Below are 72089 nucleotides of genomic sequence, written 5' to 3' on the forward strand. Positions count from 1 at the left end.
CAGCTCTCTCCCGGTTGTCAAAGCCCATAGGCAGGGCTGTGGGCGTCCCAGGACACTCTGCTCTGAGATGCCCTTTGGTGGGAGCGATGGAGGTCGGGGCGGGGGTGTTAGAGGGCCAGCCCCGAGGCTCACGGAGGCCCCTGGGTGTCCTGAAGGGAGGGCTGGCTGGTCTGCCCACGCTTGGGGACCTGGGAGACACCCTGTGAGCAGAGGGCTATGTGCCTTTACATCCCAGTGGTGGGGGCTATTCCTCTGTGTTTGGGAGCAGGGCAGACTGGCTGGCGCTGCTGGCTCATTGGTCGAATGGACTTGGGCGTGGTTTCCGGAACCAGGAGGCGGGCCCAGGCCCACAGCTGAGCCCAGTCAAGTCAAGAAGGGGGCGGGGCCAGCTGAGCAGCTGGATGCGGTCGCGGGATCACGGGGGCGGGGCCAGGTGAACAGCCTGAAGTGGTGAGGTAAGCGGGAGAGAGGGTCGCGGGCAGGGACACGGGTGACCAGCAGGCGGGTCTGCCGGCCGCAGGGACCTAAAGAGGCGGCCCTGCGGCTTGGCCGGCCGCTTAGCTGACCGGCGGGAAGCCGTCAAGGGAAGAGTGGGTTGGGGCCGGTGTCAAAAGCTGGAGGTGGTCCAGTGGGGAAGGCCCTGGGGCCCGGTGAAGGTGCCCCAGGAGCGCAAAGTGATTTTCTCGGACTTGACACAGCTCTATCCCCGTGGTCAAAGATTAACCCTAACCCTAAAACTAAGCCTATCCCTCAACCTAACCCTCACCAGTGGCTAAGGCCCTGGGGCCCTGTGAAAGCTGGCCGAGGGTCTCAAGTGCCCACAAAAGCCTCACCTGCCTGAGCTTCAGACTGGATGCCAGCAAGAGGGACCCTTGTGCTCAGGGCAGGGCGTTCCAGGCGAATGGGGCGCAAAGCAGGCCCCCGGGGCCGGGCCACCAGACCAGTCAGAACCTCCGGAGGGGCCGGGGAGGTGCCCCCAGAGTGGAAAGTGATAATTTCTCGGACTTGACACAGCTCTCTCCCGGTTGTCAAAGCCCATAGGCAGGGCTGTGGGCGTCCCAGGACACTCTGCTCTGAGCTGCCCTTTGGTGGGAGCGATGGAGGCCGGGGCGGGGGTGTTAGAGGGCCGGCCCCGAGGCTCACGGAGGCCCCTGGGTGTCCTGAAGGGAGGGCTGGCTGGTCTGCCCACGCTTGGGGACCTGGGAGACACCCTGTGAGCAGAGGGCTATGTGCCTTTACATCCCAGTGGTGGGGGCTATTCCTCTGTGTTTGGGAGCAGGGCAGACTGGCTGGCGCTGCTGGCTCATTGGTCGAATGGACTAGGGGCGTGGTTTCCGGAACCAGGAGGCGGGCCCAGGCCCACAGCTGAGCCCTGTCAAGTCAAGGAGGGGGCGGGGCCAGCTGAGCAGCTGGAGGCCGTCACGGGATCACGGGGGCGGGGCCAGGTGAACAGCCTGAAGTGGTGAGGTAAGCAGGAGAGAGGGTCGCGGGCAGGGACACGGGTGACCAGCAGGCGGGTCTGCCGGCGGCAGGGACCTAAAGAGGGGGCCCGGAGGCTTGGCCGGCGGCTTAGCTGACCGGCGGGAAGCCGTCAAGGGAAGAGTGGGTTGGGGCCGGTGTCAAAAGCTGGAGGTGGTCCAGTGGGGAAGGCCCTGGGGCCCGGTGAAGGTGCCCCAGGAGCGCAAATTGATTTTCTCGGACTTGACACAGCTCTATCCCCGTGGTCAAAGACTAACCCTAACCCTAAAACTAAGCCTATCCCTCAACCTAACCCTCACCAGTGGCTAAGGCCCTGGGGCCCTGTGAAAGCTGGCCGAGGGTCTCAAGTGCCCACAAAAGCCTCACCTGCCTGAGCTTCAGACTGGATGCCAGCAAGAGGGACCCTTGTGCTCAGGGCAGGGCGTTCCAGGCGAATGGGGCGGAAAGCAGGCCCCCGGGGCCGGGCCACCAGACCAGTCAGAACCTCCGGAGGGGCCGGGGAGGTGCCCCCAGAGTGGAAAGTGATAATTTCTCGGACTTGACACAGCTCTCTCCCGGTTGTCAAAGCCCATAGGCAGGGCTGTGGGCGTCCCAGGACACTCTGCTCTGAGCTGCCCTTTGGTGGGAGCGATGGAGGCCGGGGCGGGGGGGTTAGAGGGCCGGCCCCGAGGCTCCCGGAGGCCCCTGGGTGACCTGAAGGGAGGGCTGGCTGGTCTGCCCACGCTTGGGGACCTGGGAGACACCCTGTGAGCAGAGGGCTATGTGCCTTTACATCCCAGTGGTGGGGGCTATTCCTCTGTGTTTGGGAGCAGGGCAGACTGGCTGGCGCTGCTGGCTCATTGGTCGAATGGACTAGGGGCGTGGTTTCCGGAACCAGGAGGCGGGCAGAACAGCTGAAAGAGAATCTCCAAGTCAGTTCTTAGTGTAGAAAAGGTAGCTAAGATAAGGGAAACCCTTAATTCCAGTTAAGATCACATGAAACACTGTGTGCATCCTATATTCTTTACGTAAAGGAGACTAGAGTGGTAAATGTGTGTTATACAAGGCAGAATACCATTGAAATAGAGAAAGAAACACGTTCGGCAGCTTTGGAAAGCATTACACTTCACTGAAATGTAGTACTACACTCTATAACACAGTTGAGAGACAATGTTCCCAAGCTGCCTCAGTTCATAACAAGGTGTTGGAAGTTGTTTGATAAAGTTGGCAAAGCTTATACTTGGACCAGAATGCAGAATATAGGAAACTACATGAAAACATGATTAATTCAGTGAAAATGACTGTAAACAGATGAGAACATGTTTAGAACAGTTGAAAGAGATTCTCCAGGTCAGTTCTTAGTGTAGAAAAGGTAGCTAAGATCCGGGAAATACTTAATTCGAGTTAAGATTACATGAAACACTGTGTGAATCCTATATTCTTTACTTAAAGGCGACTAGAGTGGTAAATGTGCGTTATACAAGGCAGTATACCATTAAAATAGAGAAAGAAACACGTTCGGCAGCTTTGGAAAGCCTTACACTTCACTGAAATGTAGTACTACACTCTATAACACAGTTGAGAGACAATGTTCAATAGCTGCCTCAGTACTTAACAGTGTATAGGAAGTTGTTTGATAAAGTGGGCAAAGCTTATACTTGGACCAGATGGCAGAATATAGGAAACTACATGAAAACATGATTAATTCAGTGAAAATGACTGTAAACAGATGAGAACTTGTTTAGAACAGCTGAAAGAGAATCTCCAAGTCAGTTCTTAGTGTAGAAAAGGTAGCTAAGATAAGGAAAATCCTTAATTCCAGTTAAGATCACATGAAACACTGTATGAATCCTATATTCTTTACTTAAAGGAGACTCGAGTGGTAAATGTATGTTATACAAGGCAGAATACCACTGAAATAGAGAAAGAAACACGTTCGGCAGCTTTGGAAAGCCTTACACTTCACTGAAAAGTAGTACTACACTCTATAACACAGTAGAGAGACAATGTTCCCGAGCTGCCTCAGTTCATAACAGTGTGTAGGAAGTTGTTTGATAAAGTGGGCAAAGCTTATACTTGAAGCAGAAGGCAGAATATAGGAAACTACATGAAAACATGAATAATTCAGTGAAAATGACTGTAAACAGATGAGAACTTGTTTTAGAACAGCTGAAAGAGATCCTCCAAGTCAGTTCTTAGTGTAGAAAAGGTAGCTAAATCCGGAAAATCCTTAATTCCAGTTAAGATCACATGAAACACTGTATGAATCCTATATTCTTTACTTAAAGGAGACTACAGTGGTAAATGTGTGTTATACAAGGCAGAATACCATTAAAATAGAGAAAGAAACACGTTCGGCAGCTTTGCAAAGCCTGACACTTCACTGAAATGTAGTACTACACTCTATAACACAGTTGAGAGACAATGTTCAATAGCTGCCTCAGTACTTAACAGTGTGTAGGAAGTTGTTTGATAAAATGGGCAAAGCTTATACTTGGACCAGAAGGCAGAATATAGGAAACTACATGAAAACATGAATAATAAAGTGAAAATGACTGTAAACAGATGAGAACTTGTTTAGAACAGCTGAAAGAGAATCTCCAAGTCAGTTCTTAGTGTAGAAAATGTAGCTAAGATAATGGAAATCCTTAATTCCAGTTAAGATCACATGAAACACTTTATGAATCCTATATTCTTTACTTAAAGGAGACTAGAGTGGTAAATGTGTGTTATACAAGGCAGAATACCATTGAAATAGAGAAAGAAACACGTTCGGCAGCTTTGGAAAGCCTTACACTTCACTGAAATGTAGTACTACACTGTATAACAAAGTTGAGAGACAATGTTCAATAGCTGCCTCATTACTTAACAGTGTGTAGGAAGTTGTTTGATAAAGTGGGCAAAGCTTATACTAGGGCCAGAAGGCAGAATATAGGAAACTAGGAAAGCCTTACACTTCACTGAAATGTAGTACTACACTCTATAACACATTTTAGAGACAATGTTCCCGAGCTGCCTCAGTTCATAACAGTGTGTAGGAAGTTGTTTGATAAAGTGGGCAAAGCTTATACTTGGGCCAGAAGGCAGAATATAGGAAACTACATGAAAACATGAATAATTCAGTGAAAATGACTGTAAACAGATGAGAACTTGTTTAGAACAGCTGAAAGAGAATCTCCAAGTCAGTTCTTAGTGTAGAAAAGGTAGCTAAGATAAGGGAAACCCTTAATTCCAGTTAAGATCACATGAAACACTGTGTGCATCCTATATTCTTTACGTAAAGGAGACTAGAGTGGTAAATGTGTGTTATACAAGGCAGAATACCATTGAAATAGAGAAAGAAACACGTTCGGCAGCTTTGGAAAGCCTTACACTTCACTGAAATGTAGTACTACACTCTATAACACAGTTGAGAGACAATGTTCCCAAGCTGCCTCAGTTCATAACAAGGTGTTGGAAGTTGTTTGATAAAGTTGGCAAAGCTTATACTTGGACCAGAATGCAGAATATAGGAAACTACATGAAAACATGATTAATTCAGTGAAAATGACTGTAAACAGATGAGAACATGTTTAGAACAGCTGAAAGAGATTCTCCAGGTCAGTTCTTAGTGTAGAAAAGGTAGCTAAGATCCGGGAAATACTTAATTCGAGTTAAGATTACATGAAACACTGTGTGAATCCTATATTCTTTACTTAAAGGCGACTAGAGTGGTAAATGTGTGTTATACAAGGCAGTATACCATTAAAATAGAGAAAGAAACACGTTCGGCAGCTTTGGAAAGCCTTACACTTCACTGAAATGTAGTACTACACTCTATAACACATTTTAGAGACAATTTTCAATAGCTGCCTCAGTACTTAACAGTGTATAGGAAGTTGTTTGATAAAGTGGGCAAAGCTTATACTTGGACCAGAAGGCAGAATATAGGAAACTACATGAAAACATGAATAATTCAGTGAAAATGACTGTAAACAGATGAGAACTTGTTTAGAACAGCTGAAAGAGAATCTCCAAGTCAGTTCTTAGTGTAGAAAAGGTAGGTAAGATAAGGGAAATCCTTAATTCCAGTTAAGATCACATGAAACACTGTATGAATCCTATATTCTTTACTTAAAGGAGACTCGAGTGGTAAATATGTGTTATACAAGGCAGAATACCATTGAAATAGAGAAAGAAACACATTCGGCAGCTTTGGAAAGCCTTACACTTCACTGACATGTAATACTACACTCTATCACACAGTTGAGAGACAATGTTACCTAGCTCCCTCAGTTCATAACAGTGTGGAGGAAGTTGTCTGATAAAGTGGGCAAAGCTTATACTTGGGCCAGAAGGCCGAATATAGGAAACTACATGAAAACATGAATAATTCAGTGAAAATGACTGTAAACAGATGAGAACTTGTTTAGAACAGCTGAAAGAGAATCTCCAAGTCAGTTCTTAGTGTAGAAAAGGTAGCTAAGATAAGGAAAATCCTTAATTCCAGTTAAGATCACATGAAACACTGTATGAATCCTATATTCTTTACTTAAAGGAGACTCGAGTGGTAAATGTGTGTTATACAAGGCAGAATACCACTGAAATAGAGAAAGAAACATGTTCGGCAGCTTTGGAAAGCCTTACACTTCACTGAAATGTAGTACTACACTCTATAACACAGTAGAGAGACAATGTTCCCGAGCTGCCTCAGTTCATAACAGTGTGTAGGAAGTTGTTTGATAAAGTGGGCAAAGCTTATACTTGAAGCAGAAGGCAGAATATAGGAAACTACATGAAAACATGAATAATTCAGTGAAAATGACTGTAAACAGATGAGAACTTGTTTTAGAACAGCTGAAAGAGATCCTCCAAGTCAGTTCTTAGTGTAGAAAAGGTAGCTAAATCCGGAAAATCCTTAATTCCAGTTAAGATCACATGAAACACTGTATGAATCCTATATTCTTTACTTAAAGGAGACTACAGTGGTAAATGTGTGTTATACAAGGCAGAATACCATTAAAATAGAGAAAGAAACACGTTCGGCAGCTTTGCAAAGCCTTACACTTCACTGAAATGTAGTTCTACACTCTATAACACAGTTGAGAGACAATGTTCAATAGCTGCCTCAGTACTTAACAGTGTGTAGGAAGTTGTTTGATAAAGTGGGCAAAGCTTATACTTGGACCAGAAGGCAGAATATAGGAAACTACATAAAAACATGAATAATTCAGTGAAAATGACTGTAAACAGATGAGAACTTGTTTAGAACAGCTGAAAGAGAATCTCCAAGTCAGTTCTTAGTGTAGAAAATGTAGCTAAGATAATGGAAATCCTTAATTCCAGTTAAGATCACATGAAACACTTTATGAATCCTATATTCTTTACTTAAAAGAGACTAGAGTGGTAAATGTGTGTTATACAAGGCAGAATACCATTGAAATAGCGAAAGAAACACGTTCGGCAGCTTTGGAAAGCCTTACACTTCACTGAAATGTAGTACTACACTCTATAACAAAGTTGAGAGACAATGTTCAATAGCTGCCTCATTACTTAACAGTGTGTAGGAAGTTGTTTGATAAAGTGGGCAAAGCTTATACTAGGGCCAGAAGGCAGAATATAGGAAACTAGGAAAGCCTTACACTTCACTGAAATTTAGTACTACACTCTATAACACATTTTAGAGACAATGTTCCCGAGCTGCCTCAGTTCATAACAGTGTGTAGGAAGTTGTTTGATAAAGTGGGCAAAGCTTATACTTGGGCCAGAAGGCAGAATATAGGAAACTACATGAAAACATGAATAATTCAGTGAAAATGACTGTAAACAGATGAGAACTTCTTTAGAACAGCTGAAAGAGAATCTCCAAGTCAGTTCTTAGTGTAGAAAGGGTAGCTAAGATCCGGGAAATCCTTAATTCCAGTAAAGATCACATGAAACACTGTATGAATCCTATATTCTTTATTTAAAGGAGACTAGAGTGGTAAATGTGTGTTATACAAGGCAGAATACTATTGAAATAGAGAAAGAAACACGTTTGGCAGCTTTGGAATGCCTTACACTTCACTGAAATGTAGTACTACACTCTATAACACAGTTATGAGACAATGTTCCCTAGCTCCCTCAGTTCATAACAGTGTGTAGGAAGTTGTTTGATAAAGTGGGGAAAGCTTATACTTGGACCAGAAGGCAGAATATAGGAAACTACATGAAAACATGAATAATTCAGTGAAAATGACTGTAAACAGATGAGAACTTGTTTAGAACAGCTGAAAGAGAATCTCCAAGTCAGTTCTTAGTGTAGAAAAGGTAGCTAAGATAAGGGAAACCCTTAATTCCAGTTAAGATCACATGAAACACTGTGTGCATCCTATATTCTTTACGTAAAAGAGACTAGAGTGGTAAATGTGTGTTATACAAGGCAGAATACCATTGAAATAGAGAAAGAAACACGTTCGGCAGCTTTGGAAAGCCTTACACTTCACTAAAATGTAGTACTACACTCTATAACACAGTTGAGAGACAATGTTCCCAAGCTGCCTCAGTTCATAACAAGGTGTTGGAAGTTGTTTGATAAAGTTGGCAAAGCTTATACTTGGACCAGAATGCAGAATATAGGAAACTACATGAAAACATGATTAATTCAGTGAAAATGACTGTAAACAGATGAGAACATGTTTAGAACAGCTGAAAGAGATTCTCCAGGTCAGTTCTTAGTGTAGAAAAGGTAGCTAAGATCCGGGAAATACTTAATTCGAGTTAAGATTACATGAAACACAGTGTGAATCCTATATTCTTTACTTAAAGGCGACTAGAGTGGTAAATGTGTGTTATACAAGGCAGTATACCATTAAAATAGAGAAAGAAACACGTTCGGCAGCTTTGGAAAGCCTTACACTTCACTGAAATGTAGTACTACACTCTATAACACAGTTGAGAGACAATGTTCAATAGCTGCCTCAGTACTTAACAGTGTATAGGAAGTTGTTTGATAAAGTGGGCAAAGCTTATACTTGGACCAGAAGGCAGAATATAGGAAACTACATGAAAACATGATTAATTCAGTGAAAATGACTGTAAACAGATGAGAACTTGTTTAGAACAGCTGAAAGAGAATCTCCAAGTCAGTTCTTAGTGTAGAAAAGGTAGCTAAGATAAGGGAAACCCTTAATTCCAGTTAAGATCACATGAAACACTGTGTGCATCCTATATTCTTTACGTAAAAGAGACTAGAGTGGTAAATGTGTGTTATACAAGGCAGAATACCATTGAAATAGAGAAAGAAACACGTTCGGCAGCTTTGGAATGCCTTACACTTCACTGAAATGTAGTACTACACTCTATAACACAGTTATGAGACAATGTTCCCTAGCTCCCTCAGTTCATAACAGTGTGTAGGAAGTTGTTTGATAAAGTGGGGAAAGCTTATACTTGGACCAGAAGGCAGAATATAGGAAACTACATGAAAACATGAATAATTCAGTGAAAATGACTGTAAACAGATGAGAACTTGTTTAGAACAGCTGAAAGAGAATCTCCAAGTCAGTTCTTAGTGTAGAAAAGGTAGCTAAGATAAGGGAAACCCTTAATTCCAGTTAAGATCACATGAAACACTGTGTGCATCCTATATTCTTTACGTAAAAGAGACTAGAGTGGTAAATGTGTGTTATACAAGGCAGAATACCATTGAAATAGAGAAAGAAACACGTTCGGCAGCTTTGGAAAGCCTTACACTTCACTGAAATGTAGTACTACACTCTATAACACAGTTGAGAGACAATGTTCCCAAGCTGCCTCAGTTCATAACAAGGTGTTGGAAGTTGTTTGATAAAGTTGGCAAAGCTTATACTTGGACCAGAATGCAGAATATAGGAAACTACATGAAAACATGATTAATTCAGTGAAAATGACTGTAAACAGATGAGAACATGTTTAGAACAGCTGAAAGAGATTCTCCAGGTCAGTTCTTAGTGTAGAAAAGGTAGCTAAGATCCGGGAAATACTTAATTCGAGTTAAGATTACATGAAACACAGTGTGAATCCTATATTCTTTACTTAAAGGCGACTAGAGTGGTAAATGTGTGTTATACAAGGCAGTATACCATTAAAATAGAGAAAGAAACACGTTCGGCAGCTTTGGAAAGCCTTACACTTCACTGAAATGTAGTACTACACTCTATAACACAGTTGAGAGACAATGTTCAATAGCTGCCTCAGTACTTAACAGTGTATAGGAAGTTGTTTGATAAAGTGGGCAAAGCTTATACTTGGACCAGAAGGCAGAATATAGGAAACTACATGAAAACATGATTAATTCAGTGAAAATGACTGTAAACAGATGAGAACTTGTTTAGAACAGCTGAAAGAGAATCTCCAAGTCAGTTCTTAGTGTAGAAAAGGTAGGTAAGATAAGGGAAATCCTTAATTCCAGTTAAGATCACATGAAACACTGTATGAATCCTATATTCTTTACTTAAAGTAGACTCGAGTGGTAAATGTGTGTTATACAAGGCAGAATACCATTGAAATAGAGAAAGAAACACATTCGGCAGCTTTGGAAAGCCTTACACTTCACTGACATGTAATACTACACTCTATCACACAGTTGAGAGACAATGTTACCTAGCTCCCTCAGTTCATAACAGTGTGGAGGAAGTTGTCTGATAAAGTGGGCAAAGCTTATACTTGGGCCAGAAGGCCGAATATAGGAAACTACATGAAAACATGAATAATTCAGTGAAAATGACTGTAAACAGATGAGAACTTGTTTAGAACAGCTGAAAGAGAATCTCCAAGTCAGTTCTTAGTGTAGAAAAGGTAGCTAAGATAAGGAAAATCCTTAATTCCAGTTAAGATCACATGAAACACTGTATGAATCCTATATTCTTTACTTAAAGGAGACTCGAGTGGTAAATGTGTGTTATACAAGGCAGAATACCACTGAAATAGAGAAAGAAACACGTTCGGCAGCTTTGGAAAGCCTTACACTTCACTGAAATGTAGTACTACACTCTATAACACAGTAGAGAGACAATGTTCCCGAGCTGCCTCAGTTCATAACAGTGTGTAGGAAGTTGTTTGATAAAGTGGGCAAAGCTTATACTTGAAGCAGAAGGCAGAATATAGGAAACTACATGAAAACATGAATAATTCAGTGAAAATGACTGTAAACAGATGAGAACTTGTTTTAGAAAAGCTGAAAGAGATCCTCCAAGTCAGTTCTTAGTGTAGAAAAGGTAGCTAAATCCGGAAAATCCTTAATTCCAGTTAAGATCACATGAAACACTGTATGAATCCTATATTCTTTACTTAAAGGAGACTACAGTGGTAAATGTGTGTTATACAAGGCAGTATACCATTAAAATAGAGAAAGAAACACGTTCGGCAGCTTTGCAAAGCCTTACACTTCACTGAAATGTAGTACTACACTCTATAACACAGTTGAGAGACAATGTTCAATAGCTGCCTCAGTACTTAACAGTGTGTAGGAAGTTGTTTGATAAAGTGGGCAAAGCTTATACTAGGGCCAGAAGGCAGAATATAGGAAACTAGGAAAGCCTTACACTTCACTGAAATGTAGTACTACACTCTATAACACATTTTAGAGACAATGTTCCCGAGCTGCCTCAGTTCATAATAATGTGTAGGAAGTTGTTTGATAAAATGGGCAAAGCATATACTTGGGCCAGAAGGCAGAATATAGGAAACTACATGAAAACATGAATAATTCAGTGAAAATGACTGTAAACAGATGAGAACTTCTTTAGAACAGCTGAAAGAGAATCTCCAAGTCAGTTCTTAGTGTAGAAAGGGTAGCTAAGATCCGGGAAATCCTTAATTCCAGTAAAGATCACATGAAACACTGTATGAATCCTATATTCTTTACTTAAAGGAGACTAGAGTGGTAAATGTGTGTTATACAAGGCAGAATACTATTGAAATAGAGAAAGAAACACGTTTGGCAGCTTTGGAATGCCTTACACTTCACTGAAATGTAGTACTACACTCTATAACACAGTTATGAGACAATGTTCCCTAGCTCCCTCAGTTCATAACAGTGTGTAGGAAGTTGTTTGATAAAGTGGGGAAAGCTTATACTTGGACCAGAAGGCAGAATATAGGAAACTACATGAAAACATGAATAATTCAGTGAAAATGACTGTAAACAGATGAGAACTTGTTTAGAAGAGCTGAAAGAGAATCTCCAAGTCAGTTCTTAGTGTAGAAAAGGTAGCTAAGATAAGGGAAACCCTTAATTCCAGTTAAGATCACATGAAACACTGTGTGCATCCTATATTCTTTACGTAAAGGAGACTAGAGTGGTAAATGTGTGTTATACAAGGCAGAATACCATTGAAATAGAGAAAGAAACACGTTCGGCAGCTTTGGAAAGCCTTACACTTCACTGAAATGTAGTACTACACTCTATAACACAGTTGAGAGACAATGTTCCCAAGCTGCCTCAGTTCATAACAAGGTGTTGGAATTTGTTTGATAAAGTTGGCAAAGCTTATACTTGGACCAGAATGCAGAATATAGGAAACTACATGAAAACATGATTAATTCAGTGAAAATGACTGTAAACAGATGAGAACATGTTTAGAACAGCTGAAAGAGATTCTCCAGGTCAGTTCTTAGTGTAGAAAAGGTAGCTAAGATCCGGGAAATACTTAATTCGAGTTAAGATTACATGAAACACAGTGTGAATCCTATATTCTTTACTTAAAGGCGACTAGAGTGGTAAATGTGTGTTATACAAGGCAGTATACCATTAAAATAGAGAAAGAAACACGTTCGGCAGCTTTGGAAAGCCTTACACTTCACTGAAATGTAGTACTACACTCTATAACACAGTTGAGAGACAATGTTCAATAGCTGCCTCAGTACTTAACAGTGTATAGGAAGTTGTTTGATAAAGTGGGCAAAGCTTATACTTGGACCAGAAGGCAGAATATAGGAAACTACATGAAAACATGATTAATTCAGTGAAAATGACTGTAAACAGATGAGAACTTGTTTAGAACAGCTGAAAGAGAATCTCCAAGTCAGTTCTTAGTGTAGAAAAGGTAGGTAAGATAAGGGAAATCCTTAATTCCAGTTAAGATCACATGAAACACTGTATGAATCCTATATTCTTTACTTAAAGGAGACTCGAGTGGTAAATGTGTGTTATACAAGGCAGAATACCATTGAAATAGAGAAAGAAACACATTCGGCAGCTTTGGAAAGCCTTACACTACACTGACATGTAATACTACACTCTATCACACAGTTGAGAGACAATGTTACCTAGCTCCCTCAGTTCATAACAGTGTGGAGGAAGTTGTCTGATAAAGTGGGCAAAGCTTATACTTGGGCCAGAAGGCCGAATATAGGAAACTACATGAAAACATGAATAATTCAGTGAAAATGACTGTAAACAGATGAGAACTTGTTTAGAACAGCTGAAAGAGAATCTCCAAGTCAGTTCTTAGTGTAGAAAAGGTAGCTAAGATAAGGAAAATCCTTAATTCCAGTTAAGATCACATGAAACACTGTATGAATCCTATATTCTTTACTTAAAGGAGACTCGAGTGGTAAATGTGTGTTATACAAGGCAGAATACCACTGAAATAGAGAAAGAAACACGTTCGGCAGCTTTGGAAAGCCTTACACTTCACTGAAATGTAGTACTACACTCTATAACACAGTAGAGAGACAATGTTCCCGAGCTGCCTCAGTTCATAACAGTGTGTAGGAAGTTGTTTGATAAAGTGGGCAAAGCTTATACTTGAAGCAGAAGGCAGAATATAGGAAACTACATGAAAACATGAATAATTCAGTGAAAATGACTGTAAACAGATGAGAACTTCTTTAGAACAGCTGAAAGAGAATCTCCAAGTCAGTTCTTAGTGTAGAAAAGGTAGCTAAGATAAGGGAAACCCTTAATTCCAGTTAAGATCACATGAAACACTGTGTGCATCCTATATTCTTTACGTAAAGGAGACTAGAGTGGTAAATGTGTGTTATACAAGGCAGAATACCATTGAAATAGAGAAAGAAACACGTTCGGCAGCTTTGGAAAGCCTTACACTTCACTGAAATGTAGTACTACACTCTATAACACAGTTGAGAGACAATGTTCCCAAGCTGCCTCAGTTCATAACAAGGTGTTGGAAGTTGTTTGATAAAGTTGGCAAAGCTTATACTTGGACCAGAATGCAGAATATAGGAAACTACATGAAAACATGATTAATTCAGTGAAAATGACTGTAAACAGATGAGAACATGTTTAGAACAGCTGAAAGAGATTCTCCAGGTCAGTTCTTAGTGTAGAAAAGGTAGCTAAGATCCGGGAAATACTTAATTCGAGTTAAGATTACATGAAACACTGTGTGAATCCTATATTCTTTACTTAAAGGCGACTAGAGTGGTAAATGTGTGTTATACAAGGCAGTATACCATTAAAATAGAGAAAGAAACACGTTCGGCAGCTTTGGAAAGCCTTACACTTCACTGAAATGTAGTACTACACTCTATAACACAGTTGAGAGACAATGTTCAATAGCTGCCTCAGTACTTAACAGTGTATAGGAAGTTGTTTGATAAAGTGGGCAAAGCTTATACTTGGACCAGAAGGCAGAATATAGGAAACTACATGAAAACATGATTAATTCAGTGAAAATGACTGTAAACAGATGAGAACTTGTTTAGAACAGCTGAAAGAGAATCTCCAAGTCAGTTCTTAGTGTAGAAAAGGTAGGTAAGATAAGGGAAATCCTTAATTCCAGTTAAGATCACATGAAACACTGTATGAATCCTATATTCTTTACCTAAAGGAGACTCGAGTGGTAAATGTGTGTTATACAAGGCAGAATACCATTAAAATAGAGAAAGAAACACGTTCGGCAGCTTTGCAAAGCCTTACACTTCACTGAAATGTAGTACTACACTCTATAACACAGTTGAGAGACAATGTTCAATAGCTGCCTCAGTACTTAACAGTGTGTAGGAAGTTGTTTGAAAAAGTGGGCAAAGCTTATACTAGGGCCAGAAGGCAGAATATAGGAAACTAGGAAAGCCTTACACTTCACTGAAATGTAGTACTACACTCTATAACACATTTTAGAGACAATGTTCCCGAGCTGCCTCAGTTCATAACAGTGTGTAGGAAGTTGTTTGATAAAGTGGGCAAAGCTTATACTTGGGCCAGAAGGCAGAATATAGGAAACTACATGAAAACATGAATAATTCAGTGAAAATGACTGTAAACAGATGAGAACTTCTTTAGAACAGCTGAAAGAGAATCTCCAAGTCAGTTCTTAGTGTAGAAAGGGTAGCTAAGATCCGGGAAATCCTTAATTCCAGTAAAGATCACATGAAACACTGTATGAATCCTATATTCTTTACTTAAAGGAGACTAGAGTGGTAAATGTGTGTTATACAAGGCAGAATACTATTGAAATAGAGAAAGAAACACGTTTGGCAGCTTTGGAATGCCTTACACTTCACTGAAATGTAGTACTACACTCTATAACACAGTTATGAGACAATGTTCCCTAGCTCCCTCAGTTCATAACAGTGTGTAGGAAGTTGTTTGATAAAGTGGGGAAAGCTTATACTTGGACCAGAAGGCAGAATATAGGAAACTACATGAAAACATGAATAATTCAGTGAAAATGACTGTAAACAGATGAGAACTTGTTTAGAACAGCTGAAAGAGAATCTCCAAGTCAGTTCTTAGTGTAGAAAAGGTAGCTAAGATAAGGGAAACCCTTAATTCCAGTTAAGATCACATGAAACACTGTGTGCATCCTATATTCTTTACGTAAAGGAGACTAGAGTGGTAAATGTGTGTTATACAACGCAGAATACCATTGAAATAGAGAAAGAAACACGTTCGGCAGCTTTGGAAAGCCTTACACTTCACTGAAATGTAGTACTACACTCTATAACACAGTAGAGAGACAATGTTCCCGAGCTGCCTCAGTTCATAACAGTGTGTAGGAAGTTGTTTGATAAAGAGGGCAAAGCTTATACTTGAAGCAGAAGGCAGAATATAGGAAACTACATGAAAACATCAATAATTCAGTGAAAATGACTGTAAACAGATGAGAACTTGTTTTAGAACAGCTGAAAGAGATCCTCCAAGTCAGTTCTTAGTGTAGAAAAGGTAGCTAAATCCGGAAAATCCTTAATTCCAGTTAAGATCACGTGAAACACTGTATGAATCCTATATTCTTTACTTAAAGGAGACTACAGTGGTAAATGTGTGTTATACAAGGCAGAATACCATTAAAATAGAGAAAGAAACACGTTCGGCAGCTTTGCAAAGCCTTACACTTCACTGAAATGTAGTACTACACTCTATAACACAGTTGAGAGACAATGTTCAATAGCTGCCTCAGTACTTAACAGTGTGTAGGAAGTTGTTTGATAAAGTGGGCAAAGCTTATACTTGGACCAGAAGGCAGAATATAGGAAACTACATGAAAACATGAATAATTCAGTGAAAATGACTGTAAACAGATGAGAACTTGTTTAGAACAGCTGAAAGAGAATCTCCAAGTCAGTTCTTAGTGTAGAAAAGGTAGCTAAGATAAGGAAAATCCTTAATTCCAGTTAAGATCACATGAAACACGGTATGAATCCTATATTCTTTACTTAAAGGAGACTCGAGTGGTAAATGTGTGTTATACAAGGCAGAATACCATTGAAATAGAGAAAGAAACACGTTCGGCAGCTTTGGAAAGCCTTACACTTCACTGAAATGTAGTACTACACTCTATAACACAGTTGAGAGACAAGGTTCCCGAGCTGCCTCAGTTCATAACGGTGTGTAGGAAGTTGTTTGATAAAGTGGGCAAAGCTTATACTTGGACCAGAAGGCAGAATATAGGAAACTACATGAAAACATGGATAATTCAGAGAAAATGACTGGAAACAGATGAGAGATTGTTTAGAACAGCTGAAAGAGATTCTCCAAATCAGTTCTTAGTGTAGAAAAGGTAGCTAAGATCCGGGAAATCCATAATTCGAGTTAAGATGACGTAAAACACTGTATGAATCCTATATTCTTTACTTAAAGGTGACTAGAGTGGTAAATGTGTGTTATACAAGGCAGAATACCATCGAAATAGAGAAAGAAACATGTTCGGCAGCTTTGGAAAGTCTTACACTTCACTGAAATGTAATACTACACTCTATAACACAGTTGAGAGACAATGTTCCTGAGCTGCCTCAGTTCATAACAGTGTGTAGGAAGTTGTTTGATAAAGTGGGCAAAGCTTATACTTGGACCAGAAGGCAGAATATAGGAAACTACATGAAAACATGGATAATTCAGAGAAAATTACTGTAAACAGATGAGAACTTGTTTAGAACCGCTCAAAGAGATTCTCCAAGTCAGTTCTTAGTGTAGAAAAGGTAGCTAAGATCCGGGAAATCCTTAATTCGAGTTAAGATCACATGAAACACTGTATGAATCCTATATTCTTTACTTGAAGGAGACTAGAGTGGTAAATGTGTGTTATACAAGGCAGAATACCACTGAAATAGAGAAAGAAACACGTTCGGCAGCTTAGGAAAGCCTTACACTTCACTGAAATGTAATACTACACTCTATAACACAGTTGAGAGACAATGTTCCCGAGCTGCCTCAGTTCATAACAGTGTGTAGGAAGTTGTTTCATAAAGTGGGCAAAGCTTATACTTGGACCAGAAGGCAGAATATAGGAAACTACATGAAAACAAGGATAATTCAGAGAAAATGACTGTAAACAGATGAGAACTTGTTTAGAACAGCTCAAAGAGATTCTCCAGTCAGTTCTTAGGTACCTAAGGCAGAATACCAGCTCAAAGAGATTCTCCAGTCAGTTCTTAGGTAGCTAAGGCAGAATACCATTGAAATAGAGAAAGAAACACGTTCGGCAGCTTTGGAAAGCCTTACACTTCACTGAAATGTAGTACTACACTCTATAACACAGTTGAGAGACAAGGTTCCCGAGCTGCCTCAGTTCATAACATTGTGTAGGAAGTTGTTTGATAAAGTGGGCAAAGCTTATACTAGGACCAGAAGGCAGAATATAGGAAACTACATGAAAACATGGATAATTCAGAGAAAATGACTGTAAACAGATGAGAACTTGTTCAGAACAGCTGAAAGAGGTTCTCCAATCAGTTCTTAGTGTAGAAAAGGTAGCTAAGATCCGGGAAATCCTTAATTCAAGTTAAGATGACTTGAAACACAGTATGAATCCTATATTCTTTACTTAAAGGAGACTGGAGTGGTAAATGTGTGTTTTACAAGGCAGAATACCATTGAAATAGAGAAAGAAACACGTTCGGCAGCTTTGGAAAGCCTTACACTTCACTGAAATATAGTACTACACTCTGTAACACAGTAGAGAGACAATGTTCCCGAGCTACCTCAGTTCATAACAGTGTGTAGGAAGTTGTTTGATAAAGTGGGCAAAGCTTATACTTGGACCAGAAGGCAGAATATAGGAAACTACATGAAAACATGGATAATTCAGAGAAAATGACTGGAAACAGATGAGAACTTGTTTAGAACAGCTCAAAGAGATTCTCCAGTCAGTTCTTAGCGTAGTAAAAGTAGCTAAGATCCGGGAAATCATTAATTCTAGTTAAGATGACATGAAACACTCTATGAATCCTATATTCTTTACTTAAAGGAGACTAGAGTGGTAAATGTGTGTTATACAAGGCAGAATACCGTTGAAATAGAGAAAGAAACACGTTAGGCAGCTTTGGAAAGCCTTACACTTCACTGAAACGTAGTACTACACTCTATAACACAGTTGAGAGACAATGTTCCCGAGTTGCCTCAGTTCATAACAGTGTGTAGGAAGTTGTTTGATAAAGTGGGCAAAGCTTATACTTGGACCAGAAGGCAGAATATAGGAAACTACATGAAAACATGGATAATTCAGAGAAAATGACTATAAACAGATGAGAACTTGTTTAGAACAGCTCAAAGAGATTCTCCAAGTCAGTTCTTAGCGTAGTAAAGGTAGCTAAGATCCGGGAAATCATTAATTCGAGTTAAGATCACATGAAACACTGTATGAATCCTATATTCCTTACTTAAAGGAGACTAGAGTGGTAAATGGGTGTTATACAAGGCAGAATACCATCGAAATAGAGAAAGAAACATGTTCGGCAGCTTTGGAAAGCCTTACACTTCACTGAAATGTAATACTACACTCTATAACACAGTTGAGAGACAATGTTCCTGAGCTGCCTCAGTTCATAACAGTGCGTAGGAAGTTGTTTGATAAAGTGGGCAAAGCTTATACTTGGACCAGAAGGCAGAATATAGGAAACTACATGAAAACATGGATAATTCAGAGAAAATGACTGTAAACAGATGAGAACTTGTTTAAAACAGCTCAAAGAGATTCTCCAGTCAGTTCTTAGCGTAGTAAAGGTAGCTAAGATCCGGGAAATCCTTAATTCGAGTTAAGATCACATGAAACACTGTATGAATCCTATATTCTTTACTTGAAGGAGACTAGACTGGTAAATGTGTGTTATACAAGGCAGAATACCACTGAAATAGAGAAAGAAACACGTTCGGCAGCTTAGGAAAGCCTTACACTTCACTGAAATGTAATACTACACTCTATAGCACAGTTGAGAGACAATGTTCCCGAGCTGCCTCAGTTCATAACAGTGTGTAGGAAGTTGTTTCATAAAGTGGGCAAAGCTTATACTTGGACCAGAAGGCAGAATATAGGAAACTACATGAAAACAAGGATAATTCAGAGAAAATGACTGTAAACAGATGAGAACTTGTTTAGAACAGCTCAAAGAGATTCTCCAGTCAGTTCTTAGGTACCTAAGGCAGAATACCAGCTCAAAGAGATTCTCCAGTCAGTTCTTAGGTAGCTAAGGCAGAATACCATTGAAATAGAGAAAGAAACACGTTCGGCAGCTTTGGAAAGCCTTACACTTCACTGAAATGTAGTACTACACTCTATAACACAGTTGAGAGACAAGGTTCCCGAGCTGCCTCAGTTCATAACAGTGTGTAGGAAGTTGTTTGATAAAGTGGGCAAAGCTTATACTAGGACCAGAAGGCAGAATATAGGAAACTACATGAAAACATGGATAATTCAGAGAAAATGACTGTAAACAGATGAGAACTTGTTCAGAACAGCTGAAAGAGGTTCTCCAATCAGTTCTTAGTGTAGAAAAGGTAGCTAAGATCCGGGAAATCCTTAATTCAAGTTAAGATGACTTGAAACACAGTATGAATCCTATATTCTTTACTTAAAGGAGACTGGAGTGGTAAATGTGTGTTTTACAAGGCAGAATACCATTGAAATAGAGAAAGAAACACGTTCGGCAGCTTTGGAAAGCCTTACACTTCACTGAAATATAGTACTACACTCTGTAACACAGTAGAGAGACAATGTTCCCGAGCTACCTCAGTTCATAACAGTGTGTAGGAAGTTGTTTGATAAAGTGGGCAAAGCTTATACTTGGACCAGAAGGCAGAATATAGGAAACTACATGAAAACATGGATAATTCAGAGAAAATGACTGGAAACAGATGAGAACTTGTTTAGAACAGCTCAAAGAGATTCTCCAGTCAGTTCTTAGCGTAGTAAAAGTAGCTAAGATCCGGGAAATCATTAATTCTAGTTAAGATGACATGAAACACTCTATGAATCCTATATTCTTTACTTAAAGGAGACTAGAGTGGTAAATGTGTGTTATACAAGGCAGAATACCATTGAAATAGAGAAAGAAACACGTTAGGCAGCTTTGGAAAGCCTTACACTTCACTGAAACGTAGTACTACACTCTATAACACAGTTGAGAGACAATGTTCCCGAGTTGCCTCAGTTCATAACAGTGTGTAGGAAGTTGTTTGATAAAGTGGGCAAAGCTTATACTTGGACCAGAAGGCAGAATATAGGAAACTACATGAAAACATGGATAATTCAGAGAAAATGACTATAAACAGATGAGAACTTGTTTAGAACAGCTCAAAGAGATTCTCCAAGTCAGTTCTTAGCGTAGTAAAGGTAGCTAAGATCCGGGAAATCATTAATTCGAGTTAAGATCACATGAAACACTGTATGAATCCTATATTCCTTACTTAAAGGAGACTAGAGTGGTAAATGGGTGTTATACAAGGCAGAATACCATCGAAATAGAGAAAGAAACATGTTCGGCAGCTTTGTAAAGCCTTACACTTCACTGAAATATAGTACTACACTCTGTAACACAGTTGAGAGACAATGTTCCCGAGCTGACTCAGTTCATAACAGTGTGTAGGAAGTTGTTTGATAAAGTGGGCAAAGCTTATACTTGGACCAGAAGGCAGAATATAGGAAACTACATGAAAACATGGATAATTCAGAGAAAATGACTGTAAACAGATGAGAACTTGTTTAGAACAGCTCAAAGAGATTCTCCAGTCAGTTCTTAGCGTAGTAAAGGTAGCTAAGATCCGGGAAATCCTTAATTCGAGTTAAGATCACATGAAACACTGTATGAATCCTATATTCTTTACTTGAAGGAGACTAGAGTGGTAAATGTGTGTTATACAAGGCAGAATACCACTGAAATAGAGAAAGAAACACGTTCGGCAGCTTTGGAAAGCCTTACACTTCACTGAAATGTAATACTACACTCTATAACACAGTTGAGAGACAATGTTCCCGAGCTGCCTCAGTTCATAACAGTGTGTAGGAAGTTGTTTGATAAAGTGGGCAAAGCTTATACTTGGACCAGAAGGCAGAATATAGGAAACTACATGAAAACATGGATAATTCAGAGAAAATGACTGTAAACAGATGAGAACTTGTTTAGAACAGCTCAAAGAGATTCTCCAGTCAGTTCTTAGGTACCTAAGGCAGAATACCAGCTCAAAGAGATTCTCCAGTCAGTTCTTAGGTAGCTAAGGCAGAATACCATTGAAATAGAGAAAGAAACACGTTCGGCAGCTTTGGAAAGCCTTACACTTCACTGAAATGTAGTACTACACTCTATAACACAGTTGAGAGACAAGGTTCCCGAGCTGCCTCAGTTCATAACGGTGTGTAGGAAGTTGTTTGATAAAGTGGGCAAAGCTTATACTTGGACCAGAAGGCAGAATATAGGAAACTACATGAAAACATGGATAATTCAGAGAAAATGACTGGAAACAGATGAGAGATTGTTTAGAACAGCTGAAAGAGATTCTCCAAATCAGTTCTTAGTGTAGAAAAGGTAGCTAAGATCCGGGAAATCCATAATTCGAGTTAAGATTACGTAAAACACTGTATGAATCCTATATTCTTTACTTAAAGGTGACTAGAGTGGTAAATGTGTGTTATACAAGGCAGAATACCATCGAAATAGAGAAAGAAACATGTTCGGCAGCTTTGGAAAGCCTTACACTTCACTGAAATGTAATACTACACTCTATAACACAGTTGAAAGACAATGTTCCTGAGCTGCCTCAGTTCATAACAGTGCGTAGGAAGTTGTTTGATAAAGTGGGCAAAGCTTATACTTGGACCAGAAGGCAGAATATAGGAAACTACATGAAAACATGCATAATTCAGAGAAAATGACTGTAAACAGATGAGAACTTGTTTAGAACCGCTCAAAGAGATTCTCCAAGTCAGTTCTTAGTGTAGAAAAGGTAGCTAAGATCCGGGAAATCCTTAATTCGAGTTAAGATCACATGAAACACTGTATGAATCCTATATTCTTTACTTGAAGGAGACTAGAGTGGTAAATGTGTGTTATACAAGGCAGAATACCACTGAAATAGAGAAAGAAACACGTTCGGCAGCTTAGGAAAGCCTTACACTTCACTGAAATGTAATACTACACTCTATAACACAGTTGAGAGACAATGTTCCCGAGCTGCCTCAGTTCATAACAGTGTGTAGGAAGTTGTTTCATAAAGTGGGCAAAGCTTATACTTGGACCAGAAGGCAGAATATAGGAAACTACATGAAAACAAGGATAATTCAGAGAAAATGACTGTAAACAGATGAGAACTTGTTTAGAACAGCTCAAAGAGATTCTCCAGTCAGTTCTTAGGTACCTAAGGCAGAATACCAGCTCAAAGAGATTCTCCAGTCAGTTCTTAGGTAGCTAAGGCAGAATACCATTGAAATAGAGAAAGAAACACGTTCGGCAGCTTTGGAAAGCCTTACACTTCACTGAAATGTAGTACTACACTCTATAACACAGTTGAGAGACAAGATTCCCGAGCTGCCTCAGTTCATAACATTGTGTAGGAAGTTGTTTGATAAAGTGGGCAAAGCTTATACTAGGACCAGAAGGCAGAATATAGGAAACTACATGAAAACATGGATAATTCAGAGAAAATGACTGGAAACAGATGAGAACTTGTTTAGAACAGCTCAAAGAGATTCTCCAGTCAGTTCTTAGCGTAGTAAAAGTAGCTAAGATACGGGAAATCATTAATTCTAGTTAAGATGACATGAAACACTCTATGAATCCTATATTCTTTACTTAAAGGAGACTAGAGTGGTAAATGTGTGTTATACAAGGCAGAATACCGTTGAAATAGAGAAAGAAACACGTTAGGCAGCTTTGGAAAGCCTTACACTTCACTGAAACGTAGTACTACACTCTATAACACAGTTGAGAGACAATGTTCCCGAGTTGCCTCAGTTCATAACAGTGTGTAGGAAGTTGTTTGATAAAGTGGGCAAAGCTTATACTTGGACCAGAAGGCAGAATATAGGAAACTACATGAAAACATGGATAATTCAGAGAAAATGACTATAAACAGATGAGAACTTGTTTAGAACAGCTCAAAGAGATTCTCCAAGTCAGTTCTTAGCGTAGTAAAGGTAGCTAAGATCCGGGAAATCATTAATTCGAGTTAAGATCACATGAAACACTGTATGAATCCTATATTCCTTACTTAAAGGAGACTAGAGTGGTAAATGGGTGTTATACAAGGCAGAATACCATCGAAATAGAGAAAGAAACATGTTCGGCAGCTTTGGAAAGCCTTACACTTCACTGAAATATAGTACTACACTCTGTAACACAGTTGAGAGACAATGTTCCCGAGCTGACTCAGTTCATAACAGTGTGTAGGAAGTTGTTTGATAAAGTGGGCAAAGCTTATACTTGGACCAGAAGGCAGAATATAGGAAACTACATGAAAACATGGATAATTCAGAGAAAATGACTGTAAACAGATGAGAACTTGTTTAGAACAGCTCAAAGAGATTCTCCAGTCAGTTCTTAGCGTAGTAAAGGTAGCTAAGATCCGGGAAATCCTTAATTCGAGTTAAGATCACATGAAACACTGTATGAATCCTATATTCTTTACTTGAAGGAGACTAGAGTGGTAAATGTGTGTTATACAAGGCAGAATACCACTGAAATAGAGAAAGAAACACGTTCGACAGCTTTGGAAAGCCTTACACTTCACTGAAATGTAATACTACACTCTATAACACAGTTGAGAGACAATGTTCCCGAGCTGCCTCAGTTCATAACAGTGTGTAGGAAGTTGTTTGATAAAGTGGGCAAAGCTTATACTTGGACCAGAAGGCAGAATATAGGAAACTACATGAAAACATGGATAATTCAGAGAAAATGACTGTAAACAGATGAGAACTTGTTTAGAACAGCTCAAAGAGATTCTCCAGTCAGTTCTTAGGTACCTAAGGCAGAATACCAGCTCAAAGAGATTCTCCAGTCAGTTCTTAGGTAGCTAAGGCAGAATACCATGGAAATAGAGAAAGAAACACGTTCGGCAGCTTTGGAAAGCCTTACACTTCACTGAAATGTAGTACTACACTCTATAACACAGTTGAGAGACAAGGTTCCCGAGCTGCCTCAGTTCATAACGGTGTGTAGGAAGTTGTTTGATAAAGTGGGCAAAGCTTATACTTGGACCAGAAGGCAGAATATAGGAAACTACATGAAAACATGGATAATTCAGAGAAAATGACTGGAAACAGATGAGAGATTGTTTAGAACAGCTGAAAGAGATTCTCCAAATCAGTTCTTAGTGTAGAAAAGGTAGCTAAGATCCGGGAAATCCATAATTCGAGTTAAGATGACGTAAAACACTGTATGAATCCTATATTCTTTACTTAAAGGTGACTAGAGTGGTAAATGTGTGTTATACAAGGCAGAATACCATCGAAATAGAGAAAGAAACATGTTCGGCAGCTTTGGAAAGCCTTACACTTCACTGAAATGTAATACTACACTCTATAACACAGTTGAGAGACAATGTTCCTGAGCTGCCTCAGTTCATAACAGTGTGTAGGAAGTTGTTTGATAAAGTGGGCAAAGCTTATACTTGGACCAGAAGGCAGAATATAGGAAACTACATGAAAACATGGATAATTCAGAGAAAATTACTGTAAACAGATGAGAACTTGTTTAGAACCGCTCAAAGAGATTCTCCAAGTCAGTTCTTAGTGTAGAAAAGGTAGCTAAGATCCGGGAAATCCTTAATTCGAGTTAAGATCACATGAAACACTGTATGAATCCTATATTCTTTACTTGAAGGAGACTAGAGTGGTAAATGTGTGTTATACAAGGCAGAATACCATTGAAATAGAGAAAGAAACACGTTCGGCAGCTTTGGAAAGCCTTACACTTCACTGAAATGTAGTACTACACTCTATAACAAAGTTGAGAGACAATGTTCAATAGCTGCCTCATTACTTAACAGTGTGTAGGAAGTTGTTTGATAAAGTGGGCAAAGCTTATACTAGGGCCAGAAGGCAGAATATAGGAAACTAGGAAAGCCTTACACTTCACTGAAATGTAGTACTACACTCTATAACACATTTTAGAGACAATGTTCCCGAGCTGCCTCAGTTCATAACAATGTGTAGGAAGTTGTTTGATAAAATGGGCAAAGCTTATACTTGGGCCAGAAGGCAGAATATAGGAAACAACATGAAAACATGAATAATTCAGTGAAAATGACTGTAAACAGATGAGAACTTCTTTAGAACAGCTGAAAGAGAATCTCCAAGTCAGTTCTTAGTGTAGAAAGGGTAGCTAAGATCCGGGAAATCCTTAATTCCAGTAAAGATCACATGAAACACTGTATGAATCCTATATTCTTTACTTAAAGGAGACTAGAGTGGTAAATGTGTGTTATACAAGGCAGAATACTATTGAAATAGAGAAAGAAACACGTTTGGCAGCTTTGGAATGCCTTACACTTCACTGAAATGTAGTACTACACTCTATAACACAGTTATGAGACAATGTTCCCTAGCTCCCTCAGTTCATAACAGTGTGTAGGAAGTTGTTTGATAAAGTGGGGAAAGCTTATACTTGGACCAGAAGGCAGAATATAGGAAACTACATGAAAACATGAATAATTCAGTGAAAATGACTGTAAACAGATGAGAACATGTTTAGAACAGCTGAAAGAGATTCTCCAGGTCAGTTCTTAGTGTAGAAAAGGTAGCTAAGATCCGGGAAATACTTAATTCGAGTTAAGATTACATGAAACACTGTGTGAATCCTATATTCTTTACTTAAAGGCGACTAGAGTGGTAAATGTGTGTTATACAAGGCAGAATACCATTAAAATAGAGAAAGAAACACGTTCGGCAGCTTTGCAAAGCCTTACACTTCACTGAAATGTAGTACTACACTCTATAACACAGTTGAGAGACAATGTTCAATAGCTGCCTCAGTACTTAACAGTGTGTAGGAAGTTGTTTGATAAAGTGGGCAAAGCTTATACTTGGACCAGAAGGCAGAATATAGGAAACTACATGAAAACATGAATAATTCAGTGAAAATGACTGTAAACAGATGAGAACTTGTTTAGAACAGCTGAAAGAGAATCTCCAAGTCAGTTCTTAGTGTAGAAAATGTAGCTAAGATAATGGAAATCCTTAATTCCAGTTAAGATCACATGAAACACTTTATGAATCCTATATTCTTTACTTAAAGGAGACTAGAATGGTAAATGTGTGTTATACAAGGCAGAATACCATTGAAATAGAGAAAGAAACACGTTCGGCAGCTTTGGAAAGCCTTACACTTCACTGAAATGTAGTACTACACTCTATAACAAAGTTGAGAGACAATGTTCAATAGCTGCCTCATTACTTAACAGTGTGTAGGAAGTTGTTTGAAAAAGTGGGCAAAGCTTATACTAGGGCCAGAAGGCAGAATATAGGAAACTAGGAAAGCCTTACACTTCACTGAAATGTAGTACTACACTCTATAACACATTTTAGAGACAATGTTCCCGAGCTGCCTCAGTTCATAACAGTGTGTAGGAAGTTGTTTGATAAAGTGGGCAAAGCTTATACTTGGGCCAGAAGGCAGAATATAGGAAACTACATGAAAACATGAATAATTCAGTGAAAATGACTGTAAACAGATGAGAACTTCTTTAGAACAGCTGAAAGAGAATCTCCAAGTCAGTTCTTAGTGTAGAAAGGGTAGCTAAGATCCGGGAAATCCTTAATTCCAGTAAAGATCACATGAAACACTGTATGAATCCTATATTCTTTACTTAAAGGAGACTAGAGTGGTAAATGTGTGTTATACAAGGCAGAATACTATTGAAATAGAGAAAGAAACACGTTTGGCAGCTTTGGAATGCCTTACACTTCACTGAAATGTAGTACTACACTCTATAACACAGTTATGAGACAATGTTCCCTAGCTCCCTCAGTTCATAACAGTGTGTAGGAAGTTGTTTGATAAAGTGGGGAAAGCTTATACTTGGACCAGAAGGCAGAATATAGGAAACTACATGAAAACATGAATAATTCAGTGAAAATGACTGTAAACAGATGAGAACTTGTTTAGAACAGCTGAAAGAGAATCTCCAAGTCAGTTCTTAGTGTAGAAAAGGTAGCTAAGATAAGGGAAACCCTTAATTCCAGTTAAGATCACATGAAACACTGTGTGCATCCTATATTCTTTACGTAAAGGAGACTAGAGTGGTAAATGTGTGTTATACAACGCAGAATACCATTGAAATAGAGAAAGAAACACGTTCGGCAGCTTTGGAAAGCCTTACACTTCACTGAAATGTAGTACTACACTCTATAACACAGTAGAGAGACAATGTTCCCGAGCTGCCTCAGTTCATAACAGTGTGTAGGAAGTTGTTTGATAAAGTGGGCAAAGCTTATACTTGAAGCAGAAGGCAGAATATAGGAAACTACATGAAAACATGAATAATTCAGTGAAAATGACTGTAAACAGATGAGAACTTGTTTTAGAACAGCTGAAAGAGATCCTCCAAGTCAGTTCTTAGTGTAGAAAAGGTAGCTAAATCCGGAAAATCCTTAATTCCAGTTAAGATCACATGAAACACTGTATGAATCCTATATTCTTTACTTAAAGGAGACTACAGTGGTAAATGTGTGTTATACAAGGCAGAATACCATTAAAATAGAGAAAGAAACACGTTCGGCAGCTTTGCAAAGCCTTACACTTCACTGAAATGTAGTACTACACTCTATAACACAGTTGAGAGACAATGTTCAATAGCTGCCTCAGTACTTAACAGTGTGTAGGAAGTTGTTTGATAAAGTGGGCAAAGCTTATACTTGGACCAGAAGGCAGAATATAGGAAACTACATGAAAACATGAATAATTCAGTGAAAATGACTGTAAACAGATGAGAACTTGTTTAGAACAGCTGAAAGAGAATCTCCAAGTCAGTTCTTAGTGTAGAAAAGGTAGCTAAGATAAGGAAAATCCTTAATTCCAGTTAAGATCACATGAAACACGGTATGAATCCTATATTCTTTACTTAAAGGAGACTCGAGTGGTAAATGTGTGTTATACAAGGCAGAATACCATTGAAATAGAGAAAGAAACACGTTCGGCAGCTTTGGAAAGCCTTAAACTTCACTGAAATGTAGTACTACACTCTATAACACAGTTGAGAGACAATGTTCCCGAGCTGCCTCAGTTCATAACAGTGTGTAGGAAGTTGTTTGATAAAGTGGGCAAAGCTTATACTTGGGCCAGAAGGCAGAATATAGGAAACTACATGAAAACATGAATAATTCAGTGAAAATGACTGTAAACAGATGAGAACTTGTTTAGAACAGCTGAAAGAGAATCTCCAAGTCAGTTCTTAGTGTAGAAAATGTAGCTAAGATAATGGAAATCCTTAATTCCAGTTAAGATCACATGAAACACTTTATGAATCCTATATTCTTTACTTAAAGGAGACTAGAGTGGTAAATGTGTGTTATACAAGGCAGAATACCATTGAAATAGAGAAAGAAACACGTTCGGCAGCTTTGGAAAGCCTTACACTTCACTGAAATGTAGTACTACACTCTATAACAAAGTTGAGAGACAATGTTCAATAGCTGCCTCATTACTTAACAGTGTGTAGGAAGTTGTTTGATAAAGTGGGCAAAGCTTATACTAGGGCCAGAAGGCAGAATATAGGAAACTAGGAAAGCCTTACACTTCACTGAAATGTAGTACTACACTCTATAACACATTTTAGAGACAATGTTCCCGAGCTGCCTCAGTTCATAACAATGTGTAGGAAGTTGTTTGATAAAATGGGCAAAGCTTATACTTGGGCCAGAAGGCAGAATATAGGAAACTACATGAAAACATGAATAATTCAGTGAAAATGACTGTAAACAGATGAGAACTTCTTTAGAACAGCTGAAAGAGAATCTCCAAGTCAGTTCTTAGTGTAGAAAGGGTAGCTAAGATCCGGGAAATCCTTAATTCCAGTAAAGATCACATGAAACACTGTATGAATCCTATATTCTTTACTTAAAGGAGACTAGAGTGGTAAATGTGTGTTATACAAGGCAGAATACTATTGAAATAGAGAAAGAAACACGTTTGGCAGCTTTGGAATGCCTTACACTTCACTGAAATGTAGTACTACACTCTATAACACAGTTATGAGACAATGTTCCCTAGCTCCCTCAGTTCATAACAGTGTGTAGGAAGTTGTTTGATAAAGTGGGGAAAGCTTATACTTGGACCAGAAGGCAGAATATAGGAAACTACATGAAAACATGAATAATTCAGTGAAAATGACTGTAAACAGATGAGAACTTGTTTAGAACAGCTGAAAGAGAATCTCCAAGTCAGTTCTTAGTGTAGAAAAGGTAGCTAAGATAAGGGAAACCCTTAATTCCAGTTAAGATCACATGAAACACTGTGTGCATCCTATATTCTTTACGTAAAGGAGACTAGAGTGGTAAATGTGTGTTATACAACGCAGAATACCATTGAAATAGAGAAAGAAACACGTTCGGCAGCTTTGGAAAGCCTTACACTTCACTGAAATGTAGTACTACACTCTATAACACAGTAGAGAGACAATGTTCCCGAGCTGCCTCAGTTCATAACAGTGTGTAGGAAGTTGTTTGATAAAGTGGGCAAAGCTTATACTTGAAGCAGAAGGCAGAATATAGGAAACTACATGAAAACATGAATAATTCAGTGAAAATGACTGTAAACAGATGAGAACTTGTTTTAGAACAGCTGAAAGAGATCCTCCAAGTCAGTTCTTAGTGTAGAAAAGGTAGCTAAATCCGGAAAATCCTTAATTCCAGTTAAGATCACATGAAACACTGTATGAATCCTATATTCTTTACTTAAAGGAGACTAGAGTGGTAAATGTGTGTTATACAAGGCAGAATACCATTGAAATAGAGAAAGAAACACGTTCGGCAGCTTTGGAAAGCCTTAAACTTCACTGAAATGTAGTACTACACTCTATAACACAGTTGAGAGACAATGTTCCCGAGCTGCCTCAGTTCATAACAGTGTGTAGGAAGTTGTTTGATAAAGTGGGCAAAGCTTATACTTGGGCCAGAAGGCAGAATATAGGAAACTACATGAAAACATGAATAATTCAGTGAAAATGACTGTAAACAGATGAGAACTTGTTTAGAACAGCTGAAAGAGAATCTCCAAGTCAGTTCTTAGTGTAGAAAATGTAGCTAAGATAATGGAAATCCTTAATTCCAGTTAAGATCACATGAAACACTTTATGAATCCTATATTCTTTACTAAAAGGAGACTAGAGTGGTAAATGTGTGTTATACAAGGCAGAATACCATTGAAATAGAGAAAGAAACACGTTCGGCAGCTTTGGAAAGCCTTACACTTCACTGAAATGTAGTACTACACTCTATAACAAAGTTGAGAGACAATGTTCAATAGCTGCCTCATTACTTAACAGTGTGTAGGAAGTTGTTTGATAAAGTGGGCAAAGCTTATACTAGGGCCAGAAGGCAGAATATAGGAAACTAGGAAAGCCTTACACTTCACTGAAATGTAGTACTACACTCTATAACACATTTTAGAGACAATGTTCCCGAGCTGCCTCAGTTCATAACAATGTGTAGGAAGTTGTTTGATAAAATGGGCAAAGCTTATACTTGGGCCAGAAGGCAGAATATAGGAAACAACATGAAAACATGAATAATTCAGTGAAAATGACTGTAAACAGATGAGAACTTCTTTAGAACAGCTGAAAGAGAATCTCCAAGTCAGTTCTTAGTGTAGAAAGGGTAGCTAAGATCCGGGAAATCCTTAATTCCAGTAAAGATCACATGAAACACTGTATGAATCCTATATTCTTTACTTAAAGGAGACTAGAGTGGTAAATGTGTGTTATACAAGGCAGAATACTATTGAAATAGAGAAAGAAACACGTTTGGCAGCTTTGGAATGCCTTACACTTCACTGAAATGTAGTACTACACTCTATAACACAGTTATGAGACAATGTTCCCTAGCTCCCTCAGTTCATAACAGTGTGTAGGAAGTTGTTTGATAAAGTGGGGAAAGCTTATACTTGGACCAGAAGGCAGAATATAGGAAACTACATGAAAACATGAATAATTCAGTGAAAATGACTGTAAACAGATGAGAACATGTTTAGAACAGCTGAAAGAGATTCTCCAGGTCAGTTCTTAGTGTAGAAAAGGTAGCTAAGATCCGGGAAATACTTAATTCGAGTTAAGATTACATGAAACACTGTGTGAATCCTATATTCTTTACTTAAAGGCGACTAGAGTGGTAAATGTGTGTTATACAAGGCAGAATACCATTAAAATAGAGAAAGAAACACGTTCGGCAGCTTTGCAAAGCCTTACACTTCACTGAAATGTAGTACTACACTCTATAACACAGTTGAGAGACAATGTTCAATAGCTGCCTCAGTACTTAACAGTGTGTAGGAAGTTGTTTGATAAAGTGGGCAAAGCTTATACTTGGACCAGAAGGCAGAATATAGGAAACTACATGAAAACATGAATAATTCAGTGAAAATGACTGTAAACAGATGAGAACTTGTTTAGAACAGCTGAAAGAGAATCTCCAAGTCAGTTCTTAGTGTAGAAAATGTAGCTAAGATAATGGAAATCCTTAATTCCAGTTAAGATCACATGAAACACTTTATGAATCCTATATTCTTTACTTAAAGGAGACTAGAATGGTAAATGTGTGTTATACAAGGCAGAATACCATTGAAATAGAGAAAGAAACACGTTCGGCAGCTTTGGAAAGCCTTACACTTCACTGAAATGTAGTACTACACTCTATAACAAAGTTGAGAGACAATGTTCAATAGCTGCCTCATTACTTAACAGTGTGTAGGAAGTTGTTTGAAAAAGTGGGCAAAGCTTATACTAGGGCCAGAAGGCAGAATATAGGAAACTAGGAAAGCCTTACACTTCACTGAAATGTAGTACTACACTCTATAACACATTTTAGAGACAATGTTCCCGAGCTGCCTCAGTTCATAACAGTGTGTAGGAAGTTGTTTGATAAAGTGGGCAAAGCTTATACTTGGGCCAGAAGGCAGAATATAGGAAACTACATGAAAACATGAATAATTCAGTGAAAATGACTGTAAACAGATGAGAACTTCTTTAGAACAGCTGAAAGAGAATCTCCAAGTCAGTTCTTAGTGTAGAAAGGGTAGCTAAGATCCGGGAAATCCTTAATTCCAGTAAAGATCACATGAAACACTGTATGAATCCTATATTCTTTACTTAAAGGAGACTAGAGTGGTAAATGTGTGTTATACAAGGCAGAATACTATTGAAATAGAGAAAGAAACACGTTTGGCAGCTTTGGAATGCCTTACACTTCACTGAAATGTAGTACTACACTCTATAACACAGTTATGAGACAATGTTCCCTAGCTCCCTCAGTTCATAACAGTGTGTAGGAAGTTGTTTGATAAAGTGGGGAAAGCTTATACTTGGACCAGAAGGCAGAATATAGGAAACTACATGAAAACATGAATAATTCAGTGAAAATGACTGTAAACAGATGAGAACTTGTTTAGAACAGCTGAAAGAGAATCTCCAAGTCAGTTCTTAGTGTAGAAAAGGTAGCTAAGATAAGGGAAACCCTTAATTCCAGTTAAGATCACATGAAACACTGTGTGCATCCTATATTCTTTACGTAAAGGAGACTAGAGTGGTAAATGTGTGTTATACAACGCAGAATACCATTGAAATAGAGAAAGAAACACGTTCGGCAGCTTTGGAAAGCCTTACACTTCACTGAAATGTAGTACTACACTCTATAACACAGTAGAGAGACAATGTTCCCGAGCTGCCTCAGTTCATAACAGTGTGTAGGAAGTTGTTTGATAAAGTGGGCAAAGCTTATACTTGAAGCAGAAGGCAGAATATAGGAAACTACATGAAAACATGAATAATTCAGTGAAAATGACTGTAAACAGATGAGAACTTGTTTTAGAACAGCTGAAAGAGATCCTCCAAGTCAGTTCTTAGTGTAGAAAAGGTAGCTAAATCCGGAAAATCCTTAATTCCAGTTAAGATCACATGAAACACTGTATGAATCCTATATTCTTTACTTAAAGGAGACTACAGTGGTAAATGTGTGTTATACAAGGCAGAATACCATTAAAATAGAGAAAGAAACACGTTCGGCAGCTTTGCAAAGCCTTACACTTCACTGAAATGTAGTACTACACTCTATAACACAGTTGAGAGACAATGTTCAATAGCTGCCTCAGTACTTAACAGTGTGTAGGAAGTTGTTTGATAAAGTGGGCAAAGCTTATACTTGGACCAGAAGGCAGAATATAGGAAACTACATGAAAACATGAATAATTCAGTGAAAATGACTGTAAACAGATGAGAACTTGTTTAGAACAGCTGAAAGAGAATCTCCAAGTCAGTTCTTAGTGTAGAAAAGGTAGCTAAGATAAGGAAAATCCTTAATTCCAGTTAAGATCACATGAAACACGGTATGAATCCTATATTCTTTACTTAAAGGAGACTCGAGTGGTAAATGTGTGTTATACAAGGCAGAATACCATTGAAATAGAGAAAGAAACACGTTCGGCAGCTTTGGAAAGCCTTAAACTTCACTGAAATGTAGTACTACACTCTATAACACAGTTGAGAGACAATGTTCCCGAGCTGCCTCAGTTCATAACAGTGTGTAGGAAGTTGTTTGATAAAGTGGGCAAAGCTTATACTTGGGCCAGAAGGCAGAATATAGGAAACTACATGAAAACATGAATAATTCAGTGAAAATGACTGTAAACAGATGAGAACTTGTTTAGAACAGCTGAAAGAGAATCTCCAAGTCAGTTCTTAGTGTAGAAAATGTAGCTAAGATAATGGAAATCCTTAATTCCAGTTAAGATCACATGAAACACTTTATGAATCCTATATTCTTTACTTAAAGGAGACTAGAGTGGTAAATGTGTGTTATACAAGGCAGAATACCATTGAAATAGAGAAAGAAACACGTTCGGCAGCTTTGGAAAGCCTTACACTTCACTGAAATGTAGTACTACACTCTATAACAAAGTTGAGAGACAATGTTCAATAGCTGCCTCATTACTTAACAGTGTGTAGGAAGTTGTTTGATAAAGTGGGCAAAGCTTATACTAGGGCCAGAAGGCAGAATATAGGAAACTAGGAAAGCCTTACACTTCACTGAAATGTAGTACTACACTCTATAACACATTTTAGAGACAATGTTCCCGAGCTGCCTCAGTTCATAACAATGTGTAGGAAGTTGTTTGATAAAATGGGCAAAGCTTATACTTGGGCCAGAAGGCAGAATATAGGAAACTACATGAAAACATGAATAATTCAGTGAAAATGACTGTAAACAGATGAGAACTTCTTTAGAACAGCTGAAAGAGAATCTCCAAGTCAGTTCTTAGTGTAGAAAGGGTAGCTAAGATCCGGGAAATCCTTAATTCCAGTAAAGATCACATGAAACACTGTATGAATCCTATATTCTTTACTTAAAGGAGACTAGAGTGGTAAATGTGTGTTATACAAGGCAGAATACTATTGAAATAGAGAAAGAAACACGTTTGGCAGCTTTGGAATGCCTTACACTTCACTGAAATGTAGTACTACACTCTATAACACAGTTATGAGACAATGTTCCCTAGCTCCCTCAGTTCATAACAGTGTGTAGGAAGTTGTTTGATAAAGTGGGGAAAGCTTATACTTGGACCAGAAGGCAGAATATAGGAAACTACATGAAAACATGAATAATTCAGTGAAAATGACTGTAAACAGATGAGAACTTGTTTAGAACAGCTGAAAGAGAATCTCCAAGTCAGTTCTTAGTGTAGAAAAGGTAGCTAAGATAAGGGAAACCCTTAATTCCAGTTAAGATCACATGAAACACTGTGTGCATCCTATATTCTTTACGTAAAGGAGACTAGAGTGGTAAATGTGTGTTATACAAGGCAGAATACCATTGAAATAGAGAAAGAAACACGTTCGGCAGCTTTGGAAAGCCTTACACTTCACTGAAATGTAGTACTACACTCTATAACACAGTTGAGAGACAATGTTCCCAAGCTGCCTCAGTTCATAACAAGGTGTTGGAAGTTGTTTGATAAAGTTGGCAAAGCTTATACTTGGACCAGAATGCAGAATATAGGAAACTACATGAAAACATGATTAATTCAGTGAAAATGACTGTAAACAGATGAGAACATGTTTAGAACAGCTGAAAGAGATTCTCCAAGTCAGTTCTTAGTGTAGAAAAGGTAGGTAAGATAAGGGAAATCCTTAATTCCAGTTAAGATCACATGAAACACAGTACGAATCCTATATTCTTTACTTAAAGGAGACTCGAGTGGTAAATGTGTGTTATACAAGGCAGAATACCATTGAAATAGAGAAAGAAACACGTTTGGCAGCTTTGGAATGCCTTACACTTCACTGAAATGTAGTACTACACTCTATAACACAGTTAAGAGACAATGTTCCCTAGCTCCCTCAGTTCATAACAGTGTGTAGGAAGTTGTTTGATAAAGTGGGGAAAGCTTATACTTGGACCAGAAGGCAGAATATAGGAAACCCCCTGAAAACATGAATAATTCAGTGAAAATGACTGTAAACAGATGAGAACTTGTTTAGAACAGCTGAAAGAGAATCTCCAAGTCAGTTCTTAGTGTAGAAAAGGTAGCTAAATCCGGAAAATCCGTAATTCCAGTTAAGATCACATGAAACACTGTATGAATCCTATATTCTTTACTTAAAGGAGACTAGAGTGTTAAATGTGTGTTATATAAGGCAGAATACCATTCAAATGGAGAAAGAAACACGTTCGGCAGCTTTCGAAAGCCTTACACTTCACTGAAATGTAGTACCACACTCTATAACACAGTTGAGAGACAATGTTCCCTAGCTCCCTCAGTTCATAACAGTGTGTAGGAAGTTGTTTGATAAAGTGGGCAAAGCTTATACTTGGGCCAGAAGGCAGAATATAGGAAACTACATGAAAACATGAATAATTCAGTGAAAATGACTGTAAACAGATGAGAACTTGTTTAGAACAGCTGAAAGAGAATCTCCAAGTCAGTTCTTAGTGTAGAAAAGGTAGCTAAGATAAGGGAAACCCTTACTTCCAGTTAAGATCACATGAAACACTGTGTGCATCCTATATTCTTTACGTAAAGGAGACTAGAGTGGTAAATGTGTGTTATACAAGGCAGAATACCATTGAAATAGAGAAAGAAACACGTTCGGCAGCTTTGGAAAGCCTTACACTTCACTGAAATGTAGTACTACACTCTATAACACAGTTGAGAGACAATGTTCCCAAGCTGCCTCAGTTCATAACAGGGTGTTGGAAGTTGTTTGATAAAGTTGGCAAAGCTTAAGATTACATGAAACACTGTGTGAATCCTATATTCTTTACTTAAAGGCGACTAGAGTGGTAAATGTGTGTTATACAAGGCAGTATACCATTAAAATAGAGAAAGGAACACGTTCGGCAGCTTTGGAAAGCCTTACACTTCACTGAAATGTAGTACTACACTCTATAACACAGTTGAGAGACAATGTTCAATAGCTGCCTCAGTACTTAACAGTGTATAGGAAGTTGTTTGATAAAGTGGGAAAGCTTATACTTGGACCAGAAGGCAGAATATAGGAAACTACATGAAAAGATGATTAATTCAGTGAAAATGACTGTAAACAGATGAGAACTTCTTTAGAACAGCTGAAAGAGAATCTCCAAGTCAGTTCTTAGTGTAGAAAAGGTAGGTAAGATAAGGGAAATCCTTAATTCCAGTTAAGATCACATGAAACACTGTATGAATCCTATATTCTTTACTTAAAGGAGACTCGAGTGGTAAATGTGTGTTATACAAGGCAGAATACCATTGAAATAGAGAAAGAAACACGTTCAGCAGCTTTGGAAAGCCTTACACTTCACTAAAATGTAGTACTACACTCTATAACACAGTTGAGAGACAATGTTCCCGAGCTGCCTCAGTTCATAACAGTGTGTAGGAAGTTGTTTGATAAAGTGGGCAAAGCTTATACTAGGGCCAGAAGGCAGAATATAGGAAACTAGGAAAGCCTTACACTTCACTGAAATGTAGTACTACACTCTATAACACATTTTAGAGACAATGTTCCCGAGCTGCCTCAGTTCATAACAATGTGTAGGAAGTTGTTTGATAAAATGGGCAAAGCTTATACTTGGGCCAGAAGGCAGAATATAGGAAACTACATGAAAACATGAATAATTCAGTGAAAATGACTGTAAACAGATGAGAACTTCTTTAGAACAGCTGAAAGAGAATCTCCAAGTCAGTTCTTAGTGTAGAAAGGGTAGCTAAGATCCGGGAAATCCTTAATTCCAGTAAAGATCACATGAAACACTGTATGAATCCTATATTCTTTACTTAAAGGAGACTAGAGTGGTAAATGTGTGTTATACAAGGCAGAATACTATTGAAATAGAGAAAGAAACACGTTTGGCAGCTTTGGAATGCCTTACACTTCACTGAAATGTAGTACTACACTCTATAACACAGTTATGAGACAATGTTCCCTAGCTCCCTCAGTTCATAACAGTGTGTAGGAAGTTGTTTGATAAAGTGGGGAAAGCTTATACTTGGACCAGAAGGCAGAATATAGGAAACTACATGAAAACATGAATAATTCAATGAAAATGACTGTAAACAGATGAGAACTTGTTTAGAACAGCTGAAAGAGAATCTCCAAGTCAGTTCTTAGTGTAGAAAAGGTAGCTAAGATAAGGGAAACCCTTAATTCCAGTTAAGATCACATGAAACACTGTGTGCATCCTATATTCTTTACGTAAAGGAGACGAGAGTGGTAAATGTGTGTTATACAAGGCAGAATACCATTGAAATAGAGAAAGAAACACGTTCGGCAGCTTTGGAAAGCCTTACACTTCACTGAAATGTAGTACTACACTCTATAACACAGTTGAGAGACAATGTTCCCAAGCTGCCTCAGTTCATAACAAGGTGTTGGAAGTTGTTTGATAAAGTTGGCAAAGCTTATACTTGGACCAGAATGCAGAATATAGGAAACTACATGAAAACATGATTAATTCAGTTAAAATGACTGTAAACAGATGAGAACATGTTTAGAACAGCTGAAAGAGATTCTCCAAGTCAGTTCTTAGTGTAGAAAAGGTAGGTAAGATAAGGGAAATCCTTAATTCCAGTTAAGATCACATGAAACACAGTACGAATCCTATATTCTTTACTTAAAGGAGACTCGAGTGGTAAATGTGTGTTATACAAGGCAGAATACCATTGAAATAGAGAAAGAAACACGTTTGGCAGCTTTGGAATGCCTTACACTTCACTGAAATGTAGTACTACACTCTATAACACAGTTAAGAGACAATGTTCCCTAGCTCCCTCAGTTCATAACAGTGTGTAGGAAGTTGTTTGATAAAGTGGGGAAAGCTTATACTTGGACCAGAAGGCAGAATATAGGAAACCCCCTGAAAACATGAATAATTCAGTGAAAATGACTGTAAACAGATGAGAACTTGTTTAGAACAGCTGAAAGAGAATCTCCAAGTCAGTTCTTAGTGTAGAAAAGGTAGCTAAATCCGGAAAATCCGTAATTCCAGTTAAGATCACATGAAACACTGTATGAATCCTATATTCTTTACTTAAAGGAGACTAGAGTGTTAAATGTGTGTTATATAAGGCAGAATACCATTCAAATGGAGAAAGAAACACGTTCGGCAGCTTTCGAAAGCCTTACACTTCACTGAAATGTAGTACCACACTCTATAACACAGTTGAGAGACAATGTTCCCTAGCTCCCTCAGTTCATAACAGTGTGTAGGAAGTTGTTTGATAAAGTGGGCAAAGCTTATACTTGGGCCAGAAGGCAGAATATAGGAAACTACATGAAAACATGAATAATTCAGTGAAAATGACTGTAAACAGATGAGAACTTGTTTAGAACAGCTGAAAGAGAATCTCCAAGTCAGTTCTTAGTGTAGAAAAGGTAGCTAAGATAAGGGAAACCCTTACTTCCAGTTAAGATCACATGAAACACTGTGTGCATCCTATATTCTTTACGTAAAGGAGACTAGAGTGGTAAATGTGTGTTATACAAGGCAGAATACCATTGAAATAGAGAAAGAAACACGTTCGGCAGCTTTGGAAAGCCTTACACTTCACTGAAATGTAGTACTACACTCTATAACACAGTTGAGAGACAATGTTCCCAAGCTGCCTCAGTTCATAACAGGGTGTTGGAAGTTGTTTGATAAAGTTGGCAAAGCTTAAGATTACATGAAACACTGTGTGAATCCTATATTCTTTACTTAAAGGCGACTAGAGTGGTAAATGTGTGTTATACAAGGCAGTATACCATTAAAATAGAGAAAGGAACACGTTCGGCAGCTTTGGAAAGCCTTACACTTCACTGAAATGTAGTACTACACTCTATAACACAGTTGAGAGACAATGTTCAATAGCTGCCTCAGTACTTAACAGTGTATAGGAAGTTGTTTGATAAAGTGGGAAAGCTTATACTTGGACCAGAAGGCAGAATATAGGAAACTACATGAAAAGATGATTAATTCAGTGAAAATGACTGTAAACAGATGAGAACTTCTTTAGAACAGCTGAAAGAGAATCTCCAAGTCAGTTCTTAGTGTAGAAAAGGTAGGTAAGATAAGGGAAATCCTTAATTCCAGTTAAGATCACATGAAACACTGTATGAATCCTATATTCTTTACTTAAAGGAGACTCGAGTGGTAAATGTGTGTTATACAAGGCAGAATACCATTGAAATAGAGAAAGAAACACGTTCAGCAGCTTTGGAAAGCCTTACACTTCACTAAAATGTAGTACTACACTCTATAACACAGTTGAGAGACAATGTTCCCGAGCTGCCTCAGTTCATAACAGTGTGTAGGAAGTTGTTTGATAAAGTGGGCAAAGCTTATACTAGGGCCAGAAGGCAGAATATAGGAAACTAGGAAAGCCTTACACTTCACTGAAATGTAGTACTACACTCTATAACACATTTTAGAGACAATGTTCCCGAGCTGCCTCAGTTCATAACAATGTGTAGGAAGTTGTTTGATAAAATGGGCAAAGCTTATACTTGGGCCAGAAGGCAGAATATAGGAAACTACATGAAAACATGAATAATTCAGTGAAAATGACTGTAAACAGATGAGAACTTCTTTAGAACAGCTGAAAGAGAATCTCCAAGTCAGTTCTTAGTGTAGAAAGGGTAGCTAAGATCCGGGAAATCCTTAATTCCAGTAAAGATCACATGAAACACTGTATGAATCCTATATTCTTTACTTAAAGGAGACTAGAGTGGTAAATGTGTGTTATACAAGGCAGAATACTATTGAAATAGAGAAAGAAACACGTTTGGCAGCTTTGGAATGCCTTACACTTCACTGAAATGTAGTACTACACTCTATAACACAGTTATGAGACAATGTTCCCTAGCTCCCTCAGTTCATAACAGTGTGTAGGAAGTTGTTTGATAAAGTGGGGAAAGCTTATACTTGGACCAGAAGGCAGAATATAGGAAACTACATGAAAACATGAATAATTCAATGAAAATGACTGTAAACAGATGAGAACTTGTTTAGAACAGCTGAAAGAGAATCTCCAAGTCAGTTCTTAGTGTAGAAAAGGTAGCTAAGATAAGGGAAACCCTTAATTCCAGTTAAGATCACATGAAACACTGTGTGCATCCTATATTCTTTACGTAAAGGAGACGAGAGTGGTAAATGTGTGTTATACAAGGCAGAATACCATTGAAATAGAGAAAGAAACACGTTCGGCAGCTTTGGAAAGCCTTACACTTCACTGAAATGTAGTACTACACTCTATAACACAGTTGAGAGACAATGTTCCCAAGCTGCCTCAGTTCATAACAAGGTGTTGGAAGTTGTTTGATAAAGTTGGCAAAGCTTATACTTGGACCAGAATGCAGAATATAGGAAACTACATGAAAACATGATTAATTCAGTTAAAATGACTGTAAACAGATGAGAACATGTTTAGAACAGCTGAAAGAGATTCTCCAAGTCAGTTCTTAGTGTAGAAAAGGTAGGTAAGATAAGGGAAATCCTTAATTCCAGTTAAGATCACATGAAACACAGTACGAATCCTATATTCTTTACTTAAAGGAGACTCGAGTGGTAAATGTGTGTTATACAAGGCAGAATACCATTGAAATAGAGAAAGAAACACGTTTGGCAGCTTTGGAATGCCTTACACTTCACTGAAATGTAGTACTACACTCTATAACACAGTTAAGAGACAATGTTCCCTAGCTCCCTCAGTTCATAACAGTGTGTAGGAAGTTGTTTGATAAAGTGGGGAAAGCTTATACTTGGACCAGAAGGCAGAATATAGGAAACCCCCTGAAAACATGAATAATTCAGTGAAAATGACTGTAAACAGATGAGAACTTGTTTAGAACAGCTGAAAGAGAATCTCCAAGTCAGTTCTTAGTGTAGAAAAGGTAGCTAAATCCGGAAAATCCGTAATTCCAGTTAAGATCACATGAAACACTGTATGAATCCTATATTCTTTACTTAAAGGAGACTAGAGTGTTAAATGTGTGTTATATAAGGCAGAATACCATTCAAATGGAGAAAGAAACACGTTCGGCAGCTTTCGAAAGCCTTACACTTCACTGAAATGTAGTACCACACTCTATAACACAGTTGAGAGACAATGTTCCCTAGCTCCCTCAGTTCATAACAGTGTGTAGGAAGTTGTTTGATAAAGTGGGCAAAGCTTATACTTGGGCCAGAAGGCAGAATATAGGAAACTACATGAAAACATGAATAATTCAGTGAAAATGACTGTAAACAGATGAGAACTTGTTTAGAACAGCTGAAAGAGAATCTCCAAGTCAGTTCTTAGTGTAGAAAAGGTAGCTAAGATAAGGGAAACCCTTACTTCCAGTTAAGATCACATGAAACACTGTGTGCATCCTATATTCTTTACGTAAAGGAGACTAGAGTGGTAAATGTGTGTTATACAAGGCAGAATACCATTGAAATAGAGAAAGAAACACGTTCGGCAGCTTTGGAAAGCCTTACACTTCACTGAAATGTAGTACTACACTCTATAACACAGTTGAGAGACAATGTTCCCAAGCTGCCTCAGTTCATAACAGGGTGTTGGAAGTTGTTTGATAAAGTTGGCAAAGCTTAAGATTACATGAAACACTGTGTGAATCCTATATTCTTTACTTAAAGGCGACTAGAGTGGTAAATGTGTGTTATACAAGGCAGTATACCATTAAAATAGAGAAAGGAACACGTTCGGCAGCTTTGGAAAGCCTTACACTTCACTGAAATGTAGTACTACACTCTATAACACAGTTGAGAGACAATGTTCAATAGCTGCCTCAGTACTTAACAGTGTATAGGAAGTTGTTTGATAAAGTGGGAAAGCTTATACTTGGACCAGAAGGCAGAATATAGGAAACTACATGAAAAGATGATTAATTCAGTGAAAATGACTGTAAACAGATGAGAACTTCTTTAGAACAGCTGAAAGAGAATCTCCAAGTCAGTTCTTAGTGTAGAAAAGGTAGGTAAGATAAGGGAAATCCTTAATTCCAGTTAAGATCACATGAAACACTGTATGAATCCTATATTCTTTACTTAAAGGAGACTCGAGTGGTAAATGTGTGTTATACAAGGCAGAATACCATTGAAATAGAGAAAGAAACACGTTCAGCAGCTTTGGAAAGCCTTACACTTCACTAAAATGTAGTACTACACTCTATAACACAGTTGAGAGACAATGTTCCCGAGCTGCCTCAGTTCATAACAGTGTGTAGGAAGTTGTTTGATAAAGTGGGCAAAGCTTATACTAGGGCCAGAAGGCAGAATATAGGAAACTAGGAAAGCCTTACACTTCACTGAAATGTAGTACTACACTCTATAACACATTTTAGAGACAATGTTCCCGAGCTGCCTCAGTTCATAACAATGTGTAGGAAGTTGTTTGATAAAATGGGCAAAGCTTATACTTGGGCCAGAAGGCAGAATATAGGAAACTACATGAAAACATGAATAATTCAGTGAAAATGACTGTAAACAGATGAGAACTTCTTTAGAACAGCTGAAAGAGAATCTCCAAGTCAGTTCTTAGTGTAGAAAGGGTAGCTAAGATCCGGGAAATCCTTAATTCCAGTAAAGATCACATGAAACACTGTATGAATCCTATATTCTTTACTTAAAGGAGACTAGAGTGGTAAATGTGTGTTATACAAGGCAGAATACTATTGAAATAGAGAAAGAAACACGTTTGGCAGCTTTGGAATGCCTTACACTTCACTGAAATGTAGTACTACACTCTATAACACAGTTATGAGACAATGTTCCCTAGCTCCCTCAGTTCATAACAGTGTGTAGGAAGTTGTTTGATAAAGTGGGGAAAGCTTATACTTGGACCAGAAGGCAGAATATAGGAAACTACATGAAAACATGAATAATTCAGTGAAAATGACTGTAAACAGATGAGAACTTGTTTAGAACAGCTGAAAGAGAATCTCCAAGTCAGTTCTTAGTGTAGAAAAGGTAGCTAAGATAAGGGAAACCCTTAATTCCAGTTAAGATCACATGAAACACTGTGTGCATCCTATATTCTTTACGTAAAGGAGACTAGAGTGGTAAATGTGTGTTATACAAGGCAGAATACCATTGAAATAGAGAAAGAAACACGTTCGGCAGCTTTGGAAAGCCTTACACTTCACTGAAATGTAGTACTACACTCTATAACACAGTTGAGAGACAATGTTCCCAAGCTGCCTCAGTTCATAACAAGGTGTTGGAAGTTGTTTGATAAAGTTGGCAAAGCTTATACTTGGACCAGAATGCAGAATATAGGAAACTACATGAAAACATGATTAATTCAGTTAAAATGACTGTAAACAGATGAGAACATGTTTAGAACAGCTGAAAGAGATTCTCCAAGTCAGTTCTTAGTGTAGAAAAGGTAGGTAAGATAAGGGAAATCCTTAATTCCAGTTAAGATCACATGAAACACAGTACGAATCCTATATTCTTTACTTAAAGGAGACTCGAGTGGTAAATGTGTGTTATACAAGGCAGAATACCATTGAAATAGAGAAAGAAACACGTTTGGCAGCTTTGGAATGCCTTACACTTCACTGAAATGTAGTACTACACTCTATAACACAGTTAAGAGACAATGTTCCCTAGCTCCCTCAGTTCATAACAGTGTGTAGGAAGTTGTTTGATAAAGTGGGGAAAGCTTATACTTGGACCAGAAGGCAGAATATAGGAAACCCCCTGAAAACATGAATAATTCAGTGAAAATGACTGTAAACAGATGAGAACTTGTTTAGAACAGCTGAAAGAGAATCTCCAAGTCAGTTCTTAGTGTAGAAAAGGTAGCTAAATCCGGAAAATCCGTAATTCCAGTTAAGATCACATGAAACACTGTATGAATCCTATATTCTTTACTTAAAGGAGACTAGAGTGTTAAATGTGTGTTATATAAGGCAGAATACCATTCAAATGGAGAAAGAAACACGTTCGGCAGCTTTCGAAAGCCTTACACTTCACTGAAATGTAGTACCACACTCTATAACACAGTTGAGAGACAATGTTCCCTAGCTCCCTCAGTTCATAACAGTGTGTAGGAAGTTGTTTGATAAAGTGGGCAAAGCTTATACTTGGGCCAGAAGGCAGAATATAGGAAACTACATGAAAACATGAATAATTCAGTGAAAATGACTGTAAACAGATGAGAACTTGTTTAGAACAGCTGAAAGAGAATCTCCAAGTCAGTTCTTAGTGTAGAAAAGGTAGCTAAGATAAGGGAAACCCTTACTTCCAGTTAAGATCACATGAAACACTGTGTGCATCCTATATTCTTTACGTAAAGGAGACTAGAGTGGTAAATGTGTGTTATACAAGGCAGAATACCATTGAAATAGAGAAAGAAACACGTTCGGCAGCTTTGGAAAGCCTTACACTTCACTGAAATGTAGTACTACACTCTATAACACAGTTGAGAGACAATGTTCCCAAGCTGCCTCAGTTCATAACAGGGTGTTGGAAGTTGTTTGATAAAGTTGGCAAAGCTTAAGATTACATGAAACACTGTGTGAATCCTATATTCTTTACTTAAAGGCGACTAGAGTGGTAAATGTGTGTTATACAAGGCAGTATACCATTAAAATAGAGAAAGGAACACGTTCGGCAGCTTTGGAAAGCCTTACACTTCACTGAAATGTAGTACTACACTCTATAACACAGTTGAGAGACAATGTTCAATAGCTGCCTCAGTACTTAACAGTGTATAGGAAGTTGTTTGATAAAGTGGGAAAGCTTATACTTGGACCAGAAGGCAGAATATAGGAAACTACATGAAAAGATGATTAATTCAGTGAAAATGACTGTAAACAGATGAGAACTTCTTTAGAACAGCTGAAAGAGAATCTCCAAGTCAGTTCTTAGTGTAGAAAAGGTAGGTAAGATAAGGGAAATCCTTAATTCCAGTTAAGATCACATGAAACACTGTATGAATCCTATATTCTTTACTTAAAGGAGACTCGAGTGGTAAATGTGTGTTATACAAGGCAGAATACCATTGAAATAGAGAAAGAAACACGTTCGGCAGCTTTGGAAAGCCTTACACTTCACTAAAATGTAGTACTACACTCTATAACACAGTTGAGAGACAATGTTCCCGAGCTGCCTCAGTTCATAACAGTGTGTAGGAAGTTGTTTGATAAAGTGGGCAAAGCTTATACTTGGGCCAGAAAGCAGAATATAGGAAACTACATGAAAACATGAATAATTCAGTGAAAATGACTGTAAACAGATGAGAACTTGTGTTAGAACAGCTGAAAGAGATCCTCCATGTCAGTTCTTAGTGTAGAAAAGGTAGCTAAATCCGGAAACTCCTTAATTCCAGTTAAGATCACATGAAACACTTTATGAATCCTATATTCTTTACTTAAAGGAGACTAGAGTGGTAAATGTGTGTTATACAAGGCAGAATACCATTGAAATAGAGAAAGAAACACGTTCAGCAGCTTTGGAAAGCCTTACACTTCACTGAAATGTAGTACTACACTCTATAACAAAGTTGTGAGACATTGTTCAATAGCTGCCTCATTACTTAACAGTGTGTAGGAAGTTGTTTGATAAAGTGGGCAAAGCTTATACTAGGTCCAGAAGGCAGAATATAGGAAACTAGGAAAGCCTTACACTTCACTGAAATGTAGTACTACACTCTATAACACATTTTAGAGACAATGTTCCCTAGCTGCCTCAGTTCATAACAGTGTGTAGGAAGTTGTTTGATAAAGTGGGCAAAGCTTATACTTGGGCCAGAAGGCAGAATATAGGAAACTACATGAAAACATAAATAATTCAGTGAAAATGACTATAAACCGATGAGAACTTCTTTAGAACAGCTGAAAGAGAATCTCCAAGTCAGTTCTTAGTGTAGAAAGGGTAGCTAAGATCCGGGAAATCCTTAATTCCAGTAAAGATCACATGAAACACAGTATGAATCCTATATTCTTTACTTAAAAAAGACTAGAGTGGTAAATGTGTGTTATACAAGGCAGAATACTATTGAAATAGAGAAAGAAACACGTTTGGCAGCTTTGGAAGGCCTTACACTTCACTGAAATGTAGTACTACACTCTATAACACAGTTAAGAGACAATGTTCCCGAGCTGCCTCAGTTCATAACAGTGTGTAGGAAGTTGTTTGATAAAGTGGGCAAAGCTTATACTTGGGCCAGAAGGCAGAATATAGGAAACTACATGAAAACATGAACAATTCAGTGAAAATGACTGTAAACAGATGAGAACTTGTTTTAGAACAGCTGAAAGAGATCCTCCAAGTCAGTTCTTAGTGTAGAAAAGGTAGCTAAATCCGGAAAATCCTTAATTCCAGTTAAGATCACATGAAACACTGTATGAATCCTATATTCTTTACTTAAAAGAGACTACAGTGGTAAATGTGTGTTATACAAGGCAGAACACCATTAAAATAGAGAAAGAAACACGTTCGGCAGCTTTGCAAAGCCTTACACTTCACTGAAATGTAGTACTACACTCTATAACACAGTTGAGAGACAATGTTCAATAGCTGCCTCAGTACTTAACAGTGTGTAGGAAGTTGTTTGATAAAGTGGGCAAAGCTTATACTTGGACCAGAAGGCAGAATATAGGAAACTACATGAAAACATGAATAATTCAGTGAAAATGACTGTAAACAGATGAGAACTTGTTTAGAACAGCTGAAAGAGAATCTCCAAGTCAGTTCTTAGTGTAGAAAATGTAGCTAAGATAATGGAAATCCTTAATTCCAATTAAGATCACATGAAACACTTTATGAATCCTATATTCTTTACTTAAAGGAGACTACAGTGGTAAATGTGTGTTATACAAGGCAGAATACCATTGAAATAGAGAAAGAAACACGTTCGGCAGCTTTGGAAAGCCTTACACTTCACTGAAATGTAGTACTACACTCTATAACAAAGTTGAGAGACAATGTTCAATAGCTGCCTCATTACTTAACAGTGTGTAGGAAGTTGTTTGATAAAGTGGGCAAAGCTTATACTAGGTCCAGAAGGCAGAATATAGGAAACTAGGAAAGCCTTACACTTCACTGAAATGTAGTACTACACTCTATAACACATTTTAGAGACAATGTTCCCGAGCTGCCTCAGTTCATAACAGTGTGTAGGAAGTTGTTTGATAAAGTGGGCAAAGCTTATACTTGGGCCAGAAGGCAGAATATAGGAAACTACATGAAAACATGAATAATTCAGTGAAAATGACTGTAAACAGATGAGAACTTGTTTAGAACAGCTGAAAGAGAATCTCCAAGAAAGTTCTTAGTGTAGAAAAGGTAGCTAAGATAAGGGAAACCCTTACTTCCAGTTAAGATCACATGAAACACTGTGTGCATCCTATATTCTTTATGTAAAGGAGACTAGAGTGGTAAATGTGTGTTATACAAGGCAGAATACCATTGAAATAGAGAAAGAAACACGTTCGGCAGCTTTGGAAAGCCTTACACTTCACTGAAATGTAGTACTACACTCTATTACACAGTTGAGAGACAATGTTCCCAAGCTGCCTCAGTTCATAACAGGGTGTTGGAAGTTGTTTGATAAAGTTGGCAAAGCTTAAGATTACATGAAACACTGTGTCAATCCTATATTCTTTACTTAAAGGCGACTAGAGTGGTAAATGTGTGTTATACAAGGCAGTATACCATTAAAATAGAGAAAGGAACACGTTCGGCAGCTTTGGAAAGCCTTACACTTCACTGAAATGTAGTACTACACTCTATAACACAGTTGAGAGACAATGTTCAATAGCTGCCTCAGTACTTAACAGTGTATAGGAAGTTGTTTGATAAAGTGGGAAAGCTTATACTTGGACCAGAAGGCAGAATATAGGAAACTACATGAAAAGATGATTAATTCAGTGAAAATGACTGTAAACAGATGAGAACTTCTTTAGAACAGCTGAAACAGAATCTCCAAGTCAGTTCTTAGTGTAGAAAAGGTAGGTAAGATAAGGAAAATCCTTAATTCCAGTTAAGATCACATGAAACACTGTATGAATCCTATATTCTTTACTTAAAGGAGACTCGAGTGGTAAATGTGTGTTATACAAGGCAGAATACCATTGAAATAGAGAAAGAAACACGTTCGGCAGCTTTGGAAAGCCTTACACTTCACTAAAATGTAGTACTACACTCTATAACACAGTTGAGAGACAATGTTCCCGAGCTGCCTCAGTTCATAACAGTGTGTAGGAACTTGTTTGATAAAGTGGGCAAAGCTTATACTTGGGCCAGAAAGCAGAATATAGGAAACTACATGAAAACATGAATAATTCAGTGAAAATGACTGTAAACAGATGAGAACTTGTGTTAGAACAGCTGAAAGAGATCCTCCAAGTCAGTTCTTAGTGTAGAAAAGGTAGCTAAATCCGGAAACTCCTTAATTCCAGTTAAGATCACATGAAACACTGTATGAATCCTATATTCTTTACTTAAAGGAGACTACAGTGGTAAATGTGTGTTATACAAGGCAGAATACCATTGAAATAGAGAAAGAAACACGTTCGGCAGCTTTGGAAAGCCTTACACTTCACTGAAATGTAGTACTACACTCTAAAACAAAGTTGAGAGACAATGTTCAATAGCTGCCTCATTCCTTAACAGTGTGTAGGAAGTTGTTTGATAAAGTGGGCAAAGCTTATACTAGGGCCAGAAGGCAGAATATAGGAAACTAGGAAAGCCTTACACTTCACTGAAATGTAGTACTACACTCTATAACACATTTTAGAGACAATGTTCCCGAGCTGCCTCAGTTCATAACAGTGTGTAGGAAGTTGTTTGATAAAGTGGGCAAAGCTTATACTTGGACCAGAAGGCAGAATATAGGAAACTACAAGAAAACATGAATAATTCAGTGAAAATGACTGTAAACAGATGAGAACTTGTTTAGAACAGCTGAAAGAGAATCTCCAAGTCAGTTCTTAGTGTAGAAAAGGTAGCTAAATCCGGAAAATCCGTAATTCCAGTTAAGATCACATGAAACACTGTATGAATCCTATATGCTTTACTTAAAGGAGACTAGAGGGTTAAATGTGTGTTATATAAGGCAGAATACCATTCAAATGGAGAAAGAAACACGTTCGGCAGCTTTGGAAAGCCTTACACTTCACTGAAATGTAGTACCACACTCTATAACACAGTTGAGAGACAATGTTCCCTAGCTCCCTCAGTTCATAACAGTGTGTAGGAAGTTGTTTGATAAAGTGGGCAAAGCTTATACTTGGGCCAGAAGGCAGAATATAGGAAACTACATGAAAACATGAATAATTCAGTGAAAATGACTGTAAACACATCAGAACTTGTTTAGAACAGCTGAAAGAGAATCTCCAAGTCAGTTCTTAGTGTAGAAAAGGTAGCTAAGATAAGGGAAACCCTTAATTGCAGTTAAGATCACATGAAACACTGTGTGCATCCTATATTCTTTACGTAAAGGAGACTAGAGTGGTAAATGTGTGTTATACAAGGCAGAATACCATTGAAATAGAGAAAGAAACACGTTCGGCAGCTTTGGAAAGCCTTACACTTCACTAAAATGTAGTACTACACTCTATAACAAAGTTGAGAGACAATGTTCAATAGCTGCCTCATTACTTAACAGTGTGTAGGAAGTTGTTTGATAAAGTGGGCAAAGCTTATACTTGGACCGGAAGGCAGAATATAGGAAACTACATGAAATCATGGATAATTCAGTGAAAATGACTGTAAACAGATGAGAACCTCTTTTAGAACAGCTGAAAGAGATCCTCCAAGTCAGTTCTTAGTGTAGAAAAGGTAGCTAAATCCGGAAAATCCTTAATTCCAGTTAAGATCACATGAAACGCTGTATGAATCCTATATTCTTTACTTAAAAAAGACTAGAGTGGTAAATGTGTGTTATACAAGGCAGAATACCATTGAAATAGAGAAAGAAACACGTTCGGCAGCTTTGCAAAGCCTTACACTTCACTGAAATGTAGTACCACACTCTATAACACAGTTGTGAAACAATGTTCCCTAGCTCCCTCAGTTCATAACAGTGTGTAGGAAGTTGTTTGATAAAGTGGGCAAAGCTTATACTAGGGCCAGAAGGCAGAATATAGGAAACTATGAAAGCCTTACACTTCACTGAAATGTAGTACTACACTCTATAACACATTTTAGAGACAATGTTCCCGAGCTGCCTCAGTTCATAACAGTTTGTAGGAAGTTGTTTGATAAAGTGGGCAAAGCTTATACTTGGGCCAGAAGGCAGAATATAGGAAACTACATGAAAACATGAATAATTCAGTGAAAATGACTGTAAACAGATGAGAACTTCTTTAGTACAGCTGAAAGAGAATCTCAAAGTCAGTTCTTAGTGTAGAAAAGGTAGCTAATATAAGGGAAATCCTTAATTCCAGTTAAGATCACATGAAACACTGTATGAATCCTATATTCTTTACTTAAAGGAGACTAGAGTGGTAAATGTGTGTTATACAAGGCAGAATACCATTGAAATAGAGAAAGAAACACGTTCGGCAGCTTTGGAAAGCCTTACACTTCACTGAAATGTAGTACCACACTCTATAACACAGTTGAGAAACAATGTTCCCTAGCTCCCTCAGTTCATAACAGTGTGTAGGAAGTTGTTTGATAAAGTGGGCAAAGCTTATACTAGGGCCAGAAGGCAGAATATATGAAACTAGGAAAGCCTTACACTTCACTGAAATGTAGTACTACACTGTATAACACAGTTGAGAGACAATGTTCCTGAGCTGCCTCAGTTCATAACAGTGTGTTGGAAGTTGTTTGATAAAGTTGGCAAAGCTTATACTTGGACCAGAAGGCAGAATATAGGAAACTACATTAAAACATGAATAATTCAGTGAAAATGACTGTAAACAGATGAGAACTTGTTTTAGAACAGCTGAAAAAGATCCTCCAAGTGAGTTCTTAGTGTAGAAAAGGTAGCTAAATCCGGAAAATCCTTAATTCCAGTTAACATCACATGAAACACTGTATGAATCCCATATTCTTTACTTAAAGGAGACTAGAGTGGTAAATGTGTGTTATATAAGGCAAAATACTATTGAAATGGAGAAAGAAACACGTTCGGCAGCTTTGGAAAGCCTTACACTTCACTGAAATGTAGTACTACACTCTATCACACAGTTGAGAGACAATGTTCCCTAGCTCCCTCAGTTCATAACAGTGTGTAGGAAGTTGTTTGATAAAGTGGGCAAAGCTTATACTTGGTCCAGAAGGCCGAATATAGGAAACTACATGAGAACATGAATAATTCAGTGAAAATGACTGTAAACAGATGAGAACTTGTTTAGAACAGCTGAAAGAGAATCTGCAAGTCAGTTCTTAGTGTAGAAAAGGTAGCTAAGATAAGGAAAATCCTTAATTCCAGTTAAGATCACATGAAACACTGTATGAATCCTATATTCTTTACTTAAAGGAGAGTAGAGTGGTAAATGTGTGTTATACAAGGCAGAATACCATTGAAATAGAGAAAGAAACACGTTCGGCAGCTTTGAAAAGCCTTACACTTCACTGAAATGTAGTACTACACTCTATAACACAGTTGAGAGACAATGTTCCCGAGCTGCCTCAGTTCATAACATTGTGTAGGAAGTTGTTTGATAAAGTGGGCAAAGCTTATACTTGGGCCAGAAGGCAGAATATAGGAAACTACATGAAAACATGAATAATTCAGTGAAAATGACGGTAAACCGATCAGAACTTGTTTTAGAACAGCTGAAAGAGATCCTCCAACTCAGTTCTTAGTGTAGAAAAGGTAGCTAAATCCGGAAAATCCTTAATTCCAGTTAAGATCACATGAAACACTGTATGAATCCTATATTCTTTACTTAAAGGAGACTACAGTGGTAAATGTGTGTTATACAAGGCAGAATACCTTTAAAATAGAGAAAGAAACACGTTCGGCAGCCTTGGAAAGCCTTACACTTCACTGAAATGTAGTACTACACTCTATAACACAGTTGAGAGACAATGTTCAATAGCTGCCTCAGTACTTAACAGTGTGTAGGAAGTTGTTTGATAAAGTGGGCAAAGCTTATACTTGGACCAGAAGGCAGAATATAGGAAACTACATGAAAACATGATTAATTCAGTGAAAATGACTGTAAACAGATGTGAACTTGTTTAGAACAGCTGAAAGAGATTCTCCAACTCAGTTCTTAGTGTAGAAAAGGTAGCTAAGATCCGGGAAATCCTTAATTCGAGTTAATATTACATGAAACACTGTATGAATCCTATATTCTTTACTTAAAGGAGACTAGAGTGGTAAATGTGTGTTATACAAGGCAGAATACCATTGAAATAGAGAAAGAAACACGTTCGGCAGCTTTGGAAAGCCTTACACTTCACTGAAATGTAGTACTACACTTTATATAACACAGTTGAGAGACAATGTTCCCTAGCTCCCTCAGTTCATAACAGTGTGTAGGAAGTTGTTTGATAAAGTGGGCAAAGCTTATACTTGGGCCAGAAGGCAGAATATAGGAAACTACATGAAAACATGAATAATTCAGTGAAAATGACTGTAAACAGATGAGAACTTGTTTAGAACAGCTGAAAGAGAATGTCCAAGTCAGTTCTTAGTGTAGAAAAGGTAGCTAAGATAAGGAAAATCCTTAATTCCAGTTAAGATCACATGAAACACTGTATGAATCCTATATTCTTTACTTAAAGGAGACTAGAGTGGTAAATGTGTGTTATACAAGGGAGAATACTATTAAAATGGAGAAAGAAACACGTTCGGCAGCTTTGGAAAGCCTTACACTTCACTGAAATGTAGTACTACACTCTATAACACAGTTGAGAGACAATGTTCCCGAGCTGCCTCAGTTCATAACACTGTGTAGGAAGTTGTTTGATAAAGTGGGGAAAGCTTATACTTGGACCAGAAGGCAGAATATAGGAAACCCCCTGAAAACATGAATAATTCAGTGAAAATGACTGTAAACAGATGAGAACTTGTTTAGAACAGCTGAAAGAGAATCTCCAAGTCAGTTCTTAGTGTAGAAAAGGTAGCTAAATCCGGAAAATCCGTAATTCCAGTTAAGATCACATGAAAAACTGTATGAATCCTATATTCTTTACTTAAAGGAGACTAGAGTGTTAAATGTGTGTTATATAAGGCAGAATACCATTCAAATGGAGAAAGAAACACGTTCGGCAGCTTTCGAAAGCCTTACACTTCACTGAAATGTAGTACCACACTCTATAACACAGTTGAGACACAATGTTCCCTAGCTCCCTCAGTTCATAACAGTGTGTAGGAAGTTGTTTGATAAAGTGGGCAAAGCTTATACTTGGGCCAGAAGGCAGAATATAGGAAACTACATGAAAACATGAATAATTCAGTGAAAATGACTGTAAACAGATGAGAACTTGTTTAGAACAGCTGAAAGAGAATCTCCAAGTCAGTTCTTAGTGTAGAAAAGGTAGCTAAGATAAGGGAAACCCTTAATTCCAGTTAAGATCACATGAAACACTGTGTGCATCCTATATTCTTTACGTAAAGGAGACTAGAGTGGTAAATGTGTGTTATACAAGGCAGAATACCATTGAAATAGAGAAAGAAACACGTTCGGCAGCTTTGGAAAGCCTTACACTTCACTGAAATGTAGTACTACACTCTATAACACAGTTGAGAGACAATGTTCCCAAGCTGCCTCAGTTCATAACAGGGTGTTGGAAGTTGTTTGATAAAGTTGGCAAAGCTTAAGATTACATGAAACACTGTGTGAATCCTATATTCTTTACTTAAAGCCGACTAGAGTGGTAAATGTGTGTTATACAAGGCAGTATACCATTAAAATAGAGAAAGAAACACGTTCGGAAGCTTTGGAAAGCCTTACACTTCACTGAAATGTAGTACTACACTCTATAACACAGTTGAGAGACAATGTTCAATAGCTGCCTCAGTACTTAACAGTGTATAGGAAGTTGTTTGATAAAGTGGGAAAGCTTATACTTGGACCAGAAGGCAGAATATAGGAAACTACATGAAACGATGATTAATTCAGTGAAAATGACTGTAAACAGATGAGAACTTCTTTAGAAGAGCTGAAAGAGAATCTCCAAGTCAGTTCTTAGTGTAGAAAAGGTAGGTAAGATAAGGGAAATCCTTAATTCCAGTTAAGATCACATGAAACACTGTATGAATCCTATATTCTTTACTTAAAGGAGACTCGAGTGTTAAATGTGTGTTATACAAGGCAGAATACCATTGAAATAGAGAAAGAAACACGTTCGGCAGCTTTGGAAAGCCTTACACTTCACTAAAATGTAGTACTACACTCTATAACACAGTTGAGAGACAATGTTCCCGAGCTGCCTCAGTTCATAACAGTGTGTAGGAAGTTGTTTGATAAAGTGGGCAAAGCTTATACTTGGGCCAGAAAGCAGAATATAGGAAACTACATGAAAACATGAATAATTCAGTGAAAATGACTGTAAACAGATGAGAACTTGTGTTAGAACAGCTGAAAGAGATCCTCCAAGTCAGTTCTTAGTGTAGAAAAGGTAGCTAAATCCGGAAACTCCTTAATTCCAGTTAAGATCACATGAAACACTGTATGAATCCTATATTCTTTACTTAAAGGAGACTACAGTGGTAAATGTGTGTTATACAAGGCAGAATACCATTGAAATAGAGAAAGAAACACGTTCGGCAGCTATGGAAAACCTTACACTTCACTGAAATGTAGTACTACACTCTATAACAAAGTTGAGAGACAATGTTCAATAGCTGCCTCATTACTTAACAGTGTGTAGGAAGTTGTTTGATAAAGTGGGCAAAGCTTATACTTGGACCAGAAGGCAGAATATAGGAAACTACATGAAAACATGAATAATTCAGTGAAAATGACTGTAAACAGATGAGAACTACTGTTAGAACAGCTGAAAGAGATCCTCCAAGTCAGTTCTTAGTGTAGAAAAGGTAGCTAAATCCGGAAACTCCTTAATTCCAGTTAAGATCACATGAAACACTGTATGAATCCTATATTCTTTACTTAAAGGAGACTACAGTGGTAAATGTGTGTTATACAAGGCAGAATACCATTGAAATAGAGAAAGAAACACGTTCGGCAGCTATGGAAAACCTTACACTTCACTGAAATGTAGTACTACACTCTATAACAAAGTTGAGAGACAATGTTCAATAGCTGCCTCATTACTTAACAGTGTGTAGGAAGTTGTTTGATAAAGTGGGCAAAGCTTATACTAGGTCCAGAAGGCAGAATATAGGAAACTAGGAAAGCCTTACACTTCACTGAAATGTAGTACTACACTCTATAACACATTTTAGAGACAATGTTCCCTAGCTGCCTCAGTTCATAACAGTGTGTAGGAAGTTGTTTGATAAAGTGGGCAAAGCTTATACTTGGGCCAGAAGGCAGAATATAGGAAACTACATGAAAACATGAATAATTCAGTGAAAATGACTATAAACAGATGAGAACTTCTTTAGAACAGCTGAAAGAGAATCTCCAAGTCAGTTCTTAGTGTAGAAAGGGTAGCTAAGATCCGGGAAATCCTTAATTCCAGTAAAGATCACATGAAACACAGTATGAATCCTATATTCTTTACTTAAAAAAGACTAGAGTGGTAAATGTGTGTTATACAAGGCAGAATACTATTGAAATAGGGAAAGAAACACGTTTGGCAGCTTTGGAAGGCCTTACACTTCACTGAAATGTAGTACTACACTCTATAACACAGTTAAGAGACAATGTTCCCTAGCTCCCTCAGTTCATAAAAGTGTGTAGGAAGTTGTTTGATAAAGTGGGGAAAGCTTATACTTGGACCAGAAGGCAGAATATAGGAAACTACATGAAAACATGAATAATTCAGTGAAAATGACTGTAAACAGATGAGAACTTGTTTAGAACAGCTGAAAGAGAATCTCCAAGTCAGTTCTTAGTGTAGAAAAGGTAGATAAATCCGGAAAATCCGTAATTCCAGTTAAGATCACATGAAACACTGTATGAATCCTATATTCTTTACTTAAAGGAGACTAGAGGGTTAAATGTGTGTTATATAAGGCAGAATACCATTCAAATGGAGAAAGAAACACGTTCGGCAGCTTTGGAAAGCCTTACACTTCACTGAAATGTAGTACCACACTCTATAACAAAGTTGAGAGACAATGTTCAATAGCTGCCTCATTACGTAACAGTGTGTAGGAAGTTGTTTGATAAAGTGGGCAAAGCTTATACTTGGACCGGAAGGCAGAATATAGGAAACTACATGAAATCATGGATAATTCAGTGAAAATGACTGTAAACAGATGAGAACCTCTTTTAGAACAGCTGAAAGAGATCCTCCAAGTCAGTTCTTAGTGTAGAAAAGGTAGCTAAATCCGGAAAATCCTTAATTCCAGTTAAGATCACATGAAACACTGTATGAATCCTATATTCTTTACTTAAAGGAGACTAGAGTGGAAAATGTGTGTTATACAAGGCAGAATACCATTGAAATAGAGAAAGAAACACGTTCGGCAGTTTTGGAAAGCCTTACACTTCACTGAAATGTAGTACCACACTCTATAACACAGTTGAGAAACAATGTTCCCTAGCTCCCTCAGTTCATAACAGTGTGTAGGAAGTTGTTTGATAAAGTGGGCAAAGCTTATACTAGGGCCAGAAGGCAGAATATAGGAAACTATGAAAGCCTTACACTTCACTGAAATGTAGTACTACACTCTATAACACATTTTAGAGACAATGTTCCCGAGCTGCCTCAGTTCATAACAGTTTGTAGGAAGTTGTTTGATAAAGTGGGCAAAGCTTATACTTGGGCCAGAAGGCAGAATATAGGAAACTACATGAAAACATGAATAATTCAATGAAAATGACTGTAAACAGATGAGAACTTCTTTAGAACAGCTGAAAGACAATCTCCAAGTCAGTTCTTAGTGTAGAAAAGGTAGCTAATATAAGGGAAATCCTTAATTCCAGTTAAGATCACATGAAACACTGTATGAATCCTATATTCTTTACTTAAAGGAGACTAGAGTGGTAAATGTGTGTTATACAAGGCAGAATACCATTGAAATAGAGAAAGAAACACGTTCGGCAGCTTTGGAAAGCCTTACACTTCACTGAAATGTAGTACCACACTCTATAACACAGTTGAGAAACAATGTTCCCTAGCTCCCTCAGTTCATAACAGTGTGTAGGAAGTTGTTTGATAAAGTGGGCAAAGCTTATACTAGGGCCAGAAGGCAGAATATATGAAACTAGGAAAGCCTTACACTTCACTGAAATGTAGTACTACACTGTATAACACAGTTGAGAGACAATGTTCCTGAGCTGCCTCAGTTCATAACAGTGTGTTGGAAGTTGTTTGATAAAGTTGGCAAAGCTTATACTTGGACCAGAAGGCAGAATATAGGAAACTACATTAAAACATGAATAATTCAGTGAAAATGACTGTAAACAGATGAGAACTTGTTTTAGAACAGCTGAAAAAGATCCTCCAAGTGAGTTCTTAGTGTAGAAAAGGTAGCTAAATCCGGAAAATCCTTAATTCCAGTTAACATCACATGAAACACTGTATGAATCCCATATTCTTTACTTAAAGGAGACTGGAGTGGTAAATGTGTGTTATATAAGGCAAAATACTATTGAAATGGAGAAAGAAACACGTTCGGCAGCTTTGGAAAGCCTTACACTTCACTGAAATGTAGTACTACACTCTATCACACAGTTGAGAGACAATGTTCCCTAGCTCCCTCAGTTCATAACAGTGTGTAGGAAGTTGTTTGATAAAGTGGGCAAAGCTTATACTTGGGCCAGAAGGCCGAATATAGGAAACTACATGAGAACATGAATAATTCAGTGAAAATGACTGTAAACAGATGAGAACTTGTTTAGAACAGCTGAAAGAGAATCTGCAAGTCAGTTCTTAGTGTAGAAAAGGTAGCTAAGATAAGGAAAATCCTTAATTCCAGTTAAGATCACATGAAACACTGTATGAATCCTATATTCTTTACTTAAAGGAGAGTAGAGTGGTAAATGTGTGTTATACAAGGCAGAATACCATTGAAATAGAGAAAGAAACACGTTCGGCAGCTTTGAAAAGCCTTACACTCCACTGAAATGTAGTACTACACTCTATAACACAGTTGAGAGACAATGTTCCCGAGCTGCCTCAGTTCATAACAGTGTGTAGGAAGGTGTTTGATAAAGAGGGCAAAGCTTATACTTGGGCCAGAATGCAGAATATAGGAAACTACATGAAAACATGATTAATTCAGTGAAAATGACTGTAAACAGATGAGAACTTGTTTAGAACAGCTGAAAGAGAATCTGCAAGTCAATTCGCAGTGTAGAAAAGGTAGCTAAGATAAGGAAAATCCTTAATTCCACTTAAGATCACATGAAACACTGTATGAATCCTATATTCTTTACTTAAAGGAGAGTAGAGTTTTAAATTTGTGTTATACAAGGCAGAATACCATTGAAATAGAGAAAGAAACACGTTCGGCAGCTTTGAAAAGCCTTACACTTCACTGAAATGTAGTACTACACTCTATAACACAGTTGAGAGACAATGTTCCCGAGCTGCCTCAGTTCATAACATTGTGTAGGAAGTTGTTTGATAAAGTGGGCAAAGCTTATACTTGGGCCAGAAGGCAGAATATAGGAAACTACATGAAAACATGAATAATTCAGTGAAAATGACTGTAAACAGATGAGAACTTGTTTAGAACAGCTGAAAGAGAATCTCCAAGTCAGTTCTTAGTGTAGAAAAGGTAGGTAAGATAAGGGAAATACTTAATTCCAGTTAAGATCACATGAAACACTGTATGAATCCTATATTCTTTACTTAAAGGAGACTAGAGTGGTAAATGTGTGTTATACAAGGCAGAATACCATTGAAATAGAGAAAGAAACACGTTCGGCAGCTTTGGAAAGCCTTACACTTCACTGAAATGTAGTACTACACTCTATAACACAGTTGAGAGACAATGTTCCCGAGCTGCCTCAGTTCATAACAGTGTGTAGGAAGTTGTTTGATAAAGTGGGCAAAGCTTATACTTGGGCCAGAAGGGAGAATATAGGAAACTACATGAAAACATGAATAATTCAGTGAAAATGACTGTAAACAGATGAGAACTTGTTTAGAACAGCTGAAAGAGAATCTCCAAGTCAGTTCTTAGTGTAGAAAAGGTAGGTAAGATAAGGGAAATACTTAATTCTAGTTAAGATCACATGAAACACTGTATGAATCCTATATTCTTTACTTAAAGGAGACTAGAGTGGTAAATGTGTGTTATACAAGGCAGAATACCATTGAAATAGAGAAAGAAACACGTTCGGCAGCTTTGGAAAGCCTTACACTTCACTGAAATGTAGTACTACACTCTATCACACAGTTGAGAGACAATGTTCCCTAGCTCCCTCAGTTCATAACAGTGTGTAGGAAGTTGTTTGATAAAGTGGGCAAAGCTTATACTTGGGCCAGAAGGCCGAATATAGGAAACTACATGAGAACATGAATAATTCAGTGAAAATGACTGTAAACAGATGAGAACTTGTTTAGAACAGCTGAAAGAGAACCTCCAAGTCAGTTCTTAGTGTAGAAAAGGTAGGTAAGATAAGGGAAATACTTAATTCCAGTTAAGATCACATGAAACACTGTATGAATCCTATATTCTTTACTTAAAGGAGACTAGAGTGGTAAATGTGTGTTATACAAGGCAGAATACCATTGAAATAGAGAAAGAAACACGTTCGGCAGCTTTGGAAAGCCTTACACTTCACTGAAATGTAGTACCACACTCTATAACACAGTTGAGAAACAATGTTCCCTAGCTCCCTCAGTTCATAACAGTTTGTAGGAAGTTGTTTGATAAAGTGGGCAAAGCTTATACTAGGGCCAGAAGGCAGAATATAGGAAACTATGAAAGCCTTACACTTCACTGAAATGTAGTACTACACTCTATAACACATTTTAGAGACAATGTTCCCGAGCTGCCTCAGTTCATAACAGTTTGTAGGAAGTTGTTTGATAAAGTGGGCAAAGCTTATACTTGGGCCAGAAGGCAGAATATAGGAAACTACATGAAAACATGAATAATTCAATGAAAATGACTGTAAACAGATGAGAACTTCTTTAGAACAGCTGAAAGAGAATCTCCAAGTCAGTTCTTAGTGTAGAAAAGGTAGCTAATATAAGGGAAATCCTTAATTCCAGTTAAGATCACATGAAACACTGTATGAATCCTATATTCTTTACTTAAAGGAGACTAGAGTGGTAAATGTGTGTTATACAAGGCAGAATACCATTGAAATAGAGAAAGAAACACGTTCGGCAGCTTTGGAAAACCTTACACTTCACTGAAATGTAGTACTACACTCTATAACACAGTTGAGAGAAAATGTTCCCGAACTGCCTCAGTTCATAACAGTGTGTAGGAAGTTGTTTGATAAAGTGGGCAAAGCTTATACTTGGGCCAGAAGGCAGAATATAGGAAACTACATGAAAACATGAATAATTCAGTGAAAATGACTGTAAACAGATGAGAACTTGTTTAGAACAGCTGAAAGAGAATCTCCAAGTCAGTTCTAAGTGTAGAAAAGGAAGGTAAGATAAGGTAAATACTTAATTCCAGTTAAGATCACATGAAACACTGTATGAATCCTATATTCTTTACTTAAAGGAGACTACAGTGGTAAATGTGTGTTATACAAGGCAGAATACCATTAAAATAGAGAAAGAAACATGTTCGGCAGCTTTGGAAAGCCTTACACTTCACTGAAATGTAGTACTACACTCTATAACACAGTTGAGAGGCAATGTTCAATAGCTGCCTCAGTATTTAACAGTGTGTAGGAAGTTGTTTGATAAAGTGGGCAAAGCTGATACTTGCACCAGAAGGCAGAATATAGGAAACTACATGAAAACATGAATAATTCAGTGAAAATGACTGTAAACAGATGAGAACTTGTCTAGAACAGCTGAAAGAGAATCTCCAAGTCAGTTCTTATTGTAGAAAAGGTAGCTAAGATAAGGGAAATCCTTAATTCCAGTTAAGATCACATGAAACCTGTATGAATCCTATATTCTTTACTTAAAGGAGACTAGAGTGGTAAATGTGTGTTATACAAGGCAGAATACCATTGAAATAGAGAAAGAAATACGTTCGGTAGCTTTGGAAAGCCTTACACTTCACTGAAATGTAGTACTACACTTTATATAACACAGTTGAGAGACAATGTTCCCTAGCTCGCTCAGTTCATAACAGTGTGTAGGAAGTTGTTTGATAAAGTGGGCAAAGCTTATACTTGGGCCAGAAGGCAGAATATAGGAAACTACATGAAAACATGAATAATTCAGTGAAAATGACTGTAAACAGATGAGTACTTGTTTAGAACAGCTGAAAGAGAATCTCCAAGTCAGTTCTTACTGTAGAAAAGGTAGCTAAGAGAAGGAAAATCCTTAATTCCAGTTAAGATCACATGAAACACTGTATGAATCCTATATTGTTTACTTAAAGGAGACTAGAGTGGTAAATGTGTGTTATACAAGGCAGAATACCATTGAAATAGAGAAAGAAACACGTTCGGCAGCTTTGGAAAGCCTTACACTTCACTGAAATGTAGTACTACACTCTATAACACAGTTGAGAGACAATGTTCCCGAGCTGCCTCAGTTCATAACAGTGTGTAGGAAGTTGTTTGATAAAGTGGGCAAAGCTTATACTTGGGCCAGAATGCAGAATATAGGAAACTACATGAAAACATGAATAATTCAGTGAAAATGACTGTAAACAGATGTGAACTTGTTTAGAACAGCTGAAAGAGATTCTCCAAGTCAGTTCTTAGTGTAGAAAAGGTAGCTAAGATCTGGGAAATCCTTAATTCGAGTTAAGATTACATGAAACACTGTATGAATCCTATATTCTTTACTTAAAGGAAACTAGAGTGGTAAATGTGTGTTATACAAGGCAGAATACCATTGAAATAGAGAAAAAAACACATTCGGAAGCTTTGGAAAGCCTTACACTTCAGTGACATGTAGTACTACACTCTATCACACAGTTGAGAAACAATGTTCCCTAGCTCCCTCAGTTCATAACAGTGTGTAGGAAGTTGTTTGATAAAGTGGGCAAAGCTTATACTAGGGCCAGAAGGCAGAATATAGGAAACTATGAAAGCCTTACACTTCACTGAAATGTAGTACTACACTCTATAACACATTTTAGAGACAATGTTCCCGAGCTGCCTCAGTTCATAACACTTTGTAGGAAGTTGTTTGATAAAGTGGGCAAAGCTTATACTTGGGCCAGAAGGCAGAATATAGGAAACTACATGAAAACATGAATAATTCAATGAAAATGACTGTAAACAGATGAGAACTTCTTTAGAACAGCTGAAAGACAATCTCCAAGTCAGTTCTTAGTGTAGAAAAGGTAGCTAATATAAGGGAAATCCTTAATTCCAGTTAAGATCACATGAAACACTGTATGAATCCTATATTCTTTACTTAAAGGAGACTAGAGTGGTAAATGTGTGTTATACAAGGCAGAATACCATTGAAATAGAGAAAGAAACACGTTCGGCAGCTTTGGAAAGCCTTACACTTCACTGAAATGTAGTACCACACTCTATAACACAGTTGAGAAACAATGTTCCCTAGCTCCCTCAGTTCATAACAGTGTGTAGGAAGTTGTTTGATAAAGTGGGCAAAGCTTATACTAGGGCCAGAAGGCAGAATATATGAAACTAGGAAAGCCTTACACTTCACTGAAATGTAGTACTACACTGTATAACACAGTTGAGAGACAATGTTCCTGAGCTGCCTCAGTTCATAACAGTGTGTTGGAAGTTGTTTGATAAAGTTGGCAAAGCTTATACTTGGACCAGAAGGCAGAATATAGGAAACTACATTAAAACATGAATAATTCAGTGAAAATGACTGTAAACAGATGAGAACTTGTTTTAGAACAGCTGAAAAAGATCCTCCAAGTGAGTTCTTAGTGTAGAAAAGGTAGCTAAATCCGGAAAATCCTTAATTCCAGTTAACATCACATGAAACACTGTATGAATCCCATATTCTTTACTTAAAGGAGACTAGAGTGGTAAATGTGTGTTATATAAGGCAAAATACTATTGAAATGGAGAAAGAAACACGTTCGGCAGCTTTGGAAAGCCTTACACTTCACTGAAATGTAGTACTACACTCTATCACACAGTTGAGAGACAATGTTCCCTAGCTCCCTCAGTTCATAACAGTGTGTAGGAAGTTGTTTGATAAAGTGGGCAAAGCTTATACTTGGGCCAGAATGCAGAATATAGGAAACTACATGAAAACATGATTAATTCAGTGAAAATGACTGTAAACAGATGAGAACTTGTTTAGAACAGCTGAAAGAGAATCTGCAAGTCAATTCTCAGTGTAGAAAAGGTAGCTAAGATAAGGAAAATCCTTAATTCCACTTAAGATCACATTAAACACTGTATGAATCCTATATTCTTTACTTAAAGGAGAGTAGAGTGGTAAATTTGTGTTATACAAGGCAGAATACCATTGAAATAGAGAAAGAAACACGTTCGGCAGCTTTGAAAAGCCTTACACTTCACTGAAATGTAGTACTACACTCTATAACACAGTTGAGAGACAATGTTCCCGAGCTGCCTCAGTTCATAACATTGTGTAGGAAGTTGTTTGATAAAGTGGGCAAAGCTTATACTTGGGCCAGAAGGCAGAATATAGGAAACTACATGAAAACATGAATAATTCAGTGAAAATGACTGTAAACAGATGAGAACTTGTTTAGAACAGCTGAAAGAGAATCTCCAAGTCAGTTCTTAGTGTAGAAAAGGTAGGTAAGATAAGGGAAATACTTAATTCCAGTTAAGATCACATGAAACACTGTATGAATCCTATATTCTTTACTTAAAGGAGACTAGAGTGGTAAATGTGTGTTATACAAGGCAGAATACCATTGAAATAGAGAAAGAAACACGTTCGGCAGCTTTGGAAAGCCTTACACTTCACTGAAATGTAGTACTACACTCTATAACACAGTTGAGAGACAATGTTCCCGAGCTGCCTCAGTTCATAACAGTGTGTAGGAAGTTGTTTGATAAAGTGGGCAAAGCTTATACTTGGGCCAGAAGGGAGAATATAGGAAACTACATGAAAACATGAATAATTCAGTGAAAATGACTGTAAACAGATGAGAACTTGTTTAGAACAGCTGAAAGAGAATCTCCAAGTCAGTTCTTAGTGTAGAAAAGGTAGGTAAGATAAGGGAAATACTTAATTCTAGTTAAGATCACATGAAACACTGTATGAATCCTATATTCTTTACTTAAAGGAGACTAGAGTGGTAAATGTGTGTTATACAAGGCAGAATACCATTGAAATAGAGAAAGAAACACGTTCGGCAGCTTTGGAAAGCCTTACACTTCACTGAAATGTAGTACTACACTCTATCACACAGTTGAGAGACAATGTTCCCTAGCTCCCTCAGTTCATAACAGTGTGTAGGAAGTTGTTTGATAAAGTGGGCAAAGCTTATACTTGGGCCAGAAGGCCGAATATAGGAAACTACATGAGAACATGAATAATTCAGTGAAAATGACTGTAAACAGATGAGAACTTGTTTAGAACAGCTGAAAGAGAACCTCCAAGTCAGTTCTTAGTGTAGAAAAGGTAGGTAAGATAAGGGAAATACTTAATTCCAGTTAAGATCACATGAAACACTGTATGAATCCTATATTCTTTACTTAAAGGAGACTAGAGTGGTAAATGTGTGTTATACAAGGCAGAATACCATTGAAATAGAGAAAGAAACACGTTCGGCAGCTTTGGAAAGCCTTACACTTCACTGAAATGTAGTACCACACTCTATAACACAGTTGAGAAACAATGTTCCCTAGCTCCCTCAGTTCATAACAGTGTGTAGGAAGTTGTTTGATAAAGTGGGCAAAGCTTATACTAGGGCCAGAAGGCAGAATATAGGAAACTATGAAAGCCTTACACTTCACTGAAATGTAGTACTACACTCTATAACACATTTTAGAGACAATGTTCCCGAGCTGCCTCAGTTCATAACAGTTTGTAGGAAGTTGTTTGATAAAGTGGGCAAAGCTTATACTTGGGCCAGAAGGCAGAATATAGGAAACTACATGAAAACATGAATAATTCAATGAAAATGACTGTAAACAGATGAGAACTTCTTTAGAACAGCTGAAAGAGAATCTCCAAGTCAGTTCTTAGTGTAGAAAAGGTAGCTAATATAAGGGAAATCCTTAATTCCAGTTAAGATCACATGAAACACTGTATGAATCCTATATTCTTTACTTAAAGGAGACTAGAGTGGTAAATGTGTGTTATACAAGGCAGAATACCATTGAAATAGAGAAAGAAACACGTTCGGCAGCTTTGGAAAACCTTACACTTCACTGAAATGTAGTACTACACTCTATAACACAGTTGAGAGAAAATGTTCCCGAACTGCCTCAGTTCATAACAGTGTGTAGGAAGTTGTTTGATAAAGTGGGCAAAGCTTATACTTGGGCCAGAAGGCAGAATATAGGAAACTACATGAAAACATGAATAATTCAGTGAAAATGACTGTAAACAGATGAGAACTTGTTTAGAACAGCTGAAAGAGAATCTCCAAGTCAGTTCTAAGTGTAGAAAAGGAAGGTAAGATAAGGTAAATACTTAATTCCAGTTAAGATCACATGAAACACTGTATGAATCCTATATTCTTTACTTAAAGGAGACTACAGTGGTAAATGTGTGTTATACAAGGCAGAATACCATTAAAATAGAGAAAGAAACATGTTCGGCAGCTTTGGAAAGCCTTACACTTCACTGAAATGTAGTACTACACTCTATAACACAGTTGAGAGGCAATGTTCAATAGCTGCCTCAGTATTTAACAGTGTGTAGGAAGTTGTTTGATAAAGTGGGCAAAGCTGATACTTGCACCAGAAGGCAGAATATAGGAAACTACATGAAAACATGAATAATTCAGTGAAAATGACTGTAAACAGATGAGAACTTGTCTAGAACAGCTGAAAGAGAATCTCCAAGTCAGTTCTTATTGTAGAAAAGGTAGCTAAGATAAGGGAAATCCTTAATTCCAGTTAAGATCACATGAAACCTGTATGAATCCTATATTCTTTACTTAAAGGAGACTAGAGTGGTAAATGTGTGTTATACAAGGCAGAATACCATTGAAATAGAGAAAGAAATACGTTCGGTAGCTTTGGAAAGCCTTACACTTCACTGAAATGTAGTACTACACTTTATATAACACAGTTGAGAGACAATGTTCCCTAGCTCGCTCAGTTCATAACAGTGTGTAGGAAGTTGTTTGATAAAGTGGGCAAAGCTTATACTTGGGCCAGAAGGCAGAATATAGGAAACTACATGAAAACATGAATAATTCAGTGAAAATGACTGTAAACAGATGAGTACTTGTTTAGAACAGCTGAAAGAGAATCTCCAAGTCAGTTCTTACTGTAGAAAAGGTAGCTAAGAGAAGGAAAATCCTTAATTCCAGTTAAGATCACATGAAACACTGTATGAATCCTATATTGTTTACTTAAAGGAGACTAGAGTGGTAAATGTGTGTTATACAAGGCAGAATACCATTGAAATAGAGAAAGAAACACGTTCGGCAGCTTTGGAAAGCCTTACACTTCACTGAAATGTAGTACTACACTCTATAACACAGTTGAGAGACAATGTTCCCGAGCTGCCTCAGTTCATAACAGTGTGTAGGAAGTTGTTTGATAAAGTGGGCAAAGCTTATACTTGGGCCAGAAGGCAGAATATAGGAAACTACATGAAAACATGAATAATTCAGTGAAAATGACTGTAAACAGATGTGAACTTGTTTAGAACAGCTGAAAGAGATTCTCCAAGTCAGTTCTTAGTGTAGAAAAGGTAGCTAAGATCTGGGAAATCCTTAATTCGAGTTAAGATTACATGAAACACTGTATGAATCCTATATTCTTTACTTAAAGGAAACTAGAGTGGTAAATGTGTGTTATACAAGGCAGAATACCATTGAAATAGAGAAAAAAACACATTCGGAAGCTTTGGAAAGCCTTACACTTCAGTGACATGTAGTACTACACTCTATCACACAGTTGAGAGACAATGTTCCCTAGCTCCCTCAATTCATAACAGTGTGTAGGAAGTTGTTTGATAAAGTGGGCAAAGCTTATACTTGGGCCAGAAGGCCGAATATAGGAAACTACATGAAAACATGAATAATTCAGTGAAAAAGACTGTAAACAGATGAGAACTTGTTTAGAACAGCTGAAAGAGAATCTCCAAGTCAGTTCTTAGTGTAGAAAAGGTAGCTAAGATAAGGAAAATCCTTAATTCCAGTTAAGATCACATGAAACACTGTATGAATCCTATATTCTTTACTTAAAGGAGACTAGAGTGGTAAATGTGTGTTATACAAGGCAGAATACCATTGAAATAGAGAAAGAAACACGTTCGGCAGCTTTGGAAAGCCTTACACTTCACTGAAATGTAGTACTACACTCTATCACACAGTTGAGAGACAATGTTCCCTAGCTCCCTCAGTTCATAACAGTGTGTAGGAAGTTGTTTGATAAAGTGGGCAAAGCTTATACTTGGGCCAGAAGGCCGAATATAGGAAACTACATGAGAACATGAATAATTCAGTGAAAATGACTGTAAACAGATGAGAACTTGTTTAGAACAGCTGAAAGAGAACCTCCAAGTCAGTTCTTAGTGTAGAAAAGGTAGGTAAGATAAGGGAAATACTTAATTCCAGTTAAGATCACATGAAACACTGTATGAATCCTATATTCTTTACTTAAAGGAGACTAGAGTGGTAAATGTGTGTTATACAAGGCAGAATACCATTGAAATAGAGAAAGAAACACGTTCGGCAGCTTTGGAAAGCCTTACACTTCACTGAAATGTAGTACCACACTCTATAACACAGTTGAGAAACAATGTTCCCTAGCTCCCTCAGTTCATAACAGTGTGTAGGAAGTTGTTTGATAAAGTGGGCAAAGCTTATACTAGGGCCAGAAGGCAGAATATAGGAAACTATGATAGCCTTACACTTCACTGAAATGTAGTACTACACTCTATAACACATTTTAGAGACAATGTTCCCGAGCTGCCTCAGTTCATAACAGTTTGTAGGAAGTTGTTTGATAAAGTGGGCAAAGCTTATACTTGGGCCAGAAGGCAGAATATAGGAAACTACATGAAAACATGAATAATTCAATGAAAATGACTGTAAACAGATGAGAACTTCTTTAGAACAGCTGAAAGAGAATCTCCAAGTCAGTTCTTAGTGTAGAAAAGGTAGCTAATATAAGGGAAATCCTTAATTCCAGTTAAGATCACATGAAACACTGTATGAATCCTATATTCTTTACTTAAAGGAGACTAGAGTGGTAAATGTGTGTTATACAAGGCAGAATACCATTGAAATAGAGAAAGAAACACGTTCGGCAGCTTTGGAAAGCCTTACACTTCACTGAAATGTAGTACTACACTCTATAACACAGTTGAGAGAAAATGTTCCCGAACTGCCTCAGTTCATAACAGTGTATAGGAAGTTGTTTGATAAAGTGGGCAAAGCTTATACTTGGGCCAGAAGGCAGAATATAGGAAACTACATGAAAACATGAATAATTCAGTGAAAATGACTGTAAACAGATGAGAACTTGTTTAGAACAGCTGAAAGAGAATCTCCAAGTCAGTTCTTAGTGTAGAAAAGGAAGGTAAGATAAGGTAAATACTTAATTCCAGTTAAGATCACATGAAACACTGTATGAATCCTATATTCTTTACTTAAAGGAGACTACAGTGGTAAATGTGTGTTATACAAGGCAGAATACCATTAAAATAGAGAAAGAAACATGTTCGGCAGCTTTGGAAAGCCTTACACTTCACTGAAATGTAGTACTACACTCTATAACACAGTTGAGAGGCAATGTTCAATAGCTGCCTCAGTATTTAACAGTGTGTAGGAAGTTGTTTGATAAAGTGGGCAAAGCTGATACTTGCACCAGAAGGCAGAATATAGGAAACTACATGAAAACATGAAAAATTCAGTGAAAATGACTGTAAACAGATGAGAACTTGTCTAGAACAGCTGAAAGAGAATCTCCAAGTCAGTTCTTATTGTAGAAAAGGTAGCTAAGATAAGGGAAATCCTTAATTCCAGTTAAGATCACATGAAACCTGTATGAATCCTATATTCTTTACTTAAAGGAGACTAGAGTGGTAAATGTGTGTTATACAAGGCAGAATACCATTGAAATAGAGAAAGAAATACGTTCGGTAGCTTTGGAAAGCCTTACACTTCACTGAAATGTAGTACTACACTTTATATAACACAGTTGAGAGACAATGTTCCCTAGCTCGCTCAGTTCATAACAGTGTGTAGGAAGTTGTTTGATAAAGTGGGCAAAGCTTATACTTGGGCCAGAAGGCAGAATATAGGAAACTACATGAAAACATGAATAATTCAGTGAAAATGACTGTAAACAGATGAGTACTTGTTTAGAACAGCTGAAAGAGAATCTCCAAGTCAGTTCTTACTGTAGAAAAGGTAGCTAAGAGAAGGAAAATCCTTAATTCCAGTTAAGATCACATGAAACACTGTATGAATCCTATATTGTTTACTTAAAGGAGACTAGAGTGGTAAATGTGTGTTATACAAGGCAGAATACCATTGAAATAGAGAAAGAAACACGTTCGGCAGCTTTGGAAAGCCTTACACTTCACTGAAATGTAGTACTACACTCTATAACACAGTTGAGATTCAATGTTCCCGAGCTGCCTCAGTTCATAACAGTGTGTAGGAAGTTGTTTGATAAAGTGGGCAAAGCTTATACTTGGGCCAGAAGGCAGAATATAGGAAACTACATGAAAACATGAATAATTCAGTGAAAATGACTGTAAACAGATGTGAACTTGTTTAGAACAGCTGAAAGAGATTCTCCAAGTCAGTTCTTAGTGTAGAAAAGGTAGCTAAGATCTGGGAAATCCTTAATTCGAGTTAAGATTACATGAAACACTGTATGAATCCTATATTCTTTACTTAAAGGAAACTAGAGTGGTAAATGTGTGTTATACAAGGCAGAATACCATTGAAATAGAGAAAGAAACACGTTCGGCAGCTTTGGAAAGCCTTACACTTCACTGAAATGTAGTACCACACTCTATAACACAGTTGAGAAACAATGTTCCCTAGCTCCCTCAGTTCATAACAGTGTGTAGGAAGTTGTTTGATAAAGTGGGCAAAGCTTATACTAGGGCCAGAAGGCAGAATATAGGAAACTATGAAAGCCTTACACTTCACTGAAATGTAGTACTACACTCTATAACACATTTTAGAGACAATGTTCCCGAGCTGCCTCAGTTCATAACAGTTTGTAGGAAGTTGTTTGATAAAGTGGGCAAAGCTTATACTTGGGCCAGAAGGCAGAATATAGGAAACTACATGAAAACATGAATAATTCAATGAAAATGACTGTAAACAGATGAGAACTTCTTTAGAACAGCTGAAAGAGAATCTCCAAGTCAGTTCTTAGTGTAGAAAAGGTAGCTAATATAAGGGAAATCCTTAATTCCAGTTAAGATCACCTGAAACACTGTATGAATCCTATATTCTTTACTTAAAGGAGACTAGAGTGGTAAATGTGTGTTATACAAGGCAGAATACCATTGAAATAGAGAAAGAAACACGTTCGGCAGCTTTGGAAAACCTTACACTTCACTGAAATGTAGTACTACACTCTATAACACAGTTGAGAGAAAATGTTCCCGAACTGCCTCAGTTCATAACAGTGTGTAGGAAGTTGTTTGATAAAGTGGGCAAAGCTTATACTTGGGCCAGAAGGCAGAATATAGGAAACTACATGAAAACATGAATAATTCAGTGAAAATGACTGTAAACAGATGAGAACTTGTTTAGAACAGCTGAAAGAGAATCTCCAAGTCAGTTCTAAGTGTAGAAAAGGAAGGTAAGATAAGGTAAATACTTAATTCCAGTTAAGATCACATGAAACACTGTATGAATCCTATATTCTTTACTTAAAGGAGACTACAGTGGTAAATGTGTGTTATACAAGGCAGAATACCATTAAAATAGAGAAAGAAACATGTTCGGCAGCTTTGGAAAGCCTTACACTTCACTGAAATGTAGTACTACACTCTATAACACAGTTGAGAGGCAATGTTCAATAGCTGCCTCAGTATTTAACAGTGTGTAGGAAGTTGTTTGATAAAGTGGGCAAA

This window comes from Pipistrellus hanaki (assembly GCF_964339955.1).
Source record: "Pipistrellus hanaki genome assembly, chromosome: 12".
Classification (NCBI taxonomy): Eukaryota; Metazoa; Chordata; class Mammalia; order Chiroptera; family Vespertilionidae; genus Pipistrellus; species Pipistrellus hanaki.